This window comes from Filicampus tigris, chromosome 3, assembly GCF_054856515.1.
Source record: "Filicampus tigris isolate MCC_2025a chromosome 3, RoL_Ftig_1.0, whole genome shotgun sequence".
NCBI classification, from domain to species: domain Eukaryota; kingdom Metazoa; phylum Chordata; class Actinopteri; order Syngnathiformes; family Syngnathidae; genus Filicampus; species Filicampus tigris.
In genome coordinates, this window is record NC_141219.1 from 16,539,264 (window position 1) to 16,595,909 (window position 56,646).

Below are 56,646 nucleotides of genomic sequence, written 5' to 3' on the forward strand. Positions count from 1 at the left end.
TTCACAAATCATAATAGTTAGAATTCCCTTAATATGAAATATTAGCTTTAACCTGAAACCCGAAATTTGAAAAAAAAAAAAAAAAAACCTCAATTCACAAAAAATAGAGATGTCATGGTTTTGCATTTGAACTTTTCCGAAGAAAACAATTGCAATATTTCACCTACTGTTCAACAAGAATATTTCTCAGCAGAACACAGACCTCCACTAAGGGCAAACAATCCTAATTTTGGCATCAAATACACTTTTGCATACTCATAAATTTTGTCATGAATATTCATTGTTGTGATTAACTGCTGACCAGTCCAGTGTATCATCCGCCTTTCACTTGCGGTGAACATTACCTGAATATTGGAAGCAATTGTGTATAATGTTGTTTCCAGCCCAATCTCCTTGGCGTAGGCCACAGGTGTCAAACTCAAAGCCCGGGGGCCAGATCCAGCCGCCACATTATTTTAAGCAAATTATGTGCATCGGCTTCATGTTTTTCGCTAAAATAGCAAAATTGCAAATTCTCTTCACTCATAAAAAGGTTGAGATACTGCAAGCATTTTTTGTTATCAATTACTGTCCTCTAATTTCAAAACTAGTTATTCAACAATTTGCCGCGTATATGCCATGTAAGGCGATCATACGTGTATTTGGGTTCATAGTCAGAACAACCCTGTGAAGGAAACCATAACTACGAAACGGCCCGTGACAAAAATGTTTTCGACACCCTTGGCATAGGTAATGCAATTCTAGTTTTTCTTTTATAACACAGTGATGATTTCAAAATAATAGGCATACTTAACTGGAAGACTAATCATTCTGATTTATTAAACAATCTTTAATATTTTCAATCTCATCACTGCATCTCATAATGTTCCACAATGATGGTGCGCATATTGATAAACACATTGATATTCAGGAGACGTCTTCCTTTCCACACGCTGACCCTGTCACTGCGATGCTGAAAATATGCCATCATTAAATTCAAATGCATCTTCTAGTCACTTAAACAGCAGACAAACAACGACCTTTAACGTGCAGTCAGTCTTATTTCATATCAACACTGCCATCATTTAATTACTGCATTAGTAATCTTTTGTGAAGTACTGTATATAAAATTACACTGTTGGAATAATTGACTTTAACATAAGTTTAATACAGTAATATTTTATATAACAGGACACAATGGCTGACTCAGCAGTTGCTGCTTCTTAAAATTCATCATGCTGCAGTGATGGTGCGTTCACATCTGACCTCTTACTTTTTTTAGATGTCACTTGTGTGGCCCTCCTCTTCACTCTAATTTCGCCATAAAGTTTCTCTCAGGGCTCTAAGAGTGTTTCAAAGGTTTGGGGGTGGATGCGACAGCGAATGAATAAAGACGGGCGAGATTAATATACTCATGCCACGATTGTTATGAAACCGTTTAAGGGTATTAAGTTCACGCACACGCACGCATGTGTGCAAATACTCCAAGTGCTCACTAACTGAAAAAGGTACATTTTTCAAAACGAAAATCTCAATTTGACAAAAAATTTTTTACTGTAATTATACAGTACATTTGATATCTGTGAAATGTAAAAATGAGAGATATTATTACTATTATTATTATTATTATTATTGAAGAATATGATCCATTCCACTGAATCGGTGCCATGTGTATTCACAGGAAATAAAATGTATACATTCATGATAAAGTTAAAAGTGATACTTTATTTTCATTAAACAAAGTGTACTGCATGTTGATCTTTTTTCATATTCAATAAATACAATTTAAGATGTTAATTTATATTACCTTAAATACTAGAAAAATTGCATTAGTTGCATCTTCCTGCTCTCTAAAATTAGCATTAACAATAAACTATAATAATATAAATGCTTTAGAAAAAGTTATATTTTTACATGTTTCTATTGCTTCTATCCCATCTATATATTATATATTATAAGGGTGTTTTGTTTTGTTTTGTTTTGTTTTGTTTTGTTTTGTTTTGTTTGTTTTGTTTTGTTTTGTTTTGTTTTGTTTTGTTTTGTTTTGTTTTGTTTTGTTTTGTTTTGTTTTGTTTTGTTTTGTTTTGAGGTTTGTTGTGTTTTGTTTTGAGGTTTGTTGTGTTTTGTTTTGTTAAATTTACACTTTGGTCATGCCCCTGGGTTTTCACTCAGTCCTTTTACACTAACACATTACCCTCCCTGAAAATGTTTACTCACATTATCCACAGGAAGTTGCTTCGTTCCAATTCTCTGTAGGCCATCGGAAGGCCAAAAATATGTTAATTAATTAATTTTTTTCCTGTATTTTCGATAATGTTTCAACTATGACTCACGGTGGGGGGGTGGGGGGCGTTTATTTTTCAAATATTTTGCTGTTTTTAATCATTGTGATGTGTTGACTGTCAACATGTGGCTATAATTCATGTATTGGCTACATCTGTACTAAAAACTCACTATTTTTACTTTCAGTCCTATTACTCAAATGACGACTTTCAGTACAATAAAACAATGACATAAGAAAGTTGCCTGAGTTGAGTCAATACACATTTTGAGTAGTTTAATATGTGTATTATCAGATTTAGCATTGAAAGACAGAAATGTATTTATTTATGAGTTACAACAAGCAAATGGCACTGACTCAGTGTTGTGCGTGTTCAGGGGTGGGGAGTTACTTAAAAGTAAATTTGTCATCAACTGAATATTGTGTTGAATAAAAATGAATGTGTCAATAAATAATAATAATATATACAGTGTTTGTACTGACTTCATTTTTTTCATTGTTACCATATCAGCCAGAAAAGAGTCAGCTCAGTCAAAAGCCGGCAGCTGTTTGCAGTCCACTTGTCTTGACCAAAACTCTTTCAATTAGATCGGCTTCTCTCTGAGAACGAGGCATTTAATCTGATCGTGCTAAAATACATTTTAAAGCTGAAACAAAAGAAACAAAGAGTCTTCCTGACTCGGTCTCTGAAATCCCAATTTTTGGATTGAAACCTAATCACAAACGCTCCTGACCTGTGAACTGTGCTCATGTGTTTGGATCATCTCTCTGCCTGTTGAATGTCATTGTGATTTAAAAAGAATAAAGCCGGTATTATTCTTCTCCTGATCTGGGTACCTACAGTATATGTTCGTAAGCCGCCTCACAATTACATTTTTGTCGGCACTCAGGTCAGAATATACAATACATACAGTATACTACACTTTACAGTCTGTTGGTAAAACAAGTGGTCATACTAAAGTCTCTTCGCAAAAAACGATGCAAATTCACCCACTTGAATTCATTGTGCAATACTGAAGCTAGATCCTGAGCAGCACTAGCAAAGTGCTACATGTTGGAAAGATCATTGTGGTGAGAGAGGGGCCCCATTGGTACATCCTCCCCTTCAGTGTTTCCTGGTTGGTCTGATCCGAGGTGGGAGGGGTCAGGGGCGCAGGCACAGTGCTGGGTGCGAGGGTGGTGAGGCTGGCGCACATGTCGTAGAGGTTTCCAGAGAACTGGGCCTTCCTGGATTCTTGTCTTAGGGACTCCCACACTGCCGCCGCTTCTCTGGGGCAGCCAGACATGGCCGTGTTAGCACAAGCGTGGAAGTCATTCCAGGACCTTCAAGGATGAGGAGATGAGGAAAGAAGCCAAGAATATTGTCACTTACAATTGACATAAAAAGTCGACACACCCAAGTTTAAATGCTAAACTTTTCCCACCATTAATGTGACCTATAACCTGTACAATTGAATTTGGGGGGGAAATGAAATAATTTTGAGAGAGGAAGAAAAGAATAAATGACTTACATAATGTGGTTGCACAAGTGTACACACCCTCCTAAAACTGGGGACGTGGCTGTGCTCAGGATTGACTATTCACATTCAAACTCGTGTTAAATGGGAGTCCGCTCACACATGCCACCATTTAAAGTGCCTCTGATTACCCCCATATAAAGTTTAGATGTTTTAGTAGGCTTTTCTAACTTTTTATTTGCTTTCTTGCAGAAGCTTGAAGGTTTTGTGCTAACACTGAATTAAGAGCTGTTCATAATTCCTTCAAATTACTGTTAGGGTAATGGTAAGGGTTAGGCCGCTAACAAGATAAGACAGGCTACTTCCAATAAGCAGCAAAGTAAATTTTAAGACAATATTACAGAGTAAATTGAAGGCGAGAAAAGAAGCAAAACAACATATCCATCACTTATAATTTACTTTGCATTTAGGAAATAGCCTCAAAGGGCCAATAACTTTGTGCTACCACCAAAGTCAAATCCAAGATATATTACCTAGCTAATTGGAAAGAAATAAATGTCAATAAACAAAGCAAAAGTCTTAATACTTGTTTGTGCATGTTGAAATAAACATAATTTATCCACATTTTTTTTATAGAAACACAAATTGTTGTGGACCTATACTGTATAAATGTTACAGAGATGTTGTTCTCCAACAGCAAATGTAATATTTTATTCAACAGTGATCAAGAGATGTTGAAATTTTGTCAATCAATGATAATTGTGATGAAAAAAATCTTTTGATCCGACCTGAGACTGACAAATTTTCTGCAGTTTTTCCGGTGTCTATTGTATGTAGTGTTTTGTGTTAAATCATTGATTTCACTTGTTGCATTATGGCTATTTTGTTGTTGTATGTCAAGTGCTTTGTTACAGCTGTAGCTGTTGTGAAATGCGCTGTATAAATAAAATTGTATTGTATTGTATTGTAAAAATTAAACCAGAACTTCCACAAATGAAGTACACATAACCAACAACTAAGTAGAAAAGTTCCTCCATAACTCTAATTTTACAACTTCCCCCATCCATTTCTTTATGATTTGTCCTTATTAGGGTCCCAGGTGAGCTGGATCCTATCTCATCTGATTGTAGACATCACAAGGCACATTTTACAACTTGCTTACGACATCAGAAGTTTCCAAAGTGGAGAAGGACTTACTTGATGTCAATTTTTTTTTCTGTGGCTGTTATCAGCAGTCTCCACGAGTACCCGATACCTTAAAATAATGCTGGTATAGATACCCCGATACCTGGTACCAGTGCTTGCTCATCCCTATAGTGAATTGTTTTGATGGTGACAGGCTGATTCTCACCTACAGATTGTGTCAATATCCTGCGTGTCCTGGTCTTTTTGTGTTTCCACCAAACTGTCCCCGAGTGTCAGCAAACACTGTGCAAAACTCTTGTAGATGGAACCACATGAAACAGCAATTGCAGCTCCATTACATACGTGGACCAAGCCTGGAGAAAAAGGAAAAAGTTGTAATAAAAGGATATTACAATATCTACTGTACAACTCATGCACATTGTGGACTTGGGGTCAAATCAATATCACTTCACATGGATGGTTGGGGGATTTCGTGTAGTTTAGTAAAATGCAATGTCCATATGCTTGTAAGGATCAAATAGATGCAAAAATATGTTGTGTTGTATTCATCTGGAAGGATTACACAATGTGAAAGCCTAAGTCATTGTGGCCTTATATAACCACTGCCTGACTGCACTGATGAGACACAAAACACGACCTTCTGCTTCTTCTGGAAAGCTTTATGCACACACGATTTTGCTATCTTGCTAGTGGGTTTTGGTCCTATTTACTAGCGCTGTCTAGTAGGACAAGGCCTAGCTATCAGAATGTGTTCCACATCTAGTGGGTTAGTGGGGTTAAGGTGGGGGGTTGCTCAATTTCCTATACACCAAACTGACATTTAAAGACATGTAAAACATGACACGTTAAAATCTTTCTTTATTTTGTATTTATTATGCTGATTATAAGCCCTCAAAAGGAAATCCAACCTCCACTCCACTGTATATGTCGCTGTACTATAGCAAGAAAGTACAGATGTCAGACTGAAAAGGAAGTGTTGAAAAACAACAACAACAAGCAACCTTTCTTGAAGTTGGGGGGCGTGGGGGCTCAGCGCCTTGCTCAAGGACATCCCGGTAGTGAGAAAGCAGACTAGCGTCCCACCAACCACTAGTTACAATTACAGTGGTGCCTTGATATTTTAATTTGTTCCGTGACCGCGATCATAACTCAAAACATATGTGTAATCTCAAATTATCTTTTCTTATGGTAAGGAATGGAACTAGTGATATTCCTTTCTAGCCACCCCAACGCCGTTTTTTTAAAATAGAGTTTGCATTTTTTAATGACTAATGTTATATTGTACTTTATAAACACATACAGTAATGGTATAATTAGGTGGAATGTAAAGAAGTAAATTGTTGTCACACTTTTGGCTTCATTTTTTCAATTTCATGCTTTAATTCATTGTGCTGCTCCTTCTGGTGTGCGTGCCTCGGCCACCTGGGAGCAGTATATTACAGACATATGTGGAGCCGGTCAAAATTCCTCAGGAAGACACACTAAATAATATTAGTCGTTCTTTGCAGAGGATAAAGAATGTGGGACCTGTATTGTCATTAGGGGTGTGCATTTCTCCAATAAAACATCATTCAATATGTATCTTGATACTTTGGGTGAGATACCATTCAAGAATGGATCGTTCTAAAGTGGAACAATTTGAATCAGTTGGATTCACTGATTTTTGCGATTTGATTCAATATGGTACACCTCAGTTCAAGAGCGTTTGATCAAGACAACAAGGAGTCTCTTGTTGTCATTTCACAATATGAATCAACTTGTCAGTTAATGTGGCATTTCCTTCAAAGAGATTTATCAAAGTCTAGAGAAGAAGTGTATTTGTGCATTTGTCAAGTTTATTAACATGTAAAAACATGTAAAAGCTCTCCAAAACCCAAACTATTCAAGTTAACTAAATTCAAAGAAACAACAAATCATCAGCAATCCGATTTCGACCAATTTATAATTTTTGGATCGATTCATTTGCTGAGCTACATTGAGACTGATTCACACCTTTAAAATCAAAATTGATTTTCCGAGTGAAATCGGTTTTCGTTACACCCATATTTGTTATATTATCTGCATGTCTACATGTTTTGTGTCACTGTTTGTGTTAATATATTCATTGCTTGAAAGGTTACATTACTCTCACATAGATGCAAATCATTAGCCTATGTCATTACCCATGTTGGAATTAAGCTAGCAGAGGCTATGTGGTTGTTTTAGAGAGACAATGTGTAATTTTCTTTGTTTAGTTTGACAGTAAACTTGACCTTCTTTTTAAGAATTACACACTAATTCTATCTGCCAGACTTATACTAGTTGTGAAGTGAGTTGAGTCACTGCCACCCAAACTTGAGCTTGAGCAAAAAGTCGAGTCACTTTTCGCATTTTTTTTTACCATAGTAGGCATTGAATGGGAACCCCATGGTTCAAATTAAGCACAAATCAGTATGGATGAGCTACTACCAGACCCTAAACTGCTGACAGGGTCCAACATTCTACTAAGCATATTTATCCGTTTTCTATCCCCTAACTTGCTCAGGGTTACAGCACGGAACAGAGCCTATAATCGGAATTGGTAAAACAACCATTACAAGACTGAGCACCAGTCAATGCGCCACCATAATTTCGTTAACTCAACAGAAAAATTGAACAGTATTCCACTCAATCTCTAACGTTGACAAAATGAAGTCCTCCTTTCACTTCAACATTATTAACCCTGACACCAAAGCAATGTTTTCATATTTGACATTGTGGTTTTTCAACAAATTACACAGGATGGCTGCACAAAAAAATCCCCAGATAGGCAAATTCCTCTACATACCTTACAGTTCTCAGATAGTGGCAGTCAGAAGTAAATATTACATTTGAAAAGGCAGAATTTTAAGACAGCCTTTATGTTAGTTTCCCTTACAGGCAGAGTAATCCTTGTTGACTATGCCTATGTTACACGCATACACAATATGTAGTCTCCAATCCACCGGACATACTCAAATCCGTGATATTTTTTTACTGTATGATAAATAGTCATCATTCTTAACATATGGTTTCAATGTAAATATTTGGGAAACAAATTGCATTTCAACCAATCATATTTACATTCACAATGTGAAATTGTACACACACATACATGCATAAAGCATTAGAGAGGTCATCTGTTTATCATCAGTATCTTTTTTGAGTTTTGTGAGCCAGGTGAATGTCCATCCGAACACAAGACTCGAATAAGAATATGAAACAGCCTCAAAATGGAACAAAAATGCAACAAAGTTCTGGAAACTTGACAGTGCACACACACACTCACAAGGACCAAACAGAAACAATCTTACTGATGGAGAAGGCGATGGGAAGCAGCAGAGCCATGGTGCCCGCCCGGGACTTCATCATTGGGCTCAGCAGAGTCCCACGGAGCTGAGTCCCTCCTCTGACACAGAGGCTCTGATGGGATACTCCTGATGGATGAAAATCCACCAAATGTGAAGAATCCTGCCACCATCCGTTGGGAATTCATGAGATTGCAAAAGTACAGAACGTGCAGAGGCACAAGCCTGATGGATTAGTGTGTGTGTATGTGAGCATGCGTGTGACTGCGTGCGCGTGCGCGTGGGTGTGTGTGCGTGTGTGTGTATGCATGTGTGTGTGCGTGCATGTGCATATGTGTGTGCGTGCGTCACGAGAGGGTTGGACCAACACATCCAACGCAGCACACTGGATTAAAGCATTCTAATTTCCGGTCTTTAGTATTTAGAACCTTTATTCACACACACAAAAATACATATAGTAGACACTCTAATAATGTGGCCAACAAACGCTGACCTGTAAGAGAATCCTTGTTTCACAAGTGTGACATGGGGGATGTAAAATGGAAACGAGATTATGAGTAGTTTTTTTTTTTCATGTGAACAGATGGCGCCCCACTGCAGATGAGAGAATGCAGCCCACCTGAGACTTCAATGTGGCAGCACAGCACGCTTTGAGAGTATAGAACCAATCCATGTGGGAGTCATGCAAAGCCATAATCTGATGGTCACAAGTTATTTGAAGATCACAAAAATATACTCTACTTTAAAGTCCCTGAAAGTGAAAATAAATATCTTTTTGACATGCGATGCCCCACAGAGAAGAGTGTTGCTCACAACCAGGCCAGTGATTCATTGGTCAACAAATTTGTACAATTGTTTTAAATCAGAGAGGCAAGTAAACTTTCCCAAATGACAGAGCTGGGCAGCCCGTCCCTGGGCCGGACCGGTCGGACCCTCCGGCCCGGCCGGATGCCCATTTTTGGGGCAGGGGGTGGGGGTTTATGTTACAGTTTCCCACACGGAGGAGAGAATGTACCACGCAGCTCATTGCTGCTGCAAAGCAAACTAGTTTGGCGGCGGCATATGTGTAAAAAGAAGCTACTCACACACGTTCCCCCTTACCCGCCACCTTCCAGATCGTTTTTGCAATAAAATTAAATGTATCGTCTAGTCATCTCGGTCCCTTTATGGTTGTAGTAGGCACGATATGCATTGTTGTCGCTTTTTGAAGCGACGCCCCCCCCCCCCCCGACTTGGAACGCGACCTTTTCAAAACAACTTGTGTCCACGAGTATAGTCAAGCTGTGCGCAGCACTCAAGGCACGGGCACGGGCACATCAAGGTGGAGTTCATGCACTTCATTCGTCCCCGCCGTAGCAAACCTGCTGTGTATAGTGGTTTGCTGGTACGCTTTTATTTTGAAGGCCGTGAAAGAACGGAAGTGTGGAAAATAAATAAGTAACTTGTTGAATGCGACTTCTGGCCGTCTGTTGGACCCAAATAATTATACAATACGACAAATCCAACCCCGGGGCTCGCAATGCAAGTAAGCACGCAGTTGGGTAAGTACTACTGGTGCATTTGAAGAGTGTCCACAGCGGGTTCGAATTGTAAATTAGCCTGCTAATGATCTTTAAAAAAGATCTTTAGTATCCCTCCCATGGCGACGTCAATCACAGATGCTTTTTTTTTTTTGGGTCGGGGGGCGGAACGGGGCGGGGGCCGACAATGTTTATAAATATGGCCGGAGGGTCGCAGCCGGAAGGGTACCCAGGTCAAGGGTGGAGGGTCACGGCCGGACCGGCAAAAAAGGGTCAAAAATTGCTATCCCGGATTACACGCACAAGACTGGCTGGCCGTGTTTCTGTCAGTCAGTGAAATGGCGTCCTGACTCGTGTGGCATTGTCCATGGTATTACATGTGTAATTGCTGATGCGAATGAAGGTGCTATTTAAAACCAAATCTCTGAATTCATTTAACAGGATCGCAAAGATGGAAAACCGTATTCCCTTTACCTGGGCTTGACATCCCCCTCCTCTATACCCCTTGGCCTCCAAATCATGTGCTACACCCATCTACAGATGGCTCACATTGTGCATTAGTGTAAATCCTAGTTCGCATCTGTATACTGACAGGGGAGAAATGGGAGCCCATTGTTAATCTGCGGCTTAATACAACCATTAACTGAGGACTAATCTGTCTGTGTCTGAAGCTGCTGGCCTGAATCAATACATCTCCATAGAAGCTACTTGGGCAACAGCTGTTTGTTTGTTTGTTTGTTTGCTTGTGTGTTTGTTTGTTTGTTTGTTTGTTTGTTTGTTTGTTTGGCAGGCAGGCAGGCAGGCACGTTTCACATTGTCACCTCGATATGCTTAAGACATATGAATGAAGTACTGTATATTGCCGTGTTGGACCACTCACATGAGGGATTTCAGCTAATTTGACATCAGGCTTTTTTTAGATGGTGGTTTTTTTTTTTTGCTTCCAGATAAAATCATCAAGCATAAGCGCGTGCTTATAATGTGACAGTTCAAATTCCAAAGTAAGGCTACTGGCACTCATCAGCCCAAATATTTGGTCCCACTATTGAAGCTTCTATCAAAATGTATACCTCAACAACGAATTGAAGAAGATGTAACATTGCGGTATACCTTCATATAAGAGCTTGATTAGTTCTTTGAGCACTTTTCACAAAACACTTTTATTTCAAATAATCTTTTCCTACTGAAATGAATTGAAATGCCATTAATCCATTCCAAACGCCCAACCCACACACACACACACACACAAATTGGTAACATGTTTTTTTGCATTCTGTAATATTGATCTATACGAAAACATACATTAATGGCATCATTGAATAGAATTAAAAGAATTAAGCAGTTGTTGATGCATTATTTGCTCCAGTTCAATAGACATTGTGCTGTTCCTTCTGATTTATGCACATTAGCCACTGGGGAGCGGTATAAGACATCCCTCCATCCATTATCCGAAACATTTATCCTCACGAGGGTTGTGGGCGTGCTGTAGCCTATCCCAGCTGTTTTACCTATCAAAAATAGAAAAAGACAGAAATAGTGTAATGTGGCTCAAACAGTAAGTATACCATACACATTATTCAACTTGGCCCTTATTCACAATGTCACAATTTGCCTATGCTTTGGATTTTTGAAAATGTATTTTGATTTCTCATTCCAAAAATATACAACTATCCTTCCATTCATCCATTTTCTATACAGCTTCACCTCACTTGGCACTCAACGTGAATATATAAACATGAACAGCAACATTAGCGACCAAATTTCAGTCTGCCAAAAGTTTGGCCCATGACTGTTTAACTATAGAGCCTGGAGATACAAATGGTCTTGGTATTTCATGGTCTTTCACTTATACTTGTATAGCGCTTTTCCACCTACAAGGCAGTCAAAGTGCTTTCACACTGACTTCTCATTCACCTACTGATGAAGCAGGAGCAACTGTGGGTTCAGTATCTTGCTCAACTTTGACATTGGGGAGAATCAAACCCACACCCTCTGCATCAGGAGACGACCACTCTGCAACTGAGCCTTGCCGCCACAACTCGTCATTTGGCCGAAGTTTCGGTGTAGCGGGGACTAGAAAACAAAAAGAGGCTTCAGGATATTTATTCCACTTCCTCCTCAGGTTTACTAGCAAACTAAACGTAAAATAAAGAGAATTACACATTGTATATTTGAAACAACCACATAGCTTTCACAATGCCACCAGATAGATATGCTCAAGATATACAGTAGCCTACTGTATGCCTACAAAAGCCTACCGTCTCAAATGCTGATGGCCTCATGTCTGTTCAAATGATACCGGAAATGACATAGAAAGAAGGAAGTGAATAGTGACTTTTTGGACAGTTTTTTCTTATTTTATTTGGTTACCAAATAGCAGCCTTCAAAAGATGAAACATTGTGCACACTCAGGTACTTGGCCTGAATGTAAAGGTTAGTGTTTTAATAATGGCAGCCTTTGAAAAGGGAGAGAGTTGTGTAAATTTGATTGACAGGGCTGGATTAAAGCATTATGTAACACAGAGGCAGAAAAAAAAAAATCCAGATGAGATTAGAGTCTGGGTCCTCACTCTGTGGAATACTCACCGTCCGCTCATTTAACCTTACCCTTGACATGATTGTCATTATTATATTGTTGTTATTGTCAATATTATGGGTGTTAATGTAAATACTATGGTGGTCGTAAGGTTGATTATGCTTTATTCCAAATGAGAACCTTCAAGCGAGCAAAGGACCATCCAAGATGCCATAAAGCAGTTCATTCCATAAGTGCCATCTAGTGGGAGGAAACAATGGTGCAATTTGTAGTCTAATATCATCTACCAACCTTTTTGACACAGAGCTACTTCTTGTGTACTGATTAAGACAAAGGGCTACCAGTTTTATACACACTTCTTAAATGTGTTCAAATTACGTTGGATTGTATATTATTATTAATCAATGAAATCCATCTATGTGAAGACACTGAACACGTTAATGATTTGTCATTAAAAACTATCAACAATGATTCACCGTGGTCAGAAACAGCTAAATATCAATATGCAGCACTTGATCTCTATAAATTTCTGCAACAGGTTTCTTTAACAGATCAATCATCCTAGTCCCCAAGGAACCTGCAAGATCAGGACTGAATGACTACAGGCTTGGTGCTCTAACATCTGTGGTCATGGATGAATTCCTTAAATCACTTACTCTGAGTGATTAATAAAGTATTACTGGTACAGGTTCTTTCATACTTATAAAAACAATGTGACAATAACTGCGCAATTGCCAAAAGCTTCAGCACAGATAATGTGTAGATTTGTGACTTAATATCTTGTGGATGAGCTGAAAATAAGTCAAACAACAGATGTACTTCAAAACGTCATTTAATGACACAACCGTCAGTCCAAAGATCACAAATGTCGGTTTGTAACATACTGTGCACAAAGCACTCGTGATATGCAGCCACTAATAAAATTATGTGAGTTCAAAAACACCTCACCATAAACAGGGACGCTAAATTCATCAATCACACAAAAAAATAGCTTATGAAAGACAAAACCAGAATGGTAACATGTTGCAAATTAAATGCATTGTGGTCTTGACATCCATAAAGGAAAGAAACACTTAATGCAATAGGCATCTGTTCAAGCACAGTTGTTTCTATATTCATATCATTAATAGAAATACAATTTCAAGAAAAAATTGAAATGTGAGTCTGTGTTCATTGCTTTGAGAAAAGGGTTTCACCAAACGGATTGTGGATCAGTTTTTACTGGGTCTAAATTAATATTACAGTAAATGCTGTAAAATATTTTATTGATCAGGCACACAAAGTTTGTTGTAATACATTTATGTCTATTCTTTTGCATCAGATTATGTACAGTCCAACAGGTAAACACTATAGCATAAAAGATGTAATGAATCACATTTCGAATTTGGGTATCAATCTTTAAATTTTTGAAAAAGTCTGCCTAAATGCAACCATGAGTGTTTAGCCAAAACTATTTCTCGGCATAGCAATCTGTCTCCAAACACTTCTAATTTCAATACACTCACAAGAAAATGACCATCCTGGACTAAAAATATTCCTTCCCTACTCTCACATTTAAGTTGGTCTAACTTGCAAGGTTATGCAAACTATGACTGTAAAGTGGATTAAACACCTGTTAGAAATCATGACTGACACTACAGAATGCCGTTTTAGCATTTATTCAATATATCTCATATCCCTCTTATGGTCCATGTACTAGTAAGCCAATTCAGCACACTAGTAGAACAACTGTGATGTTTTTTCTAATACTAGTGACACTTTTGGCGGAGTAGAATGCAACTTAACCTTACTAGTAACCTACTGTGCTGAACTAGTAACACAATACGGCCCAACTATTAGGTCATGTAGTTGTAGCCTCCTGGAACCTACTAGTAGCACCAAAATGCTCACTAATAAAATGTAGCTGTTGTACTAGTATGCCACAGTTGTGCAGTAATTGGTGTGGAGAGATGTCACACAGTGGTCGACTAAAGTGGTTAAAAAAAAAAAAAAAAATACACTGCTAGTAAGAGACAGACATTTTACTAGTGTGCTAAATTGTCTCAATTCATGCACTAATAAACTTTTTTTTCCTCAGTACTAGGAGAACTTTGGCATACTAATACAACAACATGATACAAGTGAGGCAAAACTGTGCAATTGTTGAGAACTGAGAGCTACTAGTACTACGTAGGCATTATTCTAGTGCATTAAACTGCCTTATCACTGAGGTCTAAGCACAATCTAGTACCTGGACATTCAGCTGAACATCAGGATATCAAATAAATATTCATCAAATGCCTTAAGGAAAGCAGGCCAAGTACTACTCACTGCTATTGACATTATAATTCTACAAGCTAACATCTTGTATTTCACTTATAGTACTACTAGCACAGATGTCAACTAGTGCCCAGTTGCATCAATACTGTACTAGCGTGGTTGTTCTACTAGTGCGCAAGTAAATGTCATACAGTAGTGAAAGGCAGTAAAGATTTGGTTACAGCTGCAGCTGTTGTGAAAGCACTATATAAATAAAAAAGTTGAGAGACAGTCATTATAGTGCATTGAATTGTCTTGAGAAAACAAAGAGCGTAGTAGTACACTGACCTTAAACTGGATATTGAATACATGTTCAATCCTTGATATGTGACAATGTGCGATTAGTTAAAATTTAGAGCTTCACTAGTAGTTCTAGTATAGCACCCAAATGTCAATTAGTGCAGTTTTGCCTCTTTAATAACATGTAGTTTCCTACTCGTATGCCAAAGTTTTCCTGTTAGTGTGCAGAAATGTCATACAGTAGTAGGGAAAAAAAAGTTGGACTAGTGCGCTGAATTGTTCATCGTTAGGACACAGCGCGTACTAGTACATGAACCTTCAAATATAAATCGAATAAAATGCACAAACAGCTTTCCATGTGACACTACCAGTTACACAACTACAGCTAAACATCTTTATACACGACCGGGGCTACGAAAATCAGCTTTGTGGTTATTGAAAATACATTTTTGTACAAAGGCTGAATGTCCCTTAGTTCGTCTGCCTGCACCCGCTCGTCTCTGGCTAGATTTTCTTGTTGACGTTCAATGGCACCGGGTGGCCGCCCAGCAGCCGGTCCCGCTCCCGCACCTCCTCCAGCAGCTTGGCCTCCATCACCCGCAGCTGGCGGATGGTGGCCTTCATCTCCTTCATCTTCACCTCCATGAGTGCGATGATGTCCCTCTGCTCGTTGAGTTTGCGCAGCAGCTCGGTCGACGTGGTGCCGGTGGTCAGCGAGTACGAGTGGTCCAGCGGGCTGCTGGTCACGCTGACGTACTGCACGACCCCTTGCTTCGCCTCCGCCGAGGAGGAGTCGTCCGCGGCGGTGAGTTCGGTGGAAGCGCCGACAGGCGCGGTGAACGGCGCCTCCGTCGCCACGGGCAGCCGCGCCGTGCCCAAATACTCTCCGTTTTGGCCGATCTGCACCACAGTGATGCTGTCGTCGATGGCCTCTCCGCCGGCGTTGGCCTCGGCACCCTCGGCCGTGTTCCCCAGCACCGTGTTGATGACGACCCCGGTGGTGGCTCCGGCGGGGGCTGCAGCCGACGTCGTGGACGGCTTCTTACCTCTGCCCCTCCGACTCCTGCGCTCGTTCACACCCCTCAGGGGGAAAAGCGACGGCACTCGGATGCTGTAGGTTTTCCTGCCGCCCACGAAGTGCACGCTGCAAACCCGGTGCCCCGTAGTGGGTTGGAAGGTGCTGAAACAGCCGCTGACCCCGGCCCGGGAGATGTTCCTCAGCCACAGCTCTCGGAGTGTGGTGTCCTTCGGAAACGTGTAGAAGCGCAGGTCCCGGTCTCGATGCGAATTGCTGTAGCAGCCAGGGACACAGCAGGTGAATCCAGGCATGGTAACACCAACCCCTATAGCGCTCAAAGTCAATCCGCACGTCCAATTACGACGCTTTTATTGCACTTTCTTTACTGTGCGCGATATCTTCTTCAGCGGCCTGTAGCCGGAACTACACGTCCCACAACGCTAACAACTTCCTGTTTGTTTTCCAGCGAACGTGGCGATTTTTTTGCTGTACCAGAGCTTAACTCCATGCGATTTTATCTGGACTACGCGCAAATAAACCTACAAGTGTGCTATTTTCGAGGCTGGTGTTTTGTCAAAAGAAGAAAGCGCTTAGTTATTGTTCTTCGGTAGGATTTCAACACAGCATCCCGCCATTTAGAACTTAAATTCCCAGAATGCTTTGCGCTTCATGATCACGACTAACCAAAAGCTACTGCCGCCGATGGTCACTTTGTGGTATTACATGAGTTTTACACTAGTACTAAGCATTATAGAAAATGACACTTGTATAAAGTGAGGAAGACTACAGTATTTGGCTTTCGTTTGAAATTTCAACATCAACTGAAAATAAAATGAAATTTTAGGGGCGCAAGTAGAAAATGTAGGGACGAACACAGTAAATTGACTTTGTCAGCAGCAAAAAATATTCAAGACAAATCATTTTACAAAAATCTGCAAATTTATTGGTCGCACTTGCGCAAGCTGATGAAGTACTGTATTTTACTTTAAGGTATCACATTTTAGGGGCAGAATGCCACCATTTAGGGTTCAGTCAGGGTCACTGTATAATCTTTCAAGGGGGAACTTAATTTGATCTCTAAACTTGAATGCACATGATGTTAAACTGCTCAACCTTTACCCTGACCTTTTCTCAATTTTGCACATGTGTAGCAGTTTACTGATTCAGTACTTTTTGGAGCTGAATGGCAAAATCCACAACAGGTGTTTTAAATGTTATTTCTGTGACTCTTCCAGCCTCCTTGTACCTTTTGCAACCTGCATATAACGTGCTGTGGCTCTCAAGCTCTGCGGCCCCTTATATTGTTTGAATTCTAGCAATGGCGATCATTTGGTGGGCATCATCTTGGTCTCATGATGTCAAAATGTAAGCAGCATGATCAAGAGTACTGTTTAAATGCCAGTTCTAATTGAACCAATGAATGTATTGTCAGTCTGAAAAGAAATAGTGACACTTACTAGTGAACTGCATTTAACTTTTTGTTGATATTCTTTATTTAAAACACTCAATCAGACAAGTTTAATGGGGGCAACGATGATGAGGTCATGATTTACCACAAAATAATTTGAGCAAATTTGTTATTCCAGAAGTGTGTATCAAATTGGTAGCCACAGTAACGAGTACCCAAGAAGTTTCAAAAGGTATGTTTCAAAAACGTTGGTGAACCCTGCTGTACGGTTTCAGTCAACAGCCCTGTGAGGTAAATCATAACTATAATATTTCCCATGACAAAAATTTGTTTGACAACCCTGATCTAAATTGTGAATTGCTATGTTAATTTTATATTGAAGAATTTCAACTTAATTTCGACAGTTTGGTGAATGGTACTACTAAAATGTCAATTTGACTTGGTCAGTATGGGGGCGATATATCCATGTGCCTATCTAAAGGCCTTTATTACAACGTAACCTAGCATTAAAATAATTTAGTAACGTGTTTCTAGATTAACCTTTAAAACAGCTTGTCATACGTACTTCCGGGGAAACATGGCGACTGACACAGCGTCAGCGACGTCATGCCTGGCGAACGAACCTCGGTTGATAGAGAACATATTGATATTTCCCATTAATTTAATAAACGTATTAACAATGTAAATATTGAATGTAAACGGTTATGAGGAAGCTAAGTATTTGTAGTCTTTCTCGCAGTGTTTGCTTCTTTGAGAGCATCTTCTCTTTTTTAACATCTCTGGTTGAGCACTCACTTCCATCGTCTACGCTGAAGTTACCATTAGCAACTGGGCAGCGCCCGGCTGAGCACTTGCTGCTGTTGTTGAGGGACTCGCCTGCATAAACACAGTAGGTAGCAAACGTTACGTGAGCATATTTGTCTACATTAACATACGCCAATGGGCTATGTATTTTAACAGTTCATTAACTGTAACTTTTCTCGTACACTGTTTAACGTGTGTCTTTGTCGCGCCTAGCTTGTTAGCTGGCAAACGTGCTAGCGAGTCTTATCACAATGCTTACTGACTCTTATTTTGTATGAGGTCTGCCTTATCAGTGGTTAAACATTGAAATGTTGTGCCACGTTCACTTGTCGTTCTTCATGAAAAAGAGAGTCTAGCGCCCACTATGCTGCGTATATGGTCGGTAGCAACACAAACCGAGGTAGCCTAACATTATTTACAGTAGTGTGAGTTTAAGATGAAACCTGTTTTTCCTCTCAGAACACAAACAAGAGTGAGCAGTTTATGCGAAAGGTTTAGAGAGGTTTCAGTTAAGCCTTCCTCAATGAATAGCATTGTTGTCAGGTGCTCCTACCACATTCCATGTGTTGGGTTTACAGTTGACAGGTTTAAATTTGGCTATGAAAAGTGGCCCCGAAACGGCCCAAGAGAGACAGAGTTTACATTAATCTTATCAAATAAATGTGTCTGATCCACTTCACACAAGGCTCTACACTATCAAGATTTTGCAACCAATCAGCAAGTAAAAAAACAAAAACAATAAGTGAATAGATGAGAAGATGGACGATTTTTTTCTAATCTATTTAAACATCTTATTTGTTTATGTACAGCCGACCCCCACTATTCACGTGGGATTAGGACCGGCTCAGCACACTAATAGGCAAAATCTGCATACTTTGTATAATTGGCGCCTATTGAAATGCATTGGAAAAAAATAATAGCAATTAAACCTGAAATGTTCACCCAAAAAACGCTGATAAACATTCAATATATGGAAATTGGGGTAAAACCGACCCTCCTCCCTAAAAACAAAGCGAATTACTTAAAAATATTAGATATTATTTGATTATTAACATTTAGTCACTGTAGTGAATGAGATTGTGTTTGCTGTAATGTGTTGTTTTGTGGATCTGATCAATGACGTCATGTTTGATTGGCAAATGTCATAACATTACAACCGATCAACAATTTTGTATGAAATGCAAAATCTCTGTCGATCCGATCCAGCCAATCAGATCTGTGTAAACTCTACTTTACACAGAGGTACAGATGATTGCAGTGCGAGTGGAATGGCATGTTAAAAATGTGCTGGGACAAAATAAGTTGCTGTCGGACTGCAGATCAGAAAAGCTGGTCGATATGTCACTGTTGACACATGTTCTGTCTCACTATCCAGTGACTGGTAAGAGTCACCGGAGCCTGCAGGTGAATCACCGTACAGTGTTTGCTCATATCATGACTTGGGGGGGCTTTATTCAGTTATTTGCTGAGCGTACAGGCCAGGGTAGTCAGGGTCACTTGTATCCTCTCACTCGTCCATCAAGATGGCAAGGAGGAACTGTAAGCAGAAATAGGGCTATCTACTGAAGTATTTAAATTTTAGTCACCTTTTGTGATTTTTCAGGGGGAAAGGCACCAGACACCAGAGACGATACTGGCAGATTGGTGACTTAACAGTCGGGATGTATGTGAGTGCCACCATGATTTTGATGTAAGGCTGCAGCGAGCTGCGCCGTCATGCTGCCAGGAGTCGGGGTGTTTGGGACAGGAAGCACAGCCCGGGTGCTGGTCCCAATGCTAAAAGCGGAGGGCTTTGAGGTCCATGCGCTCTGGGGGAGGAGCGAAGAGGAAGCGTGCAGCCTAGCAAAGGAGCTCGGTATCCCGTTTCACACGAGTCGATCCGATGACGTCCTGCTACACCAAGACGTTGACCTTGTTTGCATCTATATTCCGCCCTCGATGACAAGGCAAATTGCTGTCAAAGCACTGGGTAAGAGGTCAGAAACACACAAGCCACTTTTCTCAACAGTGGCATGGCAGCCGCAGTTGAGGTGTTCAAATTAGAGTTGTCGCGATCTAGCTATGTGAGAGAAAAGCAAGGCTGATCACGTAATTGCCAGATGATCGGTATTGGCTGAAAATGATCGGATTTTATTCATTTTCAAAAATCACAAAGTGGCAAAATAATCCAGGGGTTAAAAGATCTTGCCAAATGAAACGGCAATAGTTTGTTTTCTATTAAACAGTGTTTGGTTGTTTTTTTTGATACCGGCATTTTAAGAATGACAGTGACAAAGCAGCTGTGTGTCTACAGCCAGTTACGGGGCTCTCTGTCTTGGGCAATGTCTCGCATTTAAATGACTTACCATCAAATAGAAGTCTAACCAGTGTGAATATTGTGACAAGCAAACCGTGTGTGCCCCACTCTTTGCATTTGAGAAGGCAATTAACCAGTAGTGTTGTTTGTAGATGACAACTACAGACAACGCTCATAATAGATTTAATTAAGACAAACAAAAGTGATATACTCAATCCGACCAGCATGCTCAATATGGAATAGAGCGATCTAGTTTTCTAATGGAATTCCTGAGTGATGACCTCGGCTTCCTCTTATAGTTGCAACTTCCTGGCTGAGTGTGTCCCACCCAGCATGGAGGTCCTGAGATAGGAAGCCTTCTTGTCTTATCCCTGCACCACATCTCACGCAGCAGGAAGTTGAACATTTGTCTAATTCATTTCGTACCTGATGAATGTTACTTTCACTGTCTAAAAGCTGAGAGTCGCGCCGTCATTGATTCATACCTGATGGACAACCTCGGCTTTCGCGCTGCCGTCCCAGTAAATTGTAATGTATTCCCTCGTGTTGCGTTATCTGAATCATAACAAACTTTGCCTTTTGTCTCTCCGCAGGCATAGGTAAGAATGTTGTGAGTGAGAAAGCTGCGACTGCTGTGGATTCTTTCCAAATGGTGAACGCAGCCAGGTATTACCCCCAGCTGCTGAGCATCATGGGTAACACGCTGCGTTTCCTTCCCACTTTTGCGGCGATGCGGCAGCTGCTGATGGAGGGATACGTAGGTGAAGTGCAGGTATGCGACGTGCGCGTGTACGGGCCCAGCCTTCTAGACCAGTCGTACGGCTGGACTTGTGAGGACCTGATGGGAGGCGGGGGCCTGCACACGGTCGGCTCGGCCATCATCGACCTTTTAAGTTACCTGACTGGGACGCGGGCCCAGCGCGTTCACGGCCTGCTACGCACCTTCGTACAGCAAAATGACGCCATCAGAGGCATCCGACGAGTCACCAGCGACGACTTTTGTTTCTTTCAAATGTTGATGGGACCGTGCTCGGGCGGCGTGTGCTGCACCGTGACCCTGAACTTCAACATGCCGGGTTCCTTTTTGCATGAGGTGATGGTAGTTGGATCCACGGGGAGGTTGGTGGCCAGGGGGACGGATTTGTACGGTCAGCGCAATGGCAGCAAACGCGAGGAGCTGTTGCTTGGTGACGGCGGCTGGGCCGGACCTGATGTGAAAGACATACCTTTGCCCCACCTGCTGGGGTTGGGCGCCATGGTCAAGGCCCTGAGACAGTCCTTCCAGGCGCACCAGGAGCGCAGGTTGTGGGCGCGCGGGCCGGTTGCCATGGCACCCACCTTTGAGGACGGCCTGTACGTACAGACAGTAGTGGAGGCCGTCAAGCGGTCCAGCTTTAGCGGCGAGTGGGAGTGTGTTGAGATCATGAGTAAAGAGCCCGATCCAAACCACAACATGTGTGAGGCTCTGCAGAGAAATAAGAACTAATTTTCAGATATTGGACTTTTTGCTGAAATTTCAGGATGGCCCTAACATTCCCTATAACATTTACAGGTGAACTTAATTTGACTCTCAACTTTTGAACGCACTTGTCCAACTGTTCAATATTTCAGTTCTTTTTGCACCACTCGCTGTTCTTTAAGGCCCAACGCGATTTAGAACCAGCTTAATTTCACATGTCAAAAAACAGGTGAGCTGTGACGTTCGCAATGCGAGCCTGAGGGCCCTTTGACGTCAATTTCAGTCTGCAGCAGAAGTCGGTTTTGGACAAACGGGCAATGCTTTAAGATTAATGAAAATGGATGGATTCATCTGCTTCATTCTTATTCCACAAACGACGTACTAATAAACTATACCATGTTTGGGCTAGTGGAGGCACACATTTTGCCTTGAGTTCCCTTTTAACAGTATATTCACAATTTCATTGTCTAGTGATAGCTAGAAAGCAAAACGTGGAACGTCTCAGTTAACAAAAGCATGGGTTGAGTCAATAAAGGGCATTGCCAAGAGCCTCTCAAAATATCCTCTCCCATAAATGTCAGTTTCCTATCTGTGCCAATCTAATTCTTCCTTGATAATCATGACATGTTTTTCTGGTTCAATTAAAAAAAAGATATGTATAGGGTAATAGGGTCACTGATGGTGTAGTGGTATACACGCCTGAGTTGTGTGCGGGCAGCGTGGGATCGGTTCCTGCTCAGTGACAGTGTCTATGCAGGATAAGAGGTCTGGAAGATGACATGACATATATATAATAATACAGTACATAATTGTGTGTGGAGCCTCAAAACCCGATAGAGGATCCTTTTTTTTTTTTTTTTTTTTTCTTTTTTTTTACAGTTGAAGCGTGTCGGTAGATGCGGTGCTTAATCACTTGGTGTTCTGTGAAGAATCACCAACTGTCATTTTTGGGCGATGGTCTACCTCAGTTTGCTGTCTCTCGTGTCGCTCGGTGTATGGCCGGCCTCACAAGGAGCTGACCGGCAACATTCACAACGCGTGTTTGATTGAGCTGCTTGCTAGATAACATTCAAAAGCACTAAAACATTGCCGAGACTTAGATTAGGTCAAATGAAGTTCACCTGTAAAGGTTATAGCGTGTTTTGGGGTAATCCTAAAATGTTCAATAAAAGCCCACTATCGCTAATTTGTTGTGAGTAATGTATTTTAAGAGTGCTACTACTAAACACGTCTAATGGAACAGGGGCCTGAATGTTTTCACTTCAGCCATAGTTTACACCACAAGACTACTTTTTTTCTTTTTTGCCACCTACGGAATAGAATGTTGTGCTTGTATGAGGGTGTTCTCTTCACTATTTGCTTTCTCTATTGAAAAGCTTTTTTTATTTTTTTTTTTTTTTTAAGATTTAATGCCTGTAAATTCTCTGGCTTAAAAAACTTGCTTTCCTTTTTTGTTGACATTGGTATGTTTATTTGAAAAATATTTGTGTGCATCCTAGTCCTATGGCACCTTATTTGAAAGCATTATTGATGTGACTTGACAAACAAATTAGCATTTGTGACACTGGCAGAATTGTACTGATACTCCACTGACAGTGCTCAGCTTTTTTTGAAACATTTACAAGCAGAATAATGCGGCTGTCCAGAAAGTTTGGAACGTGTATACAAACCTCTGGCTTTACTCCACTTTCCGAAAACGTGCACATTCGGCTCATTGAAGATTCTAAACTTCTCATAGGTATGCGTGGGACTGATTTATTTGTCGACGTGTGCCCTGCAATTGTCTGGCTCCAGCTCACCTGTGGCCTCGAACAGGATAGAAAATTAATTTCGATGCCGCCGTTGGTGGACGCGGGTGTAAATTTATATCTGAAATACTAGGGTCTGTGTTGAATAAGCAATGTGGGAAAAGTGATCTCGAGGTGGATTTGTGTTCTCAGCCGAAGTGGCCTAAGTCCAATAGACAAAAGAGTCTGTAAGCAATTTGCGGTCTCCTTCACAAAGCGGCGGATGGTTCAGCGATGGTGGGGAAATCACATTTTCCCCGCATCAGCCACATGCTTGAAAACATCATAATTCCATCAGATTGTGGTTAAAAATAACAAGCAGATATTTGGTTGTGTAAAACAGCATATTTGGCAAGCAGGGATCTGTTACGCATTGATGTTTACTCTAAAGAAGGACCCAAGCTGCTTTGAATGTGGGAAGCAAGCACAGAGTGCAGTACTATATTTTCTCGCTTCGATCTTAATCTTGCACCATCTGAAACGAGGCTCATCAAATCTGCCGCGGAGCGACATTTTAAGATTGTTGGTTTTAGATGACCTATTTGACAAGCAAATGGGGCGAAACTCTGTTGTTTACGTTTGTTGTCGTTTTATAAGACTTATTGTTGGTTACAAAAAGATCTTAACTGATGCCTCAAATACACCCTGTAATTGTAATTGTGATATTTGAACATTTGGATGCTGTGTGACCAGGATGATGTCATATTTTTTGTAGTCACTCACTGATATTAACATTTCGGATTATGTTATTAGTAACCCCTTATTTCGACCTACTCGGGCTCTGTACAGACACACGTTGACCTAACTATACCAACAGTGCATTACTGTACTATAAAATTAAGTTTACATGCTATAGGTCATATTTCCCAGCAGCATGGTGCTCAAGGTCCTTTCAGTAGTTAAAAAAAGACATTCCAAACATCTGACTTAGTTTATATCATCTTTGTTGCACTGATACTGTAAAATTATTTAACACACGGTGCGCTTCCTCTACTACCCAACGCACTGCAAAATTAATTTAACGTTTGTATAAGGAAGATTATTTATGTTTTGGTGTGGAAAATAATTTCTTGTTTAATCTGTTCCATTTCGTCAGTCAATCTGTGAATTTATTTTGAAGCTGAAATATTTATTACTTTTTTTTTTTTTTTAAGTTTTTTAATTCAGACCATGCCTCTTTGAGCACAGTGTGTTAAGTCAGGGAACTGTTCGTCTGACTGATATTTCCTTTAATAAATACAGTTGTATTCATTTCAATGTTTTCATTTCTTTCTTTTCCTATCCAGCGGCACCACTCGCATTTTGAACCCCTGGAAATAGAAACGACTGTTGATCACATGTACAGCCGCAACCAACATTTTCCACGAATGTTGCATCAAATTTGCCTCAACTTCTATAGACAACAAAACTGCCCAAAATGGCAATCAGCCTCAGCTCCTCTCCTCACTCAAATCCAATCTGCTGGCTCTGAGACATGCTTAATTTACCGTCTGACCTAATCAGAAAGAAGGTTGACAAATTTGACAGTGGTAAATTCTGTGGTATGTTCATGTTGGATTTACAAAAGGCAGTGGGTCATAGCATTTGTGTCACCAAATTGAAGGCTGTGGTGTGAAATAAATCTTAATTATTATATTAATAATTTGGGTAAACTCGTACTTGGAAAGACATTCTGGAAGGGATCCGATCGGTCGGTTATTTGCATGGCCACTAGGAAGCAGTGTAGACCCTTTCATGTTATTTGTCAGCATATATGGCAGACAGAAGAAGTCGATGGTGTCTGTGTCGCAGCACAACACATTCGACAATGAAGAAGAGTCGCCATTAAACGAACAGTTTGAACAGTTAAAGTCGAACAAATTTGGGGTTGTACCTGAAACATGACTCGTAAAAGAAGTATCGTTTGGGAGTATTTCAAAGACGTCTGTCCTGAATCGGTTGCGTGCATCCTATGTCGAAACGTACTGTTTAAACACGAACAAGGCAGCACCACGCGAATGTGGAGACATCTGCGGACACAACATCCAACCGAGGCGGCCATGGCCGCCAAAAGAGAAAGCCGGGGCACCTCCATGGCCTCCAACCATGAACAACAGCCTATAGAAATGGGCGAAGCACAAGGTACCGGTCGCTAAATGAAGGGAACGGAAGTTCTTGTGGCCGCACTGAGTCCTTAGAATCGGTTCGCTAAAATGATTCGTTCGAAAGATTCCTTCTCCGTATCGTTCAGTTCACGATTCACTCCAGACTGGTTCACATTCACTTACTGAGGAGGGACGGTGATTACCAAATATTTTAAACTAGGAAAGCTTTAAAAGGGTGGATTTTAAAAGAAAAAAAACATACAAATTAAAATCAAAACAGGGTTGGGCAAGCTACTTGGAAACTGTCGTGTTTTAAACTTCAAGTTATTCTACATTAAGTGTATCTTAACAACACAAAATTTGCCCACCAGTGACATGTCCACAGCTACATCAAAGTCACCTAAGTTAGGTGTTTTTTGTATTTCTACTATTGTAGTGTAAATGAACACTTAATTGGAAAATCTTTGTCAACTAAGTTTTCTTACTACTACTGCAATGTTGATGTCTTGGACTAATGCAGTATAAGCTCTGTGTTGTTAACATAAATGAACAATGTTCTCAAATATGTATTATATTTGCAGATGTGTGGTCGTCGTTGCCAATGAAAAGCTTATCTCTACGAGGAGGAAACGGTTAGAATCGCTCGGAAAATGTCTTCAGTGAGTGATGCATAATATTGCATTTGTGGTATAATAACATAAATCCACCATCTACCTAAAGTGGAAATGTAGTCAAAAATGTTCTCTGCAATATGGTCTATGTGCCCCCAAACACAGTATACTATTACGTTCATGGAATAATAATTTAGCATCTTAATATCCACCCGTTTTTATCCATGTTAGGCGACTAACATTTTATGTTGCAATGTCCCTTGCTGTCGACTGATGACAGCAAGGGACATGACATCAAAGTGCCCTTGGGCGCACATTGAGAAAGTCACATGACCAAACCCATACAACAGGAGCGCAACATTGTTCACTGCATTCCTAACTATCTTAATTCTTCTTCTCAAGTGGAGGTGGAACTGGAGGAGGGAACTTGTGATGTCACCTCTATGAATGAAGATGACAGTGATTCTGCAATGAAGAGCATCCTTGAGGATGTACAAGGACAACAGTCTGCCAAAGAAAGGCCAGAAAAGGCAATAGTAGTGGTCGGAGAAGAACGGCCATCGAGTGGTAAATATCACCGCCGCAGCCTGATCTGGAAACTTTTTGAGCCTTTGGGCAGTTTGAATGCTGCTCAGTGTTTGATTTGCAAGAAGAAGATAATGTGCTCTGAAGGCAAGACCAGCAACCTGTACCGACACATGGCAAAGACCCACCCGCAGGTGAATCCACGATCAGGTGAAGCTGTGAATGAAGCTAACGTTGATTCTGAGTTGAACGGTAGCCTCAGAGCGGACCAAGGAGAACCTGCGGGAGCAGGACAGGAAGAAGGAAAACGGGAAGAAGAAAAAGCCATGGTCGAAAATCCTCTCAGCTCAAGGAGTAAATGCCACCGCCGTAGCTCGATCTGGAAACTTTTTGAGCCTTTGGGCAGTTTGGATGTCGCTCAATGTTTAATTTGCAAAAAGAGGATTAGGTGCCCTGATGGCAAGACTAGCAACATGCATCGACACATGACAAAGAGCCACCCGCAAACATATCGGCGAGCAGGCAAGGCGCTGAAGCTAACGAAAACCAACTCGCCATCACACAGTTCCAACGTTCAGCAGGAGACATGTCCAGTAGAGGTAATGGACAAGAGAGAAATTGCAGGTAAGCTTATATGGTCACCACGGTTACTCTATAGGGTGTCCCAAAAGCCACGATACACTTCTTTTTTTTTTTCTATTTCTTTTTAGTTATCAGTCAGAGAAACGTGAGGCCATCAGCATTTGACTGCTTAGGATAGCATAAATTGTACTACGCAATTGCCCTCTGGCAGGCGCTTCAATAAATGAAGCTATTCTGATTCTGAATGCAGTATTGTGACAGCCAAGCTTCTCAAATTGGCGCTGAACTGCAGTCGATGAGCGAAAACCTTTGCAAAAGTGCTCAAATGAGCCTCCTCCAGAGCCTAAGCTGTCAAATGCCGATGGCCTCACGTCTCTCTGAATAATCCCTGAAGCAAAACTGAAAAGAAGTGTATAGTAACTTTTGGGACACCCTGTATTCTTTCAGTACAGTACAGAATCCCCAGTTATTGTGGGGACACATTCCAGACCCACCAGAAATAAGTAAAAATCTGTGATGTACCGAGACCATGAAACAAAACATTTTTTAAAACAGTTTTACCCCTCTTTCTTGCACTGTTCTCCAATTAGTAGGCAAAGTGTGCTTGCTTTGATCTATTTGTCACTCCCAGCTGAACTTTACTGTAAAGGTGACACACAAAACAAAGGAGAATTGAACATTTTAGATTGAAACAACAAAATGTTCAATATTTTCGTTTAACAAAAGTCTGCCGTGAAGTGTTCCACGGAAATAAGCCTATCCGTTAGTGATGATTATAATAAATTCATTCTCACAGCTAAACATTCTCCCTGCCCTGTGGGAACAATATGCCAGTCCCCATGTGCTTCTTCTTTACCAAGATAATTATTTTCTTTCAGATGTGGTCGAAGTTTCAAAGGTAACTGCAGCAGAGAGGCGCATTTTCAGAAAGGAGCGGGAGTTGATCGAAGCTTTGAGGAGGACACAGAGGGAGGAGGCCAAGGCTCTGGAGCATCAGAGGGAGCTCGTCGAGAGTCTGCGGGCAGTCAATGCCAGAGAGGCCGCCGTGGAGAAGAAGCAAATTGAGTCTCTCAGGAGAGCGCAGCAGGAGGAAGCCAGAGACTTAATGAGACAGAGAGAAGAGCTGGAGACACAAAGGGCTGAACAGCAGAAGAGGTGGGAGGAGCTTGAGCAGGAAAAGAAACAGTTTATCTTGCTTTGCCAAGAACCTGCAACGCTGGCGTTGGTTTCCCATCAGCAATGAGCTTTTTTGTTGCTTTTTGTTTTGTTTTGGGTTTGTTTTTTTTTTTGCAGGGGAGTACCTGTACCAATGCAAACGGCTGAAGGCATTAGCATAAACTACTCACAAAAAAGTTGGTGTTTTTGACTCTTTGGTTACATCCTAAATGCACTATTATCTTGACAGGTTAATTTAACCTTATCAGAACTTTTGAATGAACATGTCAAACTGTGCAGTTTTTTAGTACTTTTCACACTACTGGCTGATCTCTAACAAGAGGATGAACGACCAAATAAAATTCCTGGTTGAATTGCAGTTGGTTTTTACACAGTCCTCTTCGCTTTTAATCAAATGTGCTATTTAAGTCATTTGGGGTTTTTTTTTCAAGCTGTTGTACACACACACACACACACAAATGTGATATATATCTATATATTTTTTTTAAATGATTTCTGCCTTTCCATTTTCTATACCGGTACTGCTTATTACGTCACCGGACCACTGGGGTGTTTTTTTTTGCTACAGACTACTCTGGATTGTTAACCAGTCATGACACAACTCCATCACTGACTGGAAAGCGAACCCACGCTACCTGCTCAGAAGTCAAGCGAATGAACGAAAACTGATTTTGCTTTTATACAACACGAGAAAATTGAAATAAAGTTGTCGGCAATCCCTTGTTGTCCATTGTTATGTCAAAACAAACGAAGTTCAATTAACTCTGTTATAAATATCGGGTATTGCGTTATCACTTGTTGGCTGTTTTTGTTTTGTAACGCGACCACGGTTTTAAGAATAACTGAAGAAAATGGAATTAAAATGACGTAGTGGTCACCGTAGATCATATAAAACGTATACAGCCACAATGCGCATGCGTATAGACCTCAGTTCTTTCTCCGATATTTTTCTTTCAAGTAAAACTCCGCAAAATGCGAGACAGCAAAAATGTCCCATGAGATATTGTTATAAGAATGTTATGTTTGTAATTCATATTGTGCACAGCCAATGATTGGGTATCGCTCTATTTCAAGAGGCGGACACGTTTAGGAGTCGTACCGAACAGACAACAACCAGGGAAAAATTTTGTGATCAGCTGAAAGATGGCTGACAGCGTGTCCGTACCTACAAAAAGATGCGATTCTGGAAATCTGTCGTCTGTAAGCATGGATACAATTTCGGCACTCACAGAGCTGGAAGACCTGGAGAGAGTTTATCAACAACTCTGCGTTGAAGAGGTTCGTATAAAATGGCAATTGGTGGCATTTTAACCGTGAGAAGTACGCTTGACGTGAGCACTCAATGACAGCTATGCTAGGTAAACTTCTGGATGTGGTCTCGAGTGGGTTCATCCTCACTCAAACAAAGATGAAGACCCGAAGCTTTTACGTTTGGTCTTACGTATTTATGTGGAGACAATGCAGAAGAAAGGCAGCCTTGTGTAGCTTCTCAGGTCATGTTGCTAGTTACTTACTTGCTCAAACTCATCAATCCAAGAGCTGTACGAAAATCTGCCCTCACAGAGATGCAGCAGGTAAATAAAGTAACCTAACCGAACTACACAACGCAAGCTAAATCCATCAAACAGTGCTAAATTAAAAGTTTATCAGAGCTGAACCTGTAAATACGGTAGTAAATGTTTGGCTGTACCAAATGTAGGAAAGGTATTTGTATAGCACCATTAATGCACAAAAAAATCCGTAAATCTTTACAGAGGCAAAGAAATGCTTTCAAACAAGATTAAATGAAATTAGGAGGGCCTAGTTAAAATTCCAACATAAACCGAATGAAAAGATAACGGGAAAATGGCAAAACGCATGGGCTATCAAATTTAAAACTATCATGTGAAGTCTCATAGGGAACAAAATGTGGCGAATGTAAATACGCAACATAAAATGCGAATGCTCACTTTTTTTTATTGCTCACTTTTTCTGTTCTGTTGTCTAAAACTGCGATCGATCGCCACCAAAATGCAAATGCACATTACTACTCTTGTCCACTACAACCTGTGAGGAAAAGTTGATATAAGATACCATTGTTTCTCATTACAATCGTCGTTACGGAACAAATTACCGTTTTTCTTTTGATGTTGTTCACGTGTTACGTTGTGTCTGTTTGTTTTGGGTTAGAAAGCAGTGGAGGTTGAACTGGACCAGCTGATGGGACAGGAGGGAACCATTCACACAAAGATGTTGGCACTCCAGAGGATGGGGTAAAAATTTCAGACGCCCACCCTTTTCGGATCACGTACTGTCAACCTGAAGACTTCACTTCGTTTCTTCTGTGCTTGTCAGGCCCAACCTACAGTTGATCGGAGATGATGCCAGCCAGCTGTCCGGCATGATCACATTTACCTGCAGCCTAGCAGAGAATGTCAGCCGCAAAGTCAGACAGCTAGACCTGGCAAAGGTACACACTTCTCACAGCATAACTAGCATAACCAAAATGATTGGTACTATTCCATTGACATTTATATTTTTTATTACTTTTGTTATTTAGGTAACAAGAATGTTTTCTGCACGTGTATAGTAGACACCAGTAACAGGCTAATTTAAATTTGTCGTTGTCTCAAAAGATGGAAGTGACGGTGTTAGTATTTTTGTAGACATTAATGAAGTTGATTTCTGATTTTATAGACACGGCTGTATAACGTCATCCAGCGTGCTGATGACATCCTGGATCTGAAGTTCTGCACGGATGGCGTTCAGACTGCTCTGCAAAATGAAGATTACGAGCAAGCTGCTGCCCACATCCACAGATACCTTTCTTTGGACCAGTCAGTCATTGAGCTGAGCAGGCAGGGAGAAGAAAGTATGCAGAATAACTCCATTAACTCTAGTAAACAAGCAGGGTCAAGTTCTGATTGATTGATTGATTTTGGTTTGGCTGCAATCAGCAGCCACACTGTTGATTCAGTCAGAACTAGTTTGTGTTAAAGTAAACGCCAGCATGTATGTAGCTCAATTTTCCATAGATGTACTACAGTGTAACCCCGCTACTCTCTGGTGATAGGGATTGGGCCTGCAATCACTAGCGAAAAATTGCAAATAATTGCCGCCCCTTTAAGGAAAAGTCTTGAAAATTTTTCATTTACAATGATATGTTTTATGCGCCCCCTGTTGTCTAAAGATGGTGATCCCATTAATATTGCATGCGTGGAATATGAATTAAACAGAAATACACCTTTTTTTTTTTTTTTTTTTAAATCTATCTCAGGAGGCGGCCATTTTGTCTTGATCTGCCACTTTGTGTCTTGCTCAGGTAACGACTTTGACGGCTCACCTTTTTCTGGGTTTGGTTCCCAAGTTGAGCCCTTAAGCACTTTGATGTCATTTTTAGTTGACAGCAAGTGGCAGTACAAGGCAAAATGCCTCCACAACCTAAGATGGATGAAAACAGGTGGATTTTTCAACTTCAATCATATTCCACAAAGTCAATATCAATCAGACTACTGTTTTTAGACTAGTGGGGAAGCATAGAGCATATTGCTGTAAAGAAATGTTTTGACTTGACTTTGGCTTTAAAAAGTTTTATAATTGTCTATAGATGCCGCAAGATGGCGGCAAAGTGCAACTTTTGTTGAAATGACGCTCCCCAACGCCAGTATTATTCCTTGGCACCAAGATGCGTCAAAGCAATACTTTTATTACTTGAATCTTAGAGGATAGATAACAAAAAAAATGTGTGACTTAGTAAATGCAGAGCGGCATAAATGCAGAGCGGCATAAATGCAGCGGTTGAATGCACATACACGTTATTGTGACAAAGACAACTCTGGCACGGAAAAGAGAGCTTATTACAGCCCATATTAAAATCCCCCCCACATAGATCAAGAAAATGTAGTCAAATGAGCATCCTATAAAAATGCTCAATTTAGACTGACTCTGTCAGAGAGGTGTTGATTACGTTTATTACTTGCTTATATTTTGCTCAAGGGACACAATGTTAGAAACGACTCACTGTATGATGCAGTGCAGTTTCACAATAATGAACATTGTGAAATACCTCTGACAGAGCATCACTGTATTTTTATTTGTTCATGCAAGCGTTGTGGCAGAGCAGATGTTTTATATCTCTTTTTTTTTCCTGTAACGGTAGCCCTCTTATTCTTCCACAGGCAGCGCTGTGGATGCCAGTCTGCTACTCCTGCAGGAGGCTGAGAAAAAACTCAAGGTCATCGTAGCGGACAAGTTGGATGAAGCTGTGGCAGCGCTGGACCTGGCACAAGTGGAGAGGTTTTTCAAGATCTTCCCGCTGCTTGGCCTCCACGAGCAGGGCCTCGCCCGCTTTGGCCAGTATCTCTGCGGTCAGGTGAGTGGGCAGCGGGGGGGGGAATGGAAATGTGAGGTGAGAGGCTATGAATTGGGGACTGACACAGGCTGTCACACATAGCTTGCCTCCAAAGCGGAAGAGAACCTGCTCATAGCAACGGGAGGAGACCTGGGCGAGAAAAGAGCTCCACTCATATTTGCAGATACTCTGACACTATTGCTTGAAGGTGAGTAGACAGAATTGATACTATGAGTCAAATGAGACATCCGCATTTTCACCGACAAAAGTTGAGATCTTCCATTGAACTTCATATTCATTATATTTGCTAACACTGGCGGAGCAAGGACTTTTTTCCCTGGGGGCTAAGGATGTCTCAGATGGTCCGCAAAACAATTCATATTTTTATTTATTTTATTGTTTTCTCCGGGTACTCCGGTTTCCTCCCACATTTCAAAAAACATGCATGGTAAGTTGATTGGACTCTCTAAATTACCCTTAGGTGTGATTGTGAGTGTGGTTGTTTGTCTCTGTGTGCCCTGCGATTGGCTGGCAACCAATTCAGGGTGTCCCCCGCCTACTGCCCGAAGACAGCTGGGATAGGCTCCAGCACGCCCCGCGACCCTTGCGAGGAGAAGCGGTATCGATAATGGGTGGATGGATTTATTTTATTTTATTTTTTTACAAACCCCCCCAAAATTCTTCAGAAAACGCTGATGTTCCTCATGATTTGTTTGTCTATACATGATTGGCTGGCGAGCAGTCCGGGGTACAACCCGCCTCTCGCCCAAAGTTAGCTGGGAGAGGCTCCAGCTCACCACTTCAGCACCCTGTTGAGTGATGTTCCAGTTGAATGTCGTCATAAACGCCGTACAGTTATTTTTGGCCAGTTGCTGTATATCATATTAAAGAAACAATCTGGTCATTTGCAGGCATTGCTCGTGTTGTTGAGACCCACCAGCCTATCGTGGAGACGTATTACGGTCCAGGCCACCTCTACACACTCATCACTCACCTGCAGCAGGAATGTGACCAACAGACGCAGAAGATAGTAGACAAGTTCATGCAGCAAAGAGGATATCTCAACAAAGTACGTACCTCAGTGACATTGAGGGTCTTCTATTTTATAGTCCGACGCCTTCTGATCGCTGGCTGTAGTTTCAGATCGTCCAGAGCAGCATGATGAAGAGCGTGCCCGGGGAGAAAATCGAGCCCAGGTATTGCTTGTTTGTATACTCGCCAGCCACAATATTCGGGACGAGTAACTAGCTGAAATTCAAGAGCAGTGTCCAAAAAAAAAAGATTCAAAACACTGCAAGGTATTTGTTATATTTTGGTTACCGTGTTTAGCTTCATGACAGAAGCAAATATATTAGAACGGGTGCGTCTATTTAAATGTATGTGACTCCAACAGAGAGCTGGACCCCGTATTGGCAGAAGTCACTTTAATGAACGCAAGGGCGGAACTTTACTTGCGCTTTCTGCGTCGACGTATAATGGCCGACTTTGAAGTTGGCGACCAGAAAATCACACCGGGTAAGTTATACATGAGTGTGGGTTTGTATGTTTTGTCATGTAAAATTTAGTGATGGATGGATGTGTGCCTGTGTGTGCATTTGCGGATTAGAACATCACCAGAATGTGGAGAAGCTGCTTAAACATTGCGTGCTGAGCAGGAACATGCAGGAGCTGATCGGTTACTACATTCCAATGGAGGAGTACTACATGAGGGAGTCAGTCAACAAGGTTCACTTCACTGTTTTATTTATCATTTACACACTGTAAACATGCACGGTGTAAAGTTTAAAAGTACGTTTAATTGTAAATTGACAATTTGAGTTATTGAAGTTTAAATATTATATTTTAAAATCAAATGACCTAATTTCAGTCTTTTTCCTCCGGGTCTTTATATTATAGAGTAAAAAAACCAAAACAATAATAATAAGAATATTCAATATATATTGATATTGAATGATGAAATACTTTCAACCATATTGTACATTTTCACTGACACTGCCAGAGTCGTTTTCACTTATGACATGTTGGCTTTTGTGATTGTATGTTTTATGATTGATTTATGTATTCATTTATTTGGCTCCCTGTACGGGACACAGTGAATCCTTGTGATTTGTTACGTTTTACGGTTGCCTATAATAATAGCTTAAATGCAAAATAACAACTATGATTGCCCAAAACTTTAATATCATTCTAAACTCATCTTACATCATTACCCTTAAAAAAAATAAATGACTTCCAGACTATTTGATTCATACGTTGCCTTCGAAACTAGTAACATAGCAATTATCGAGCATTAATGAGACCTCATTCGTTTGTTAGTTTGAGGTTCTCAATAGCCCCCGAGCAGAGCAAAAACATATGCAGCAGATAATTGACACCCGTTATAATTAATAGCATTGGGAGAAGATTTAATAATTATTTTTTTAGCCCCAAAAATGTTGAATAAGTTGGGATACACTGCCACCAAGCTTTGTCCATAAACATTTGATTTAGTTTTATCATTAAAAGAATACCAAAGAAACAACAATATTTGGTTAATCAACTTTGGGAAAAAATGATTTTGCAACAAATGATTACAAATATATTTTTTTAATCCATTTATACAATTAATCGACGGAATAATCAATTCTGAAAATATTAGATAGTGATAAATTAAATTCCACAGAAAAAAAAACGTGAATAGGCGAATTTGTGGATAGCAAGTCGCAAACAAGCAGGGGGTTCACAATACAGTACTGGTACATACATTTTAAATTCATAGTTTGGATACTCTCGCTCTTATGAGTGTATGAAATTTGTATTATTTTTATTTTATTAATATTCCGGCAGGTGAAATACTATAGACAAACAAACCTTCACTAGTATGCTTATTTTTTTTTTAAAGTTTCTATAGAGCAGAGTGATTCCATTTATATTTTAGTAATTGTTTTCCTGTCCTAGAGATGTACCATTGCTATCAATATATTTTCCTATCAGGCTGTTACAATGGACACGTATGAGAAAAGTCAGCTGACATCCAGCATGGTGGATGATTGTTTCTACATCGTGAAGAAGTGCATCAGTCGAGCTCTGTCCAGCTCCAGCATCGACTGTCTTTGCGCAATGATCAACCACGCCAACTCGGTGCTTGAGTCCGAATTCAGGTCAGCATTTTTGAAACGCTCGTAATCATCTATGGCTTGTCATTTGACTTGTTGGGGTCTCGGGCTTGTGTCCGTCTTCCGCTGAGCTGCCAGGGAGGTGTTGTACAACAAGCTGAGGCAGGGCTTCCCAGCCACCACGCTGCAGGACATCCAGCGTGGCGTCAGCAGTGCAGTCAGCCTGATGCAGAGCAGCTTACAGCAGGGCAAGTTCAACACCGAGTTCAACATTGAGAGCGCTGAAAATGCCAAGGCTGCTTTTTTGGTGAGCTCAACACACATTTATATCGTGGAGCTAAAAATGTACGATATACTGTACCTATGCCCAATTCTATTTATATAAAAAATAAAACGTTAGTAGACGACCATAGTCTATTTCATTGCAGCTCTTCGGCATCTTCTTCCTTATGGAATTTGGTATAATACACTTCATCAAATCCTCATCATTTTGTCAGAAATGATCAAATGTTGTTAAAACTGTTCAAGTTGTTGAGTTTTCAAATCACTTTTCTTTTGTTACATTTCAAGTTACACAATTTGAATTCACAGATGCCCGTGGAGGTTGCATGTAAATAAATTCACACATTCAAAGCGGGTCGTGACGACTTGCAAGAAGAGGAAGTCACCCCCCCCCCCCCCCAAAACTCTTTACAATGATATGTTAAATGCGCCCCCGCTAGTCTAAACACGGCATTCCGATTAATATTCTGTTTGTGGAATATGAGTTAAGAAGCTAAATCCACCTGTTTTTATCCATTCCCGGGGGTTGGCCATTTTGTCACATCTGTCGGCTGAAAATGACATCACAGTTGCACAGGACTCTGGTAACAATCAATGGCGGCTAAGCTTCAGAAAACAGGTGAGCCGTGATTGGTCATTACCTGAGCCCTGAGCAACTGTGATGTTATTTTCAGTCGACAGCAAGTGACAAAATGGCCGCCCCCTGAGGTGGATTTTGCTTCTTAACTCATATTTCACAAATGCAATATTAATCGGAATGCCGTGTTTAGACTAGTGGGGACACATACAACATATTATTGGAAAGGCAATTTTGGGGTTGACTTTTGCTTTAAAACAACTTCAATCAGATTAGAGCTTACTTAGTGTAACGTTTGTCGATTTCAGGTGACCCTCAATAATGCTGAGGTGTGCAGTGAGAACATCGCAACCTTGAAAAGGAACCTCGAGGTAAAGCCCGTATAATGTGCCTCAGTTGCCGTCGCATTCCTCCGCTCAATGTCGTTTTTGGATCCCGTGTGCAGAACGACTGCTCCAAGATGTTCAGTCAGGGGGCCAGTTCCGGTGACCGAGCCAAGATCGAGAGCTGCTTGTCGGACCTCGTCAACACATCCGCAAAGTTCAAGGACCTCTTGCAGGTTGGAGGCACAACAACACTCATTGGAGCTTCTCAGCATCTTAGCGTGACTGGAATATTTCTGATGAAAGAGCTGTATCATTGCATGTCCAAAAAGCTCTGCAGATGTTCCAACGCTTGACTTTGCTTTCTTAGGAGGGCCTGACAGAGCTGAACACGACAGCCATAAAGCCTCAAGTCAAACCCTGGATCAGCGGCTTCCTGTCCATCTCGCACAACATCGAGGAGGTCAGACGAGCGCTCACAGATTCAAATGCGCTTGAGGCAAACGCCCGTAACGGCCGCGTGTCGCCCACAGGAGGAGTTCAATGACTACGAAGCAAACGACCCCTGGGTGCAGCAACTCATCGTCAACTTGGAGCAGCTGATGGCCGAGTTCAAGGTGTCGTCTTATCGGACGTTTTTTTTCCATTCTACTCCTTCCATATTTCTCTATTACAATGTCAACATATTCACAAGATTCATTACATTCCAGTTTCCAAAAACTCTGAATTCTATATGTTCTGTACACATATTTCAAATAGCCAAATTTTGCCAGTAAAATTCACAAATTATGAGATTTTTTTTAGACATATTTTCCTGCTCCTTCCACATTTCTTGACAGATTCAAACCATCTCAAATCCTGATAAATATTGCGTTTGTGGATTAAGAGTTAATCCACTCGTTTTTAGCCATCTCCGGAGGCGGCCATTTTGTCTTCTGTCGACTGAAAATGACATCACAACTGCTCACAACGACCAATCACTGCTCAGATTCAGAAAACAGGTCAGCCGTGATTGGTCGTTGTGAGCAGTTGTGATGTCCTTTTCAGTCGACAGAAGACAAAATGGCCGCCACCAGACATGGCTAAAAACGAGTGCATTTTGCTGCTTAATTTATATTCCTCAAACGCAAAATTAATCAGAATGCCGTGTTTCAACTACTGGGCCTGCTGGGAACATATTCTTGAAAAAAAACCCATTTAATTCAGCTCACCAGCACTCACGTGTAATTTCTCCCGAAATGTCGTCCCCAGACAAGCCTCTCTCCTGTTATCTACGACACACTGACCAGCCTGATGACCAGCTTGATATCCATCGAGATGGAGAAGACGGTCCTTAAGTGCTCATTCAGCAGGGTGAGGAGCCACGTATCGGCCACAAGGTGGCAGCGAGCGCCTCGTGCGGCACATCGCTGACTCGTGCAACTGATGAAAAGCCTTCAGCAATAATTCATGAAGTCCCTCAGAGGGAGAAAGCCTCTGGCGAGATGGTCTCTCTCCATTTCCAGTAATGTGTTTATTGGTGGTATAAATAGAAAACCGCTGCAAAGAGCTGTCAATGTTCGAAGCCTTTGGGGAGTGTGCGTGAATGAAAGTCTTTGCTGCGGTGATTAAGTGCTGGTGTTTTTCGTGCAGCTGGGAGGGCTGCAGTTTGATAAAGAGCTTCGGTCTCTTGTGGCCTATCTCACCACCGTCACCACCTGGACCATCAGGGACAAGTTCGCCCGCCTCACGCAGATGGCCACCGTCCTCAACCTGGAGCGGGTAATAGACCTGACGCACACACTCACTCACACTTTTGGCACACTCCTGTCACACATGCACACTCTGACAGCTGTCACATACACTCTCTCCCTCACACACACACACACATTCCTGTCACACTCCTGTCTTACATGTGCGTACTGCTGTCACGCACGCACTCTTGTCTGGTTGTCCGTTCTGTGCCATTAAAGCGGAAGTCAACCCAAACATATATTTTTTTTTTCAAGAATATGTTCCCAGCAGGTCCACTAGTTGAAACAGGGCATTCTGATAAATATTGCGTTTGTGGAATAAGTGTTAATCCACTCGTTTTTAGCCATCTCCTGGGGGCGGCCATTTTGTCTTCTGTCGACTGAAAATAACATCACAACTGCTCACAATGACCAATCACGGCTCAGATTCAGAAAACGGGTCAGCCGTTGTCATTTTCAGTATACAGAAGACAAAATGGCCGCCCCCAGCGATGGCTAAAAACGGGTGCATTTTGCTGCTTAATTTATATTCCACAAACGCAAAATCAATCAGAATGCCATGTTTCAACTAGTTGGTCTTGAAAAATATATGTTTGTGTTGACTTCCGCTTTAACAAATAAATGAAACTGTTTAGCCAAGTGATGTATTGAGCCTTACTTGAATGTTCACATTTCGTGCCATGGGATTAGCCCTCGGGCATAGTGTTTTGTCAGGGGGGTTTAAACTCAAGGTTCATAAAAGATGCCCAGTTAAAAGTAAGAAGAGAAATGAAAATCTATTCTGCCATATACACCTATTCAAGAACTAAACAATTGGAGCTGCACGATATTGAAAAAACATGCACTGTGCGATATCAGTGTTGAATACAGTATTGCGACATCCTGAGGAAATGACATTTTTTATGATCTAATGCAAGAATTGTTTTTTGTTTTTTTATCAATGTTTTCTTAGCTAATGAATTGTCATAACTCTCCATTTTTATACATGTATTTGTTAAAGTTATTAATGGGCCTAGATAGTTTTCACCTAATGGATGGGGATGGTCATTTAAGTTGCATCTGACTGATCAAAGTCGGATAAAAGCATACCATTCCATATGAAACTTACTGCACATGTTTGCGATAAGCATATTGCACAGGCCATTATTGGCCATTATCTTGATAGCAGTATTTTTTTCGATATATTGGGCAGTACTATATATACAACAACCTTGGACAGTGTTTTTATAAATGAGGATGTACCGTAAAATAACATCAGACTACTTCCACGCACAGCCTAAACAACTTTTACGTAAAATTTCTACAAAAATTTATGTTCACTGTGCTTTATTTCTGTGTCCCGAAGGTAACCGAGATCTTGGACTACTGGGGGTCAAACTCGGGACCCCTGACGTGGCGTTTGACCCCGGCGGAGGTGCGTCAGGTTCTTGCGCTGCGCATTGACTTCCGAAGCGAGGATATCAAGAGGCTGCGACTGTGAGCTCTCCACCAACGAGCGGCGCTTTGTGATAATATTTTGCAAAGACAATTCAGGTTTAAAAAAATAAAAATCTGTTCAGGCAGGCAAACATCTTCTTGTTGGACATTTTATGCGGTAGAATATTACTGTAGTGAAAGTGTCTGACATTTTCTGTACTTAAGTAATCAAGCGAGCATCTAGAATTTTGATCATTTGTATTTATTTTACTGTACTCCTGCACATGTTATCCTGACCATCACATTAACCATATGCCTTAAAAAAAAAAGCTCACAACTCCAAAAATACTGAAGTTTGATGTCACTGGAATAATATAAATTAATTTAACCTTCCTTGATGTGCTTCTTCAGGCTGGACGAGGAGTTTTTGTATGCCAACAATTTATGTCACTTTAGGTCAGCATAAGCGGTACCTCATCCACAAAATATTTCCTGTAAACCCGCCCACATTTGTCAAATTATTTTAAGTTTTGCCTCAAACTTTGCCTTTCCTCAGAAACGAGTATAGCTTATTGAGTTGACGTCGAAGTCAGGTGTTGAAAACCTTTAAAGGAAAATATTGATAAACGAAAGAAACTAAGGTCATTACAATCAATTCCAAAATACACTTTAACTCATTCACCACCAAAGACAAATTTATTTGTCTTTTCACAGTCCAGCCATTCAATTCCAGGAATTTATTTTTATTTTTTTTTTCAAATTTTTTCAAACGTTAGGGTAAAAGAGGGTCTTAAAATGTCTGGCAGTGAATTTCAATAACTAGGAAATAGCATAGGCATTCAGCATACCAAATAAAATAACCACATCCCTGGAGCACATGCTAAGTTAAGATAAAATAAGCTAAGGTTGCTAATAACATTAACTGACCACATGGCACGTAACATTGACAAGTTAGAATGTTCGTAATAGCACTACGGTAAATAATGTTGCGCTAATGGCTAAGCTAATAAGAGCAGGGTCACTAATCTTTTTGAAACTGAGAGCTACTTCTCGGGTACTGATTAAGGGCTACGATTTTGATACTCTTCTGAAAGGACACATTAGCGGAAATTACCTTGAACTGTGATATGTTTTTATTAATATTATATTCATTTATTTGAAGACACCGATCATGTTATTGATTTCATGCCTGTCAACTTATACGTTTTCCCTGTATTTTATGTTCGTTTTTTGATCATTTCAAATTGTGTACGCCGTATAACAATTTTTGTACGGGTTGGGAATTAAAAACTCGTTTTTTGTTGAGCGATAAACACTGTGTAAGATTCCATATAGAAATGTCCGTTCCGTTTCCCCCACCTTTCCCGCCGAGCGATAAATACTGTGTAAGACTATATACAGAAATGTACGGGCAAATTACAACTTTTGTAAGGTTCAGCACAGCCCGGGGTTGACCGGTATGTGATTTATCTAATGATTTGGGGAAACATAAATGTTAATATGTAATGCTTTACTTTTACAAATCTCAACATTTACATTTTCAAATGATCACATCTACAGTATTCCTAGAAAATCCCAATGTCCCATCACTAGGAAGCTGTTTTAGAACAGACATCTGACCAACCCGTGTAGTGTTTGGGGGCTAGCTGCCTGAACTAGCATAGCATCCAACTAGCACTTGTACATATTAGCAGAGCTGGGCATTCCGTCTACGTGACGCACCGGTCCGTCTAGCCGCCTATGACAGATGGCCGTTTACCTGACAGCTGACGAATGATGGGGAAAATTTTAAAATAGACGGACTAAGCGTAGTCGGAAGCCCATGTATTTAATCCGTCTTTCGTCTGTAGTCCGTCTTTAGTCTATTTTTCGCGAGGGCGAGGAACAATAGTGAGTTGTTTGGGGAAGATTTGAGTGAGGGAGTAACAGGCTTCCATGGCGCAGAGAGTCACTGAGAGTCACTTTTCTGTTCAAATATCGGCTTGGGGGTGCTATTACAGTTGGAATCTCTGACGGAAGCACGTTTAATATCGCAGGCGGACCGGCCTATAGGCGGGTACTATTTTTTTTTTTTATTTCCTCCCCCCGAAAAAAGACGGACGAGGGAAGGGTACCCATGCTGCAGACGGATGACGAATAACGAACGCTCAATTTTTAGTAAAATGCCCAGCTCTGCATATTTGCATTAGCATTTACAAAATTAGTGGAACTGAACCACACTGGTGATTCCTCAAACGCAGCTCCAGCTTGTCCGATGAGGGTCTCCTGTCTCCGCTTGGGTGAAAGTTTATGTTGATGGGTTTATCTTGCGCAGCAGCTTGTCTTGTTTCATTTCATTTCCTGGTTCCCCACTTCTTCTCCTGAAGTGACCTACTTCCCGTCACCCTTGAGCAGCTCCCGCTACTAGGACTTGACAGCACAGGGTGTGTAAGTTTATCCTTTTTGCCACCACCACCATTGTGGACGTTTTGCCCATTTGCTGCTGGATGTGTCGCGTGAGCAAGCAGTCAGTCAGCAGTCAACGATGAAAGGTCGGAAGTGTAATGGAGTAAAAGTGAAAGTTACTAGAAATCTTAATGATGTAATGTACAGATATGTGAAAATACAACTTAAGTACAGCAGCAAAGTATTTGTACCCTGTTACAAGGTTGAAACGCCGGTAATCAGTCTGGTGCAGGTTTTGACCTACATGTGACTGAGCGCTCGTATTAAATATGAGAAGAGTCTTCGATGTGTAATTAAAAGGTCTATTAACGGTGTCACGTGGCGAGCAGCGACCCGCTAACCTGTAATTGTGCGAAAGGAGGCCGCCCCGCCAAGGCGAAGCAGCGCCGTAATGAACATCACGGCCATTAAAGTGACAGAAGCGGGTCAGACTGCTGATCCAGCCTAGTCATTCAATAAAGGAATGGCCGCTCGTCTGAGAGGTTAGAACACTTTCAACCTAATAAATCGCGAGCCGCCCGCCCGCGCCACATTTTCCACATTCATCCCGACTGGATAATAGGTTTCAGCGAGCGCGGCCACGCAAGAGCTGCTCCCAATCTCCTGGCTGCCCAAACGTTCTCATTTCGCCACCTAACCTAAATTGACCGCGTTGTGGATCTTGAGAGCATGAACGCACACACACGGGAATAGTTAGGAAAAGTGTAGCTTTAATGTAAACACAACATTCGATTGGCTCAGCACAAACATTCCACATGAGAGCAACCAATGAACTACAGAAATCAGATGGGGGGGGGGGGGGTGCAGCACAAAAACATTCACAGTAAAAAAAAAAAATCTGGTATAATTGTAATATATTTATATACAATACGGTGCTTTTAAGGTGACAATGGATCGGATATGAGGGGAGATGTGTACACGGGGACGGAGAGGCGGCGTTTGGGGGTGAAAATAGAGAGCTGTACTTCTGTGTGAAGAAAGGAGGATGACAGATGGGAGGGGAGAATGTTTTAAGATGGAGGCTTCGAATACGAGAGTCCCCTCACAGACAGAGGCTGCCTCCGATGATATTCTCCTTGTGCAGTCTTCTATGTCGAAACAGATTCACATTGAGGGCTACGAGTACAAATCAAATGTGTGGTTTGGAGGAAGGGGCATGAGGCTTGAACCAATCAACGATTCAATGGTCAGAACCTTAAATAATAACCAACTAGGATCCTAATCTGTTCTCAGATGGTTGGCACCAATATGACAGAGATATTTTTTTCTTCCCCCATGCGAGATATTATCGGCCTATAGGCGGTCCTGGTAGTACAGGAGGCCACTCTACGCAGGACAATACTCTCTTTCTGTTGGAGGACAAGAGAAGAGAAGAGGAGCGGAGCGGAACAGACCTGCGGGCTACTCGGTCATGTGAAGGAGAGGAGAGCTTCCATGAGAACGACGCCTCCCCTGATATATTCGCAGCATCGTCCGCGCCATCTTACAGCTTGTCGAAACGGAGCAGCAGACAATACTCGGGGCGGGGGGGGGGGGGGGGGGGTTATTTGCCGCTCGCGCCCACCGCCACCCTTACACCACCCCCACTCCCCCGGTTGTTTGTTTACGCTCATCGGCAAATCATTCAAACATTCAAAGACAAAAGTGGGGGTCGTGAACTCATAAGAAGAGGAAGGGGGGGGGGGGGGGGCAAAATCATGACATGAATCCGACGTGATGTCTGGCGGCAGCTCTTTGGGTCCGTTTCGGACGTGTTGAATTACATATTTTTGTGTGTTTTTTTTATGATTATTTTTTTTTGTTTTGTTTTTTTAAGTACCATGAAAATGATGACGCCTCACGCTCCCGGCGACGACGGCCGCGCTCAGTATAAGCCACACCCTCTCAGGTTGTTTGCGATAATGATGTCGGTGACGGCGTCGAACACTACCTGGATGTTTCCTGTGTCCGTGGCACAGGTCAGGTGACAGTAGATCTCCTTATTGGGAGAGCGGTTCTTACTTTCAAACTGAACCTGAATGTATGCGGTAGCGTCGTCGTAAGTGTTAGCACCTGGAGGAGAGGAGAGGAACACGCACGTTAAGTTTCGAGGAAGTTGATTTTGGAAATGAGAGCCAAATGGTCACCTGTGTATTCGGGAAAACAAATGGTCAGCGGCGACTTCTTGATCTTCTCCGCGAAGAGGTCCTTCTTGTTGAGGAAGAGGATGATGGAGGTGTCGATGAAGAATTTGTTGTTGCAGATGGAGTCGAACAGCATGAGGGACTCATGCATGCGGTTCTGCCGCAAGAAGATATGTTTTGAGATGCAAGTTTCATTTATTCCATTACCCTGCTTGGAACTGAAAACAATCATCGATCCCCATTGAAATGAATGGAAATGCCATTAATCCCATACAGCCTTTCTTTAAAAAAAAAAAAGTTTCTGTAATGTATTCTTAACTAAAAATGGAAATTAGGGACCTTGTAAAGTCTGTAAACTCTGAGTATGATCCTATTCATGATTTGACAAATTTACAAATTCACCCTGTTGCAGATTTTTTTATTTTTATGTTTTTAAACCTATTCTCCCTTATTTAGGCTCAGGCCAAAGCCTTGTCTAAAGAAGAACATTTGTTTAGTGCCATCTTGTCGAATGTGGTAAGGGGAAGAGCTTACATTGGATCAGGCCATAGAACTGTCAAAAATAAAAGTTGTACTTTGCCACCATCTTTTGACATCTATGATAAACCTTTTTGGGAATGTTAATTACTGGCAAATGTCCGCTGTGCAAATCCAATGTGATCAAAAATTTTCTTTGCTGATTTTGTGGTGTTTTTTGGTTGTTTTTTTTTTTACCTATCCTCACCGATTTGATGAATTTGAACTTTGACCACAATAGGATAAGCGTTTTTTGGAAAATGGATGGATGGATGACAGTATTGCTTTGGCGCCATCTTTGGGTCCAATGTTAAGGAGAGCTATGCCGCTATCTTGGGGCATTTATAGGCAATTATAAACCTTTATGTGGGTATCAATTACTCAAGGATTTTTTCTATTTGTTGCAGGGTTCGATATTTAAAAAACTATATTTAGTATAGTAAATGACAGAAAAAATTGTGAGCATTTTTGCAACAATTACTCGACCACCCTGTAAAGACCGTATCTGTCCGGACATTTTGGTTTGAAGATAATTGATTAAAACCTGTGAGATTGAGAACTATGTCACACTGTAATTGTGGGAAAAAAAGCATTAAATACATTTTCATCATTTCAGTTTTCCAGATTCTTGGGGGAGCGTGTTTAAAATGGTGAAATGGAACTTGAGCACCTTTTGATCAATGGATGCCAGATGAAGTAGTATTAATTTTTTTTTCAAAAAGACGTGGTTTCACGCTTTCCGCAGACACAGACAATGGCAACCCTTCACTTGGAGTCTCACTTACAGTTGTTTCGTCCTCGTGGAGCACCTGGTCGTAACCACTCAAGGCCACGCAGAAGATGATGGCGGTCACATCCTCAAAGCAGTGGATCCACTTCTTCCTCTCTGACCTTTGCCCTCCCACGTCAAAGAGCCTGCGGAAGAGACAGCAAAAGGGAGCTAGAATCCCCGAGTCGGGTCTTGAAGTATAGTCCCGGCTATAAAGGGAGGGACCTGCCTGAAATGGAGGTTTTTGAAGGTGAAGTGAGTTTCCACAATGCCCGTGGTCTTCACTCGGGTTCTCAGAATGTCCTGCTCTGTGGGCTGATAGTCGGCAGCCCCGATCCGGTCTAAACTGTCCAGGTAGCTGGTGACGACAAGGAGCAAGATATAGGGATCATTCAGAAACAATTAGCACTCAGCCATCCATTTTCTATAGTGTTTATCCTCAGTAGGGTCATGGGTGAGCTGGAGCCTATCATATCTGAGGTGGGGCACACCCTGGAGTGGTCACCAGCCCACTCACATTCACACTTAAGGACAATTTGGAGCTTTCAATAAAGCAAACTGAAATGTTTCTGGAATGTGAGAGGAAGCCAGTGTAGCGTTCCATCCCAATTTATTTCTTTTTTTCTTTTTTGTGTAATTCTATGCCACTCACTATTGGGCCGAGTCATTGAGCTGGTATTCGCGGGCCCGGTTGAAACATTCCTGAGTCCCGGCGTCAGCCCAAACGCGCTTCATGGCGCTGAGAAGCTCGGCAGAGTATGGCTCCGTGTCCTCCATGCGACTCACGACGTCACACACCAGCTTGGCATCCGCCTGGAAATGAAACCGCAATAAATTGCAAAGTATTGGTACATTTCATATGACACATGGGTTTCCAGGCCACTATCAAGTTCTTCAACTTTACTTTGTTCAACACCCTAAAACCATTCCAAAAAATATATAATGGCTGATATATATATATATTTTTTTTGTGATGGATTAGTACCGATACAGTCACAGACACCAAGGCACTCTTTTGTGGCCGTTTTATAATCAATCAGGAATATATATCATGCATGTCTGACAGAATAAAGTGAACTGTATCATGTCAATCCTCTCATGTGCCCATTAAGATGCAATTTCTGTTGGTATATGTTTATAAGGTTTATATTAATGATTAAAGTTTGTTTGTTTGTTTGTTTGTTTGTTTGTTTTAACTCAATTAGGATAGTATGATGGCTTTCTCGCAGTATTTCATGCATATACTGTACTTATTTTACACATTTACCTGGTTTCATCGACTGAGAAAAACAGAAAGTTATTATTCCGTACATCTTGCTAAATGCAGTACAGGAAACAAAGAGCTTTTACTTACTCGAGTGTATTGTACAGAGTGCTTAACTCACCTGCTGCTTACTTTGTCAACCCAAACATTTTTTTCAAGAATATATTCTATGTAGGCTCACAAGTTGAAACACTGAGCCCTGAGCAGTTGTGATGTCATTTTCAGTCGACAGAAGTGACAAAATGGCCGCCCCCTGAGATGGCCACAAATGCGTGGATTAACTCTATTCCACAAACGCAATATTTATCAGAATGCCTTGTTTCAACTAGTGGGCTTGCATGGAACATATTCTTGAAAAAAATATGTTTGGGTTGACTTCCCTTTAACTCATATTCCATGAATGCAATATTAATCAGAACATCATGTTTAGACAAGTGGGGCTGCAAAGAACATTTTCTTGTCACGAATAATTTTGGTTCAGCTTCCTCACTAATATTTTTTTATATATGAATTATTTTGAAGCTGACCATCTTTAGAGCAGTTCACTTGAAGATCATAAATGTGATATGTTCACAAACAGGACTTTGACACAGAGTAGAGAGTGGGTGAAACCATTTTTCCCTCTGAAACAAAAATTATCTTTATTTACCCAAGAGTAATGAAGAGAGATTTTGTTATTATTTCAGTTATAAACAGTTTATTTGTCTAGTCAAGTCAAATGTATTTATATGGCCCTTAATCACCAAAGAACATCAAATGGCTTAACAAGCCCACAATTGACAAATATTAACAACATCCCATGATCTAAGGAAAATAACCCTATTAAGGGATAAAAAGAAGAAAGCTTGAAAAGGGACCCATAGATGAGGGGAATCCCCTTTCCTGACAACCGGGCTGCGATGGATGCCGAGAGGGCAACATTTAACACATAATGTGGTGCTATACAATGTTAACTAGAACAGCACGTTGTGCTTGTGTACATCTAGGAAAGCCCTAAATGCAACCAATTCATTAGTGGTAGTAGTAGTAGTAGACATGATAGTACGGTTGTCAGGGGTGTCAAACGTGAGATGTCGGGGTCACAAACCCACCTCCACTTTTCCGACCCGTCAGAAAAATACACGACGTCGCACTTATAAAATGTATTATATGCTAATTTCCACCTTATATAACCTTTTGTCTTAGCGCAAGAATAATATTGTATTGTCACTCTTCTGTAAGCAGAGCTAAGAGTCAGTGATCGAGGAGTGTGGTTGCATGAGGCAGATGATAAGCGATAACCAATAATGTTCATATTTGTGTAGGACCTCACTTAAGGAGAAGTAGGCATTTCATTTGTCCCCTTTTCTACATTTTTTTACTACTACTACTTTTTTTTTAGTGGCCACTATTGAATGCTATCAATGATAGCAGAGATGAAAAAACGGGTTAACTGAATTTTCTGGTGGCATCTTGATGTCAAGGAACTGTAGAAGTGAGTTGAGGATCTTGTGGCGTCGATAGACAACAACAGTGCAGTATAAATCGTTTTAGTAGGGCATCAATTACTTGTGGAGGTTCACTGCACACACTCTGTCCTGGCTGCTCAGTACAACATGGCTGCTACCAGATTCGTGGCAACTGAAGGGGGCCCCAAGGGACACATTGGCTCATATCAATGACAAAACAATCCTTTAGACCCGGCAGCGACGTGGCAGATATCCACCGCATAGGACCCCCAAAGGTGGCTCATATTGGTCCTTAAAAACGAGGTGGTGTTCCATGGTCTTTACTGCCTGGGGCCCTACCTCAACGTTACTTTGATCAGTGGTTCTCAAAGTATGGTAGGTACGCAAAAGAATCACTGTCTGACATACAGATACAATGTACAACATTTAAAGCAACACTGTGTCATATGTCAGTTTTTTGTTGATTATGGCGGCACCAGGTGGACAAAAGCGGTAGTGTTTTAACAAAAGTCAACCACATTTCCGTGTGCGCCAGTGGTGGACTGAATTACATTTCTATTTCCAGTGGCTGTGTGAAAGATGAATAGCGATGAGGTAATGAATCTAATTTTGTTCAAACAATACTTTTGTTTTTTTGTTGGTTTTGGTTCTTCTGCCATGATATCAGTAACAGTGGAAGTTAGAATTGACTTCCGTCCTTGTAGCAAAAGGAGGAAGTGAGTATGCCATAAAGCAATTTAGGACATTTGTATTTTTTTGTGTGCCAGAGTTGCTCCCATCCTCCTCAAAGTTGCTTAGTGCTAGTAAAAACGATACAGACCCCCCCAGGGCATGACAAAATTCCCATTCAATTACTTGTAAGTCAATGTTTCATCAAAAGAGTTGTGAAAAAAATGTATTAAGGTCGAATTCTTGCCCAGTGCTGCTTTAAAACATTAAAGTGGAAATCAACCCCCTAAAAGCAATAATATGTTCTCTGCGCCTTCACTTGTCTCAACATGGCATTCCGATTAATATTGTATTTGTTTTTCTGACGAATGATGGGAAAACATTTAAAATTGGAAACCCCTTTATTTAGTCCGCCATTCATCTGCAATCCGTCATTAGTCTAATTTTTGCGGCAAGGCTTCGATGGTTGCAGCGAGCGCAGCGAGGAAATTAGTGAGTTGTTGTTGCTTGGGGAACAGATTTGAGTGAAGGACCAGGCAGTCAAAGCAAGCAGGCCGGCTTCCAAAGCGCATTGAGTCACTATTTTTGTTCAATTATCGTCCACATCTAGTGAAAGTTTAGTCGGACTCGCTGACAGATGGCTGCTTAAAATTAGAGGCGGACCAGCCTATACGCGGGTACGATTTTTTTTGATGGGTCATCAGAGTCAGCGAGTAGTCACCCAGTGACCTTTTTTCTTCAGGTGGGCTAAAGGAGCAGGTCCGCTATACCAACAAAAACCTTTGGAAGAACCTGAAGGGTGAATATGAGAAGTTATGTGTTCCATCCCTGTAAAGTTCCTTTTTTGTAATGGAGAGTTACTTTTAAGGCAGAATGTTACAGGGTTACTCTGTTTACGACCGTTCCGAAGGTCCACGCTCAGCGGTGGCAGACTTAGCATTAGCGAAACGCAAGCAATTACCCGGGGCACCATGATTTCCAGGGGTTCCTAAGTGTCTCCTGAAGACTGATCAATAAAGCTTTCTTTGATTTAAAGCAATTGTTATTGTTTTAGTTCTACCTCAGACGCTTAAAGCGGAAGTCAACCCAAACATATTTTTTTCAAGAATATGTTCGCAGCAGGCCCACTAATTGAAACACGGCATTCTGATTCATTTTGCGTTTGTGGAATATGAATTAAGCAGCAAAATCCACCCGTTTTCAGTCCTCTCCGGGGGCGGCCATTTTGTCACTTCTGTCAACTGAGAACAGCTCACCTGTTTTCTGAAGCTGAGCCATGATTGGTCGTTATCTGAGCCCTGAGCATCTGTGATGCCATTTTCAGTGACAAAATGGCTGCCATCAGAGATGGCTAAAAACAGGTCTTATTCCACAAACATAATATTTATCAGAATGCCTTGTTTCAACTAGTGGGCCCCCATAGAATATGTTCTTGAAAAAAAATATGTTCGATCACTGTTTTTGTGGTAATTCAAAATATGAATTGGCGTTGTGGCGAGCCTATCAAATGCACAGAAGCTTTCACATTACGACAAAAAAAAATCTATTTCCGGGTTCAAGCCAGCAAGAAACAGCCGGGATGCCTTCAAGACAAAAATACACTGAATATAGTACACGTATTTTGTGTTTTACATCAATATTGAACCACATTTACAAATTCATACGGATGAAATAGTTCGGTAATGATTTTGAGAGTGACACGCAAAGCTCGCCGCCAGCGCTCATTCATTCTGAACGGAGAGCTCAGTCTCATTCATCTGGCCGCCTCTCCGTGTCAACGGCTCGCCGTCTTCACTCTGCGGCATTCGAAGCCCTCCGCTGCATGCCCGAAGTTGCCATCCCTGAGGCGTGAGCCACAACCATCCTGCCGGGGGAGCGGCGAGGCTCCAGAATGTGGCTTGAGACCTCTCATTCAAGCGAATGGGAGCCGGCAAGCTTGGCCTCACGTGCGCTTGGGAAAATATTTACCTCAAGCTTCAAAATTAGCATCCATTAGTACATATAAAATTGTAAATATGGTTCAGCGTTGCTGGAAAACACAATTTCAAAGGACGGTGACGAAACTTTCCAAGACGTTTGAAATACGATGACTTCCACCAAACATATCAGCGGGGCGCAGAATCTCCCTGCCTGCATTTTGATCAAATTCACAAAAATCGAGTTCTACCACCCCGCGCCACAACTTAGACCTGTTCCAAACTGGTCTGAAATTTGTTCTACTTTCAATCACCAAATTGTCAGGTGCGCCGAGGGCGTGTAAAAGAAAACACCCTCGGCCTGCCAAAAATGGTGTCCGGCAAAACCCTAAACTAGAATTTGCCTCATCAGAAAAATCAAGATGTGCCAGTTTTTATGCCGAGTGCACGCGCACTGTCTACGAAAACAGAATGTGCTTCATTCTCAACAGCAAGAGCGCAATGCTTTGCCAGTTGCAGCAGCGCTGCTGTCAGTGTCAGCCAAGGAGGATGCAGTCGAGATGAAGCACAGGATGATACAACACTTGAGAATTAAAGCGGTGGAAATGGTTAACAATATTAAATGTTGATCAATGTTACAGAAAAAACATTTGAGATTATTCACTTTGTTGGATAATAACACTCAAGAAAGAGTTTAAGGACTTTATCCAGCTCTGGAAAAATGAGATTTTTTTTTTTCCAAATGTTGTAGTTGGTGATGATTATTCAAAGTTTTGGCAGTACACAGATGTGAATTATGATTGGGTTTGCCTTAGGCAGGGAAAAATGACAAAATACGCCCCTGGTGCTCAGTTACCGCTTACTGTTTTTCATTGGATTGTTAAAGATTTATTTACTAGAAGAGTTTTTCCACACAAATATTGACTGTAATCTGACTTTACTCCAGCACAAATTAAGGCGACATTGTCGTTCTTATTATATTTATATATTTTTACTCTTCAGTGATTACATTTACCGCGTGTATAAAAACGATCGTTTCTTTCGGATATTTTCAGTATTTCTTTCATATCTCTGACAATTCATCTCTTCGCTGTCACCCCTCATCATTTTAGTATCGGAGCATTTCAAGCCGGAGGCAACTGACTTTTCGATCCTTGTCTCCAAATTCGATTCCCAGCGAGTCCATGGCTCGCAGGATGGCTGCCAAGCTCTGGATGGTGTTGCTGTAGACCACGGGCTTGTACTGCTTCACGTCATCCCCGGAGAAGCCATCTTCATGGATAATCCTGCAGGCGCACACAGATATCAGCACAAGGAAATGTCCCATTCTGCCATATGTTCCTGTTGGACCACAACCAGTCATCTTTTCACCACGGAGGGGGGGGTGAAATCCCTCATTTGAATACACATTCAAATTGTAAAAAGAGAGTAAAGAGTTTATCCCAACGCCAGGGAGTTTTAACCCATACGGAATGAAAATCCACTCATTGCTTGTGACTATGAGTTCCTGCATGGAAGGACCAGAAAGAGGGGCCTTTTTAATATTTTGTGCAGCTGGCTGTGTGCAAAATTGTGTAATTATGGATGAGAAGTGGATACGACGCACAAACCACTGCAAGAGAGGGTTGAATTAATAAAGAGTCCGGGTTGCGAATAACCATTCGTAGTTTACGCAACAATTTCATCAGCGTGGTTTAGCTGCTAAGATTATCGTGTTTCAATGTATTGTTTCTTTTAAAGTGTACATTGGTAAACCTCACAGACTACACTGGTCAAAAGGATATTTTTACATTGGAGGCGTGACTGTGCTACTTAAAGGCAGCTTCTTTACTCTGCATTCAATCTAATTTGATCAGTAATACTGCACTATTGCACATTTTATATTGCTTAATGGCTCTGTGTAAATTTGTGTATCTGTTTGAAATGCATGTTTTGTTATCGTGTTTTTTTTTTTTTTTTTGCTATTGTACAATCGACTCCCAACTACGGGAGACAAATTCCTTTTGTTTCAACATACTGGCCAAAAAAAAAAAAAAAAACTTCTGATTCCAAAATATGTCATTTTCAAAGCTCTTCAGCATCCGCAGCTTGGACCAATCACACTTAAGTGTAAAAATAGAAATTCTCTGACATCTGCAGCTGCGAGTGACTAGCACAAGTTAGTGCATCGCCGCCCCTGCCCCCCCAAATGGGCTGGCTTTTTTTCGATTCAATTATTCATATCCTGTGAGGCTAAAATTTTACCTCCTCTTTACCGTTACCCGTTACCAACAAGAGATATTTTGAGCCTTTCCCTTTCTTATCTGCTCAACTCACATTAAATAGCAGAAAATATTTGGACAACATCAGGATATACGTGATATTTTTTTTAGATGTATTCATGTAAAACACATACATGTTCAGTCATTTAATTTCCATCATGGGGTGAATAATGTACACTATCATTTAGCAAACCTTCTATCCATGCAGATTTCTACCTATCCATCGATCACCTTTTCATCTATCCACTGTATTGATCTTGATTCCATCTATATAAATGTCATTTATCAATCCATCCAGCATTTAGCTACTGCATCTCTATCCATCTATCTATCTATCTATCTATCTATCTATCTATCTATCTATCTATCTATCTCCACAGGTTTTCAGTTGGGTTGAGGTCTGGGGAGTGAGATAGCCATGGGAGGAGCTTGATTCCGTGTCTGGTGAACCCCTTCCGCAGTTTTCAATATGAGAGTACGCTGTTGCAATAAAAAATGAATTTATTTTAAGACATCTTAACCAGGGGTGCCGGCAATTATGGAGGTTTATGTATTATATCTACCAATCCATTATTATATATCTATCAATCCATCTATCCATTAATCATCTTTCTATATCTACCTATCCATCTAGCTGTCAAATATTTGTAACAAGCTGTCTATCATATATCTAATTCCTTAAACAAAAAATGAGAAAAATGGTGGAGCAGAAGGGCGGGGGAAAAAAGCTAGATAGCACAATCTTAGCCCCGAGAGTTGCGTTCACGGTGGTTGTGGGAAAATGATGTCTGAAAGGGTAAATAGGTGAAGGAAGAAGAGGAAGCAGGAATGGGGGGGGGGGGGGGGATAGGGGCGCTGCACTGCGGAGAAGCTTCACATTACAAACTATACAATAGACTACGTGATTTCCCCAGAATACATCTCGAAACTTCACTAAGAGGTTTAGGACGGAGCAACAACAGTGATTTAAAAACATCAAAGAGTGATTTAGCTTAGGTTTAGATGCGGTTTTCCGAGCCATATTTCTACGTAAATCCGCTTTTATAGGCAAAGCACTCCCGCCGATATCGGGCACTTAAAGCCATTAAGATTAAAAGCAGAGGTATTCACTAATGGAGCCGCGCTGACCTCACACACGAACACATACTCTGAGAGAGAGAAACAACACCCACACTACACTACAGTCACTACACTAACCGAAAGCCCCCCCACCCCCCCACCCCCAGCCCTAAAGCCTCGGTAAGTACATTTCAGCACCGGGGCCGAGCGAACAGCACCGGCCAAGCGGGGTCTCTCCTCCCCGGTCGAAAGGTGCTCCAGCCTCCGGGCACTTCTCGCGGGCTTCGGCCTCTGGAAACATGGCGGCTCAACCGAGAGGAAGGAAGGGGAGGAGGGAGGAGGAGGTGCAGGGTGGGGGATATCTCGAGGCCTTTTTTGAAGCATAGACAAGCAGTATTTATAATAAAATAAAACAACAACAAAAAGAGAGGGACTTACTTCATTTGTTTGACGATTGTGCTTTTGCCGGATTCTCCACCGCCTGGAAAGAACACACAGGGAGGGGGCGGGTAATGGTGAAATCAGTACCACGGAGAGCACCACCGGCCCGACCGGGGACAGGGTGTGGGGAAGCGGGGAGGGCGGGCCGGGGACTGGTTGGTGATTAGGGGCTTGGGGGGACCAATGTCTTACCGAGCAGCAGCAGCTTGACGTCCTTGGCGGCCACCAGCCCGTCCTCCTTCAGGTTCTTCTCGATGGCCTTGCTCCGGTCTAGAGCGGCTCGCTCCTCGGCGCTCAGCGTACATCCCATGATGGTGACGAACAAGCGAATGAACAAGCGTCGTGTTCCCCCCCGGATTCCGCCTTGGTCCACCCCGCGACGCCGACTCCTCAATCAGTGCGTTGTCGTCGCTCTTCCTCTCTCCGCTACAGCATTAGTAGGCCCGGATTGAGGGCAACCCGAAGCGATTTTCTTCTATTTTTTTTTTCCTTCTTCTTTTTCTTCTTCCTCGGTGTGTGTTCTCGCTCCGTCCCCTCTCTCAGAGGGGGTTGGGGGCGGGGTGGGGTCGTTGTGAGAGAGCCTAGCTGCGGGGCTGAGGTTGTTGTTAGGTGGGGAGTGTGTAGAGGGGTGGGGTGGGGTTGGGGGGCTGTATCTCTCTCTCTCTCTCTCTCTCTCTCTCTCTCTCTCTCTCTCTCTCTTCAGGGCGGTGCTGGTGCTGCTGTTGGTGGTGCTGATGATTTCCTAGTGTCTTTTTTTCCTCGCAGAGTAGAAGGAGGAGGAAGAGACACACCTCGCGCAGACTCTCGCTGACGTCAGAGTTTGGAATCACGTCGTGTAAAAAAAAACTTAAATTGGACTTCAAGTAACGACTTTCCATGTAGCTGCGTTCCTGCTAATAGAAACACGAGGTCATCACCGTCTGGCATTTAAAGGTCTCTCATCTATTTGAATATATATACAGTTATGTAAAGTCCTTACTTAAAGTCCAGTTTAAGACAATTCAGTGCGCTATTGTGAGCATTGGAATAAATTAAAGTGATTCAATATCATACTAGTGCGTGATTGAAAAATGCTTTAATGGCAAGCTATTTGAGCGTTTAATCAGTGTCCATTGCAGTCCAACCTGCAGAGGGCAGGCTTTGTAGCCAACAGGGTGCCACCACATCCCATTCTGCAGGTGGGCCATAATAAAGAGGGGTTGGGGGAAGCCAGCGAATACATTGATAGATAGGGTTGTGTATTGCATTTGTGTGATCAATACTAGTCTGTACTAGTCGCAGTGGCAATTCTTGTAGTGGGGGGTCAAAGTGCCCCTCAACTCTGGGCCTGGCCCCCCTACCAAAACTAAGAGGTACTAAACGATGCCTTACTTAGTATGGTTTGCGTTACACTGCATCATTGCCATGATGCTGACTTGATATACTGTGATGACCAAGAGTGAGGACATTTAATACAAATAATAAATA

The 56,646-nt window shown here is 41.5% G+C and overlaps 6 protein-coding genes and 1 long non-coding RNA gene across 8 annotated transcripts; 3 read left to right on the plus strand and 4 right to left on the minus strand.

Moving 5' to 3' along the window:
* Positions 1-789: 789 nt before the first annotated feature.
* Positions 790-8,401, minus strand: nrn1lb (neuritin 1-like b). The gene is made up of 3 exons (XM_086027051.1): positions 8,175-8,401; positions 5,069-5,216; positions 790-3,583 (listed from the first exon to the last, which is right to left on the minus strand). The coding sequence occupies exons 1-3, from the start codon at positions 8,230-8,232 to the stop codon at positions 3,280-3,282; spliced, it is 510 nt and encodes a 169-aa protein (XP_085883177.1). The 5' UTR covers positions 8,233-8,401; the 3' UTR covers positions 790-3,279.
* A 2,528-nt stretch (positions 8,402-10,929) lies between these two features.
* Positions 10,930-11,979, minus strand: LOC147150083 (uncharacterized). The gene is made up of 3 exons (XR_015086023.1): positions 11,947-11,979; positions 11,603-11,761; positions 10,930-11,196 (listed from the first exon to the last, which is right to left on the minus strand). It is a non-coding gene; the product is annotated as an uncharacterized LOC147150083 (long non-coding RNA).
* A 1,061-nt stretch (positions 11,980-13,040) lies between these two features.
* On the minus strand, positions 13,041-16,435 carry thap11 (THAP domain containing 11). Its single transcript, XM_086026061.1, has one exon. The coding sequence runs from the start codon at positions 16,089-16,091 to the stop codon at positions 15,267-15,269; it is 825 nt and encodes a 274-aa protein (XP_085882187.1). The 5' UTR covers positions 16,092-16,435; the 3' UTR covers positions 13,041-15,266.
* Positions 16,436-17,632: 1,197 nt separating this feature from the next.
* gfod2 (glucose-fructose oxidoreductase domain containing 2) lies at positions 17,633-24,791 on the plus strand. The gene is made up of 3 exons (XM_086026060.1): positions 17,633-18,077; positions 19,596-19,961; positions 20,882-24,791. The coding sequence occupies exons 2-3, from the start codon at positions 19,709-19,711 to the stop codon at positions 21,772-21,774; spliced, it is 1,146 nt and encodes a 381-aa protein (XP_085882186.1). The 5' UTR covers positions 17,633-18,077; positions 19,596-19,708; the 3' UTR covers positions 21,775-24,791.
* Positions 24,792-25,287: 496 nt separating this feature from the next.
* LOC147150086 (uncharacterized) lies at positions 25,288-29,230 on the plus strand. Of its 2 annotated transcripts, XM_086026943.1 has the most exons (4): positions 25,587-25,655; positions 26,200-26,277; positions 26,632-27,378; positions 28,215-29,230. In XM_086026943.1, coding segments are annotated over exons 2-4 (1,113 nt in total). In that variant the 5' UTR covers positions 25,587-25,655; positions 26,200-26,276; the 3' UTR covers positions 28,580-29,230. The 2 variants fall into 2 exon arrangements, with proteins under 2 accessions (XP_085883068.1, XP_085883069.1); XM_086026942.1 differs by lacking the exon at positions 26,200-26,277 and having other exon boundaries at positions 25,288-25,655.
* Positions 29,231-29,444: 214 nt separating this feature from the next.
* cog4 (component of oligomeric golgi complex 4) lies at positions 29,445-41,581 on the plus strand. The gene is made up of 19 exons (XM_086026752.1): positions 29,445-29,790; positions 30,682-30,764; positions 30,847-30,961; positions 31,189-31,363; positions 32,670-32,863; positions 32,945-33,050; positions 33,754-33,911; positions 33,980-34,038; positions 34,236-34,357; positions 34,449-34,567; positions 35,816-35,982; positions 36,076-36,244; positions 37,105-37,167; positions 37,242-37,355; positions 37,490-37,582; positions 37,653-37,736; positions 38,371-38,472; positions 38,752-38,880; positions 40,198-41,581. The coding sequence occupies exons 1-19, from the start codon at positions 29,656-29,658 to the stop codon at positions 40,330-40,332; spliced, it is 2,322 nt and encodes a 773-aa protein (XP_085882878.1). The 5' UTR covers positions 29,445-29,655; the 3' UTR covers positions 40,333-41,581.
* A 1,822-nt stretch (positions 41,582-43,403) lies between these two features.
* Positions 43,404-55,823, minus strand: gnao1b (guanine nucleotide binding protein (G protein), alpha activating activity polypeptide O, b). Its single transcript, XM_086024997.1, has 8 exons — positions 55,372-55,823; positions 55,177-55,219; positions 52,563-52,704; positions 46,774-46,934; positions 46,351-46,479; positions 46,138-46,267; positions 44,840-44,993; positions 43,404-44,765 (listed from the first exon to the last, which is right to left on the minus strand). Exons 1-8 carry the CDS (start codon positions 55,487-55,489, stop codon positions 44,578-44,580), a joined length of 1,065 nt encoding a protein of 354 aa, XP_085881123.1. The 5' UTR covers positions 55,490-55,823; the 3' UTR covers positions 43,404-44,577.
* Between the last annotated feature and the right edge of the window lie 823 nt (positions 55,824-56,646).

Excerpts from the sequence above, each read along its gene's own strand:
- gnao1b (XM_086024997.1), bottom strand. The coding sequence starts at position 55,489 with ATGGGATGTACGCTGAGCGCCGAGGAGCGAGCCGCTCTAGACCGGAGC. Across the intron at positions 46,935-52,562 it reads TTGGAGACAAGGATCGAAAA|GCGGATGCCAAGCTGGTGTG; the intron begins GTCAGTTGCCTC and ends TTTCATTTCCAG. Across the intron at positions 46,268-46,350 it reads TTCAAAAACCTCCATTTCAG|GCTCTTTGACGTGGGAGGGC; the intron begins GCAGGTCCCTCC and ends TCTCTTCCGCAG.
- LOC147150086 (XM_086026942.1), top strand. The coding sequence starts at position 25,415 with ATGACTCGTAAAAGAAGTATCGTTTGGGAGTATTTCAAAGACGTCTGT. Across the intron at positions 25,656-26,631 it reads AGAAATGGGCGAAGCACAAG|TGGAGGTGGAACTGGAGGAG; the intron begins GTACCGGTCGCT and ends CTTCTTCTCAAG. Across the intron at positions 27,379-28,214 it reads GGACAAGAGAGAAATTGCAG|ATGTGGTCGAAGTTTCAAAG; the intron begins GTAAGCTTATAT and ends ATTTTCTTTCAG.
- cog4 (XM_086026752.1), top strand. The coding sequence starts at position 29,656 with ATGGCTGACAGCGTGTCCGTACCTACAAAAAGATGCGATTCTGGAAAT. Across the intron at positions 34,358-34,448 it reads CGACCAGAAAATCACACCGG|AACATCACCAGAATGTGGAG; the intron begins GTAAGTTATACA and ends TTTGCGGATTAG. Across the intron at positions 35,983-36,075 it reads GTGCTTGAGTCCGAATTCAG|GGAGGTGTTGTACAACAAGC; the intron begins GTCAGCATTTTT and ends CTGAGCTGCCAG.
- nrn1lb (XM_086027051.1), bottom strand. The coding sequence starts at position 8,232 with ATGATGAAGTCCCGGGCGGGCACCATGGCTCTGCTGCTTCCCATCGCC. Across the intron at positions 5,217-8,174 it reads TCCCATCGCCTTCTCCATCA|GCTTGGTCCACGTATGTAAT; the intron begins GTAAGATTGTTT and ends CTTTTTCTCCAG. Across the intron at positions 3,584-5,068 it reads GATATTGACACAATCTGTAG|GTCCTGGAATGACTTCCACG; the intron begins GTGAGAATCAGC and ends TCATCCTTGAAG.
- gfod2 (XM_086026060.1), top strand. The coding sequence starts at position 19,709 with ATGCTGCCAGGAGTCGGGGTGTTTGGGACAGGAAGCACAGCCCGGGTG. Across the intron at positions 19,962-20,881 it reads AATTGCTGTCAAAGCACTGG|GCATAGGTAAGAATGTTGTG; the intron begins GTAAGAGGTCAG and ends GTCTCTCCGCAG.
- thap11 (XM_086026061.1), bottom strand. The coding sequence starts at position 16,091 with ATGCCTGGATTCACCTGCTGTGTCCCTGGCTGCTACAGCAATTCGCAT.